Genomic DNA, 72,089 nt, shown 5'->3' on the forward strand with positions numbered 1-72,089 from the left:
ACCCAGAACACATTCTTATTCATTAGACACTGTCCAGAGTCTCCAGAGAGAATATCAAATATTGTCTTGGAGTCTCTACTACAATAGCAAATGCTGAATATCTTGAAAAAATTTCAAGGAATGCATGTTAAATATGAAATAGGTATAAGTTATTTTTTATAATTTTTAAGTAAGTTTTCTTCATCTTTAGAAAAAAGGAAATCTGAAAGCTAAAAATCACTTAGCTCAGCCAACTGATTATATCTATTTTAACCAGCTATGGTTGCTTGGGAGCTGTTTTGCTAATCCCTGCTTTGTCGTTAGGCTATATATTAGCAGGATGGAAATGGCATCACTGCACTATAATTCAGCAACATGAATACAGAACAAGGAGAGTGCAGAGCTATCGGCAGCAGTACAACAGCAGATAATAAGACTCTGTTACCCAAGCAGAATGTGGTATGTAAAGACAATTGCAGTGTAGAAGCAATAGCTCTAATCAGGTTAATTAGGCTGCATTCATGTTTCATTTATGGTACAAGTACCCTGTAAATTCAAAGCAGCCTACCTCATCTTACTGAAGCCCTCACATACAGCTGTCATCCTCTCTATTACACTCAGCACCATCCTTTCTCTTTCTCTTAAAAAAATATCCCAAGATATTTCCCATCACTTTTTAAGAATTTCTTTTCATTGTTTATAGCTCAAAAAAAGTTATGATACAGGTTGTGTATAAAGTCCATACCCACATTAGAATTCCTTCCTCTGCAACCAAATTAGGCACACAGAGGTTGTTTGTAGGAGGCTTGTTTAATTGCATTTTATTTATTATATTATTTATTTATTTTTCCGGTATTTTCATGCTCACTACCATGGCATCATATTGGCTTTAAAAAGTGTGGCTCTCACCCTTCCTCCTTTTATTCATTTTCTTAAAGTGATAGATTGCCTGTTATTCTCTCAGAGCTTGCTGGAAGGACGTGTCTGTTTTGGAGAAAAGATTAGAGCCCAGTGCTGTGTCCCTCCAACTCTAGATGTTTCTCCTTTCCACTCACTGCATTTATTAGCTTGTCCTTTTAAAGTAATAATGGGTACAACAGTTTTGAGATCACTTTCTCCTCATTCCTGAGAGCCCAAACCTGGATAGAAAAGAGCTATTAAAAAAAGAGAGAGGACATGTTGCAGATGGGGGGATCCTGCGTAATCTTAATGGTTTTAATTAACTGTCTAGCATTCAGCTGTTTACATGCTGATGGCAAGCTTAGACTCTTTTGGTATTCTCCCATTAGAAAAAAGAAAAGTAGTATTTTCACTATCCAGTTAGAACGAATCTATTTAAGTTATATCTTAAATAAAAAGCCTTTTATTAAAATTGAAAGATATTATAGCTAAGTGTCCTTTAGACGTTATTTCAATACGTTGTTAACAATATCGCTTAAATTAATATTCTTGCTTACATAATTTTTGTATTCTGTGCTGTGGAAGTATGGCCAGTTCAGCATGATAGCACAATATTACTGCAGAGGTCAAGCTGTATCGTTGATTAGCAGTACCATAAAAGCAGGGTAGCTGAAGCAGGAGTGTTTTGCATGGTACCACTTTGACTATTACATTGTTGCTATGCATTTCCTTCCATTATGGGCTGCAAACAATATAACTGTGACAAGGCATTTCTTCCTTTAGTAATGCATTTTATGAAATACTTCCTCCCAAGATCACTACTGTGTAACCACAGCCCAGTTTAACCGAAGGTTAAGAAGTATGAAAATGCTACAGCTGAAACAGTTTTAAAAGCTCATTTCCATTTACTTTTTCATCAGAATTGGATGAATCAAATGGAAGGTATATGAGCTGATCACTTTGTAATGAGGGAGTAGGCATTTCTATATCTAGCACTCTATCTTCCTTGAGCTTGTGTCCCCAACTTCTCAAAACATTATTTTGTTTTAGGAAAATTCACATGTCTTCCCAAACATTGAGGGTGTAATAGGTAACAATTGCTAATAATATCTGAAGACAACTCTCATTTCATTGTCTGATGTTATTGTTGCTGCCTATTGGCTTTGTTTAGTTAGCACTTGAAAAAAAAATCAGGAAAAATCCACATGCACTTACTTTTTCACCCTCTAAACTCATGGTGAACCAACACCCAAAATATTGCTCTGTCATAGCAGTTCAAATGTCTACTATTCTGTCAAATGTCTAATATTCTACTAGATATATAGCCCATTTCCAGGAAGACCTGGCTATTCATCCAGATATACATCTATTCTGTTATGAAAGCAAGCTGTGATCTAAAAATTGCCAAGATTTTTGGAGGAATCGGTAATGAAAGTCCCCAGATGAGACAGTGCTCATTTGGCCTGTGGGTCTCCCTGGCTTTCCCCACCGTCCAGCTCCAACGATGCTGCAGAGGAGCTGCCGTGGCCCAGGCATCGTGGATGCAAGAGGCTGCACGGAGGAGCCTGTGATGTGAATTTGCTGTGGGTCGTCGGCCCAGGTCATGCTCTAGCATCCAGAGTGGCGCCGCCTCACATACTCTGCCACTGCAGTAATAAGCTTCATTACTTCTCAGTCCTGTGGCATCACTCCAAGTAAATGAAGTAATAGTGTAAAGAAACTGTTGGAGGGGGCCCATAGTAAATGCGTTCTCAGGCCTCTAGACCAAGCTCTATTTTCACCCCTCTCCTGCCCAGTGAATAGCTGCAGCCCAAGAAAATCTTGTTCTTTCTGGAGGAGAGAGTTTAGCTGTCTGACTATGTGCATTACTTGCAAGTGTTTTGTACCTCCAATAGCCTCGAGGAAATACCAAACTTACATTTCTGAGTCCTCCTTCCATGCCAGCTCAACAACCTTAGTGCCTGGATACTGAAAGGAGATGGTTTCTACGTGATACTAAATTTGCCATTTGAGGAAAAGGCAAGCTTAAGGTCAAATTGGATGGTAAACTATTTCAAACAGTATGTATAACTGAGCTTAGGGAGCAAACTCCCTCATGACTAAATGTATACTTTTGCTAAGAACTGATCTAAATGTTGTTACAAGGAGGAAATTTTGGATACATTTTCCCAAGTGTCTCAGCAGCCAAAACCCATTGGGAACCTGACCCTCCTGACTCACAGAGGTGCTTTGGGGAACATTGGCATTTTTTTTTATTAGAATCATCTCATAGGCAAATAAATAAATTTTCCTCTTGTTTTTATAGTATAAACCTTGATTGTTAGCCAGAACCTAATGTGAAGGGCTGACTGAGAAGATTTTTTCCCAGGTGAAGGTAACAAGATATGCTTGCTTGCAAAGAAAGCCATGATAGATACCATGTAAAGATCATTCTCACTGCATGACTATGAGCTTAAAGGTATCTCAATCATGTACTATAAAATCAGTCACAAATTTTCCTCTAAAAGTAGGTTTCCTTCTTGAAGGATTAAGATGTGTATCCAAAGCTGGGATCCTCAGCAAGAGTAATTCAACAGGACAACAGAAATGTGATTGGAGATATGATTGGCCAAATGATTTTAGTTATGATTGAAGAACTATTTTGATTTAAAAAAAATCTTTTAAATTATTGTTTTACTATATAACTGCAATGTGCAGAAACTGAAAAAACAGAAAGCAAGATATTTCAAAAATAAATCCTCTGTTTCACATACAGAATAAAATTAGTTGGCATCATGATGTGGTTTTAAGTTGTCAGCATTCATGCTCTCAGAAATGTTTATTCTTTGATTGATCAATACACATTCTAAAATACGCTTATTTGTCAAACCAACATGCCAAAAGAAACATGTGATAGCATATGCCTTTATAAAAGGGAATCCAACATGTTCACCTTTACTTTATTCCCACCATGAGGGGGTTGATTTTAGCCCTGGTTTTAACCCTCGTGGGTAAGTAACTTACCTGCTTTGATGGATTTAAAGTAATAGAGTCAGGAAAAGGTTTCAGAATCTAAATGTGATTCATTTATAAATACAAGCTTTAAAGTTTTACAAAAAAAATCAATTTATGACAAATTTTTTGTTGTGTAGGAAAAGAGACTTATGTATACAGTGAATTAGAAGGAAAGTTAATTGGAAAGAGTTATGCCATATGTACAAGCTGAGATGTAGCTTTTCATACTAAAATATATGAACATTTTAGGTTATTTTTGCTTTGTCATTTCATTACTCTCTTTTTTTCTTCTCTTTCAGGGAGCCAACATCTTAATTATCGTAAGTAATTTTCCTATATAATGAGTGAAATTCAAGATAGAATCTGAAAAGTATATCAATGTTTAATATGATTTTAAAACTGCTATTTTCTTCAGATTCAATACAAAAATGAAAAAAAAAATCTTTTCTGTTTCATACTTTCTAATATGGGTACTTTAATATATTCTATGCAGTCTCCATAATGTTTTGTGGGAACTATTTCTTTGCAGAACCTGATTTCAGTGAAAACAATGCTTACACGTATGATTATGAAAGTGTACTTCTCAGTGGACTTCCAGAGAAAGGACTTGCAAGAGCTGGAATAAGAATAAGAAGTAAAGTGGAAATTAGTGGTATTGGGCCAAAACTTTGTCTTATTAGGGTAAGAAATTGTATCCAGTTTGAAAGGTAAAATTATCTTCATACTTGACTTTTTTTTTAAGCTTTCAGGAAGTAATTAAGTTTCATCGTATGTTGTGCTTACTCAGGCAGAATGTAACTAACACTATTATTTTTATGCAGTGCCCTAAATTCTATTTGCACTTTGCCAGGTAATTCTCAGCTCAAGCCAACCTTGGGCTTGAAGGATTTCTTCTGCTTTGTGGTCAGGGAGACAATGGAATGTAATTTGAAATGAACAATAATTTATTACTGGATCAATCCAATTATTCCAAACTGTACAACCTAGGATTATTTAATCAACTGATTTCGTAACCAGAAAATGAAAAGCAATAAAACATGCAACAGTGGTTGGATGTGATTCAATATTTAGCATAATTAATGTCTTCTGGTTGCTTCTTTTGCTGCAGGGTTCCAAATGACATCTTTTGTCATCCTCAATTGTATATTTTTACAGCATGCTGAGTAATTACTAAGAGTTCTGATTATGTGAAAAACACTTCTGCCTTTAACAGAAGCCTTTACGTGCTTCTGATGAATGTATTGAAACATACCCTTCAATTGCTTTACAAAAACTCTGGTTAGTCTTCTGTATATATGGAATAAAAATGGTCTTTTTAAAAGCTTTTATTTGGCAAATTGAAAACTGCAGATAAAAAAAAATGGTGACTGTCTGATAAATGCCTATAAATGCTGTCACCTGCAAGCCTGAACTAGCCTTCTGTTATTAGGTATTTTCGTAAGTTCAAATTATAATAGATCCAGACAGGAAATATTGCTTTTCCATGACCTTTGCAAGTGGCTGGATTTTTTTGCAAAACCTGAGGAAATAGAAGCCACACGTCAGTACCGGTGAGTAGAAGGCTTCCCTCACAGAGAGGAGGCAGAATCAGGTCTTGTCTTTGCCCCACCAGTCGTGATGAAACAGCTCTTGGTATGCTGGGGTACCTCTTCACCAAAAATTGCCTCTTGTTCCCTAAAACCTTCCAGTACTGTTTCACCTGCTCTAGTGCATTTGGGGAAAAGTTTCAGTTTGAAAAATAAACATTTTCTGGCAAGAAAAAGAAGAGAAGAGAAAAAAAAGTTACAAGATTTTGGGCAAGTTCTAAGTGAAAGGTAATGATACATTTATTCCCTTCTGCACTGCGAAAAGTTTATTTTGCTGCTGTTATATTTAAATTAGACAGTTCGGAGGGATTGTTCAGGGAATTAATCTTTCATCTTTAGCCTACTAGTTCACATTCAGCCCAAGTATAAAGCCCTGGTCCCTGGGTGGTTTCCAGCTGACAATTTTTTCATCATAAACCCACAAGTAAGAATTGCCTGCTGTGTTCGAAGCCTTAGCAGGCAGCGTAAGTACTGACTGGGCCCTGAGGGCTGGGGAAAACTACTGGAAGTGACCCTGCAGCACAGTCCTCAGCCTGCCTGTATACGATATGCCAGAAGCATGTCTAAGAGGCAGCATGAGGGACTTGCTCTGTAACTGCATTCTCCATAAACTTCACTCACTGGGGTTGGCAGTGATCTTCACGAAAAATAACAAAAATAAATATGAAAGTGCAGTCTCCAGCGATTTGCTGTATGAGGATTTAGTTTGTGTGGCTGTTGGGGAAATTGATCTGAGTTTTGCATCACATTGCCAGCCTCAGGTGTCACAAAAAAGTCTCCCTAAATTCTCAAAATATAGACGGGGGAGGATCCTCTAAGAAACTAAGCCAAACATGCCCCATTCTCATGGGATAGAAATAGTTCAAGTTATGCGTAGTTTAGTATAACTTTCTGCTCACTTAGACTTGCTGCAGGTTAAGGCTAGAGGACAAAGTGCAGAATAGGGCTGGTAGCAGTTGGCCTAAGCCTTTGGCTTCGACACTCTACAGAAAAATATGTAGGGAGGGACAGTTTTTGTAACCTCCTCTCCAGTGCTCCACTAATTATGACTCTCTGGCTAGCCCAGCAGCCATGTTGTTATTAGTTTCTGACTCCTGCCTGTGCTCTGTGACCCCAGTGAGGGAGATGACAGAGTTCACAACAGGAGTTAATGATGCTTTATGCAACATTAACTTTCTCCTGCAATTTCCTGCAGATCTTCCATCCTGCTTTTGGATGGAAGCAACCTGCTTCATGCAGCTCTTCTCCAGCTCATTTTTTCGTGCAAGTCAACCTTTGTCAATATGGATTATCTGTGAAACAGAACAAAGTATAGTGACTTGGGAATATCACAGTCATTTGCATTTCTTTCCATGTAAATATAGAAACATGTATTTTGGTAGTAGCTATGTTAAATGTAGACTTAAAGTTGTATCATTAAAGAGGCTTTATGTTATTTATAATTATATTTTTGAATGGAGTAGGACTCTAGATGATATTTGCACTGTTTATTTATATGCATTGAAAAAAGTTAGTAGAAAAAAATAAAGAGGAATTATATTCCCTCTCTATTCTAGATTCACTCAATTGAAGCAGCAGAATACAACGGTATCTGGCCTACGAGCTCATTCTCTCGGTCGCTCAAACTGACTCAGGCACTAACAGGACAACTGAGTAATCCCATCAAATTTGAGTATAACAATGGCCATGTTGGAAACCTTATGGCTTCTGAGTCTGTCTCAGATGATGGTCTTAACATCTATAGAGGGGTTTTGAGTGTGCTGGAGCTGAGTATAAAGAAGATGCAGAATTCATACGGCTTACAGGAGGTGAGCCTTTCATCTTGCCCATGGTTGCTTTGTCACTAAATAAGCCCTCTCTTGATTCCTTTACTGCATTTGCTGGATTCATTGTTGACAGTACAGTAAAAAGAAACACTTAAGCTTGAGACATCATCATTAAGTTATTCTTTGGGAACAACATTTGATTGAGCTGTATCTAAACAGGACAACAAAATAAGTAGATTTTTAAACTAGTTGATCAAATTATTTCAGAAAGTGCATTTGCAGCGTTAGACCTTTAAAAAATCTGGCTTGTGATTCTAGTAAAAGTAAGCTTCTATGAAAGCAGAATCCTACATAAAATTTGAATACTGGGTTAAAACAAGCTTAAATGTGCAACAGAAGATTAAAGCTAAAATAACACCAATTTCACTTTTCTACCAATCAAATATACTTTAATCTCTTCTAGCTCCTCTTTTAGGAGGAAAATAGTATACGTGCCATGATATTATTGTAACAGCTTTGACAGCTGCAGTTGTTCTATTGGAATTTCCGCTGTTTTTCAGGTTTTAATATCATAGTCAAGGTAAATTATCTGATATTACTGTTCACCATAGAAATTGCAATGTATTTAGCTTTTGCAAAACTATATTTACATTGATTAGACTGCATTTGGTTCAGAGATCAGCAAAAACCTTGAAATTACTGTGCTTTGATGTTATTTTTATTGAAAATGCAGACCAGAGCAGCTTTAATTTTTTTAAAATATATTTTTATGTGAATAAAGTTGTTTCTGAGAAAGGAACTACATGATTTAATATTTTCCTGCTGCTTGTTGTACATAAAAACCTGGGTGGTGTTGTTGCATATTTTGCAGCACTATTTTCTCATAATCTAGTTTTACATCTTCATTCTTTCCAATTCAGTTAGCAATATCTCCTGCTCTTGTTGCTGAGCAATATATGTGACTTCACCGCCTTCTTTTCCAAGTTTTCTTTGCTTTTCTCAGACAGCCACTGATTTATGAGCATTGGCACTCTTGCTCAACAATCTCAAGTCACTCTCTAAAGGAAGATAACCATTATTAGTCCCAAAATGCAAAAGGTGAATCTGAGCTGCAGACAGGTTTAAGCGACTAACCTGGGAAAGTCTGCTTCACAGCTTGCAGTGAGTAGGGTGAGATATCTGAGCCACCCGTAACCTAAATAGCACTTACTAGAAGCCCAGCTATAGCAGAAGGCTACTTTATCCTGCTAAGATATGTGGGCTGGCCATTCCCATTTAAAGTTTAAATGTCTCTACCTCACCCTGCAGTCTGCAGAGTAGCCCCATACCTGTATTGCATAGTACAAGTCTTTTGGTGTGTATTCTTACTTCTAGCCCTTACTGACACCACAGTGCCTTCAGGAGTACTGTTCAAGCGGGTGTGCCTTGCCTTGCAAACCATCATATGACCATTTGGCTGAGCTGACATAGCTCAGAGCTGCCCTCTGGAACAGCTACGTTATCAATAACAATAAAAGAATCATGAAAATAACCCTTCCTTCTAAAATGCAATCAAGTATTTTCCTTTCCAAAATCTCCTGACTGGCTGAGGAGATTTAAGACCTCTTATAAATATATATGCTTGAAATATTATTGAGGATCTGAGTTAAAACTGCAAACTCAAGAAAACCCACAATCAGAACTCTGCTATTCTGAAATTCTTTTTAATTATTGCTGTTCATATTATGATAGATTGCCTGATATTCCAAGACCTGTTCTATAGGCATTTATAAGCTGTCTATAAAAGCAAATTTCAGGGGCAAAATGTCATTTCCAACCTTAAAATACTTTGCTGTTGAGATTTTATTCTGACTGATCATATTATTTTGGCACTTTTTATTAATATTCCTCAAATCACATTGCATAATCAACAGTTCTAACTGGAAATTACTATCCATCTTTTCTGAGGCTCCAAATCTTGTCTCAGTGAAACTATTTTAGCACTCTCGGTGAAGCTCTGATTTGGCTTATTGTACATTCACCTGTGCATGTAGGAAAGAGAGGAAAGTAAAGTCATCCTGGTTTGGCTTCTGGAGAGTACTATGACTAAAAAGGCATGCACTTCTAACAGGAATTTTAAAACTATAGAGTTAAACAGGAAAGTTCATATGGGGAACTCAAGGAGCTCTGCTTAGGGGTAAGCATTCTCTGATCCCATCTAATTTTTGCCAGGCCAGCATTGGAGGAATTTGTAATACTACCTACGCAATTCAGGAAAACAAGAGAGCAAACCTAATGTATGTGACCAAATCCAAGGACTTGAACAGCTGTGAAGAGAGAGTTCAAATGGTCACTGGTTCAGCATTCACTCATCCTTGCCGGACCTGCCAGCAGGTAAATTAGAAGGATTATGTTTACATATTTTATTTTATTTTATCTTATTTTATTTATTTATTTATTTTTATTTTTATATATGAAACATATATATGTACGCTACATATTTTAAGTAGAGCCAGATCTGTTGTATCTAGTTACCTACAGTTTCTTTCTACATGAAAATCCTCTCTGTGGCACAGCAATGATCTGTGCGTAAACTGTCATGTACTACAGAGATTCCTCAATTCGCTTAAACCAGCTAGCTTGGAAAGCATTAATTATCATCATAAGTTAATTCCTCTCCTCTGTAGAGTAAAAATCTAGCCATGATGTCTGGTTTCTGGTATTCAAGATAGGTATTTCTGCATCATATTACAAAGCAAAGTGTAGGCATACACCATGTTTACTTCAGCTTCCTCTCTTTGAAATAAGAAATTGTGTGGCTTATACTGCTGCTCAGGGAACGTGTCGCCTTCTCAAGGAAATAACCAATGATTTATATTTGGGGAAGGGAAAAACAGGCTAACATTTCTTAGCAGTAAAAGGCTGACCTCTCCCATGGAAGTGTACTTGCAGAATTCACATAAACTGCTAATGCAAACAATGAACAAAACAGCCATGAAAAATAAGCAGGTTGAAGTGGGTGATATAATACTTTCTAGTCACAGAATTTAAAAATTAAATTACCTCCTATTTTCTTTTTCACTTTTTTCATTATAAAGAGAAACAAGAATTCCCAGGCAACTGCTACTTACAATTACAAAATTAAATATGCACGTAATGAAGCTGTAATTACACAAGCTGATGTCGAGGAAATCCACCAGTTTGCACCCTTCAATGAGATAACGGGAGGAAATGCTATAGTAGAAGCAAGGTATTGTATATGTGTCTTTAATTCAGCAACTCAGCATCTCAGTAATCTGGTCAAACTCCATAACTGAAATAAATCCTTTATTTCCACAGCCTATTGTTTGCCAGTATTTAATTACATAAAACCCCAAACAGTTCATAAAAACAACCTTCACCGTTAGTTGTAAATCTGAAACATGCACATCACTATCCAAATTTTGTTAGCTAAACTTGGCAGGGTTTGACTGTTTTATTTCTCAGGGATATTTGATTTATGTCATAAAAGCCAAAACAAATGTAATTCCATCTGAAAAATTGTGAACTAATATATTTGCAGTAAAATACTTTGAAAGACAGTTACTCACTGAAAGAGAGTTCCCTGGAAAATAATAATGCAGTAAGAGACCCTGGGGACTAGTTCACGAGAAACCTAGATATGACTTTGGATTCCAACATACTTCCTAAGTATTGTGGGCTGTTTGCAAATCTTCCATCAAAACTGTTTCTTGATAGGAAATTGGATTTTATTGCAAAAAGATTGGGCACAGGACATGTAAAATGTATTTGCTTTTCCACAGAAAAATTTGCATATTTCTTAAACAAGTTTTAGGCAAAACAAGAACATGATTGTCCAAGAAATAAACCCCCTGCATGTCTTTAACTCAAGCCCCTAAACTTTCAGAGTTTGAAATTTTTTCATCTGCATCAAAATCATCTATTGATTTTTTTTTCTAACTTACCTGCTTTAGTGATGAACTACATAGGCAGGGTCATTTTACACACACTACTGAAGAGGAAGGCTTTCTGCCTAAAGGTCACTACAGAAGACACACCTCAATCTCCCTCCTCAGTTGCTGTAATTTTGCATTGCTCCATTAACTTCCGTAAAAATCTACTGGTTTTCAGTATATACAGTTTTAGAAAATGCAACATCAGAAAATTCATGTCAATAAATCCTTGGTTAGCTTAATTAATATGATGAATATGTTCAGTTTGTCTAAACAAAAAGAAAAAGATGAAACAGCTTTACTATCTCATGCAATCAAGGTGAAGATAGATATAATTGCAGTACCTTTATCAAATTATGGGCTGCTGTGAGAGAGCATTGGTCTGGAACCAATGAACCTTTGCTGATTTAAACTTTCTTCCTGCAAGCCTGCATGGACTGTCTTCCTTACTATTCTTCCTCAGGTATTGACATCCCCAGAAGGGGTAGTGCCTTTATTCTTCCTCATTTTCTCTGGACATCTTGCACTGCCTGGCAGAAGGGGCCAAATGTGTGCTAGGTGGGAAGATGGGGATATGTCACCCAACTCTTCAGAAGTTATTTTTATAATGCACTTTCCTTGTAAAACAAGTATCTAACATAAAGGACCTAAAACATTTGGAACTGAATTTTCAGTCCTGTTCAGCATAAGCTTCTTGCTGCACCTTTTGAAACCAAGATATGTTTTGCTATTGTTTCACCATTTTAATGCTATCTTTAGTATTCATTTGCTCTTCTGTATGGAGTATAACATTTTCTCGTATATTCTAGGCTTATATATCTCTTCCCAAAACACTGAAGACATAACAGATTGATCTTGTTCTGGAAAGGGGAGTTAAATCTGTCCAAGTGCACCTAGCATTATACATTCTGACCCAAATGCCCTTCCAATAATATTGTATAAAATTTGAAGAGAGAAAAAATCTTGGTTGATTCTGCAGTGATTTCTATTCAAATTCCAGTGGCTTCTCTGCAAAGCAGTGCTATGATATTTTCTGCAGCGGTTCTATGAAATCCATATGGAAGGAGTGGATAGAAATGATATAAAAGATCATCATAGAGATTCCAAAATAAACATTCCAATTTTCTACAGAGATTTTGAGATACTGTGCAGAACAATGATATTGCTTTTGGAATGTTTTCAGATGTTCAATACAAATGCCCAGCTTTATTATAGTGTCCTAAATGACCTATTTTAAACATAATTGGCAGGATAGGATGTATCCCTTTAAATGAAAATGTAGCACACACAGGAAATGTTTACAAAAGCAGTCTCTCATTGGAATTATTCTTAATAACAAAAGCTGAAGGTTTTGTGCTGTTCGAAAAGTTTCCAAGAACTTGAGTACTTTTCCAAAGTCTAATCCTGAATTTGTCTGGCCCTCTTTATTTGGGAAATCCAATTTGAAGCTTCATGAGAACCTTTCATCTTCTATAGTCCCCAGGACATTCAGCTTGCCAGGCAAAAGGGGGAGGGAATTGTAATAGTTCGAGTAAGAAGACTGTAACTGTTCTTATGGTATGTAACAATTTTCAATTTCTTTTGAAGCTTCCAGGAAGCATAGACATTCGAGGACTTTTATGTACTTCTTAAAAGGTTGAAATTAAGTGATAATTTCTGAAAAAGTTTCCCATCAGCTATTTTTCTCTAATCCTTAATTTACTCCTTAAGACACAATGCACAGTTCCTATGATCTTATTTAAGCTACAGCTTCTCACCTCCCACCTTTTCCTTAAACTGTCAAGCCATCTTAATCCCAAAGGAAGGCAATGGCTAGCTCTGATCTTGAACCCTGTGTGCCTTCTCATAGCAAGGCTCTGAGCATTGTGTCCTAATGTATCTATTTGTAAATACCTTTGCCCCTCAACAACAAAACCTTTTTGAGACAACTGCACTTACATTGCAATGAGGAGAGGCAGAAATACTGCTCTCCTCTCTTTATTTTTCACTCTGCATCTTGTGATGTTATCCCCCTTGGTTCCTCCATTCCAGGCAGAAACTTACATTGACTGATGTGCAAAAGCAGATGGCTGAGATCCCACCAAAAGAATTTTGGAAACGTGGGTCACTTCAGTACCAGTTTGGCAGTGAATTGCTTCAGCTTCCTGTACACTTATTCAAAATAAAAAATGTGGAAACCCAGGTAAGCTTTAGCCACTCAACAGATTTTTTTTGTTGGAGGCTAGAATCAATGCCCGTGGGGGAAAAAGCACGTGTGAACTTTGTGTATTTTAATCTTCATGCAGATAGCAGAAAGCCTGCAAGACCTAGTAGAGAACACATATGAACAGGTTCCCAGTGATGCACCTGCAAAAGCCCTCAAGCTTTTGCACCTTTTCCGTGCAGCAAATGAGGAGAATTACGAGTCAATGTGGAAACAATTCTCAAGTCGGCCAGCATACAGGTAGCAAAAAATACAGTGATGACTCTGCCTCTGAAAAATTCTGTTGGAGACAATCTGGCATTACTGTGTTCAAATGCAGATCTGGAAAATAATCACTGCCTTTCCCATTACAGGCGCTACCTTTTGGATATAGTTCCTTCAGTTGCCACTCATCGTGCACTCAGGTTCTTAAGGCGTAAAATGGAAAGGCAAGAACTCACCAACTGGGAAGCAGCTCAGACAGTGCTTGTCGGTCTGCACTCAAGCGTGCCAACTCGTGATGTGATGGAGGAAGCCACAGTAGGATTCTTTAAACACTGTCTAATTGCTCTTTATTAAGTTTAGCATCTGTCATATTTATTCCTTTGACAAGATTGCAAAGGCTTTGAAAATATAAAGGTTTTATATCCCCTAGTGAGGTTAAAAGGAGTTTGTTTCCTGACTGTGTCAAGGGAGGAGAATGCAAACCAAAGGGGCAAAAATGAGTCCAGCATAAAACAGAAAAGAAAGAGTAAAATACCCCTTAGTGTCGGAGGTTATTGCTGCAAACAGTGATTTCTAGTTTTCCTTTGTCCAAATGTACTTTATAGTTAGATCAGATCGGATCTCTAACTGAGTCTCTGCAAAGACTAGGGAGTAAGAATTACATGTTTGCTATATTGGTTTTGATTGACCTAGCAGAATGGGTATATATCAGAGCAGATCTATTGAAATCAAGGGAATTATGCCAATGTGGAGCCCATGTAGGAGAAAGTATAATGATTTTTACAATTTTGTACCTCTGCTGCAGGGTCAAATTCTACCCTCTCATGCAGGAATTTCTATCTGCCTAGCTTGGGCAGAGACCATGAAACTCAGAGTAGAGCTTTGCCCTCTGTGAAAGCTATCACAGCTCAGCTGTTACTGCGCTGTAATGCTGTGCTTCCCACTTGAGGAAGTGGTGGGTTGCTACCTCCTGTCAGCTCTCACATTCATATGAAATATTCCTGTTTGCCCAGAGTACTGAAGTCCACTCAGAATGTATCACAAGGTTTTTGGGCCTATAGCTCAGGCAATTATAAAACAATGATGAGTGTTTTTTGAGTAACGTGTGCTTTTCCATTCTGTAACTGGGTGATTTTCTCCCTTTGGATTATAGCCTATATAAAATTAAAATCTGGAACACTATTAAAGCTACAGATCTGCCTTCCAGATGTTCCTCAGAATTACATTATGATTGCATTGTCAAATACAGTAATACCCACTGATTAACTATAAATCCATCAATACAAAAATATTGAAAGCTGGGTATTGCCTTGCATTTGACAGAAATGTATTTTTTAAACTGTTTCTTCTTCATTAATTGTGGTAATAAACAACTACTTTCTCCCTAGCTCATTGTGAAAAAACATTGCCCACGCTCAAGTACTGTACTTGGAAAGGTTTGCCATCTTAGCTATGCATCATTGTGCCATAAACAGTGCTCTTCTTCAGATTCCTGCTCTGAATGTCTCCAGGTAACCTGATTTTTATTTATCTTTCAAAAGAAAAGTTAAACCTAGAGTTCTCTCTTCAGTATTCAGAGATCTGCATTTCACTTTCCCTTTGGGGAAAGGAACCCCAGTCGGTTAAATACAGCCTTTTTATCTTTGGATTAACACAGAAAAGAGAGCGAAAGGAAGAAGCATGTAATTCATGGCACTTTCTATCTGAGTATTTCTGAGTGCTTTATTGCCAGTTATTAACGAAGTCCCACGGCACTGCTCTGAAACACTTCTAAATATAGGCACTTAACAGATGTGTAACCTAAGTGACACGAAAGCCCCTTTTTTGCCCAAAGTTGTCTACCCATCAGTTTCTCAGCCAGAAACAGAACCCAAGCATCTACCTATAGTACCAGGTTTAAATTACAGTAATATTTACCTGCTCTGCACGGCTCTTAATCAGTAAGCCTCAAAATAATTTAAGAAGTAGTATTCTCCATTCCTGACATGCATGTTTACGGAGGTCATCCACCTGGCCAACAGGAGATGGAAAGAGAACCCAGGTGTTCCTGGGCTTGCACACTAGTCAACCCACCATCTCCAGTAAGAGCAGGGAGTTCTCAGTATGTTGTGTGCCTGCCATGATCCTTTTCCTGAGGTGCGCAGAAAAGGCCGAAGCAGCCTCCTCTGGTTCCTGTGTGCATCTCCTGTGTTACAGTTGCCACCAGCAATCTTTAGCTAGTTAAATATAGGAAGCCCAATGCCAGGGAATATAAAATTCTTCACCAAAGCAAATAATTGTACAGGTTATTCAATGCATTACAAATTTCCATTCAGTTTGATTAGTAATATCAAAAGGGCTGCTTCTGCAGCACCAGTGGATCTCAAATGTGATATTTTGAAGCATGGGAACAGTATTGAAATTATTCTGTGACATTTCAGTGTTTCTTCTGTAGAGCCATTGTTTAGCATTGAAAGCAGCTTTCTACTAGGATTTAGTTCTTTTCTCATATTCACAGTCTTCAGACAATTATTTCTAATCTTGCCACATACACAAAATGTGATCCAGTTGCTTACAAGGAAGGCTGTTGAATGACCTGGTGATCTCATTCCCAGTTATTAATCCATACTAAAAAGTTGCTGTCACAGCTGGAAGCAAAGGGCACTACCACTAGCTGTATCTTCAGGAATCTTATTTAAGGGTATGAAGGATTAAACTGTATTTGCATTTTTGCACCTGTGTTTAAACAGCAGGGAGAGATATCTAAAAGGCGTTATTGCCAGCATCCTAACCCACGCTGAAAGGCAGTGGGGACCAGGCCATAACCATTATTTTTGTCTTTAAAAATCTTAGTCAGTAACTTTAAGGCATAGTGATGAAGAAGCTGTTCATTGCTGCTTTCTTGGCTATACTCGTTCTATGAATAAAATGTCCTATATATGAGAACAAAAAGAATTTTAAAATATTTAAAATAAGTGAATTGAACAAACTAGCAAAGAAAAGTCAAACCTCAAACACAGGCTGGGGGACGGGATATAGATAAGAGCTGGAATTGAACAGAAAATTTGTTTTCTTTTTTTCAGCTACTTCATGGCTTTGCAGGAGAAGCATTGAGCAAGTCTAACACAGAAGAAATTTCCCTGGCCTTGAAAGCCCTTGGGAATGTGGGACATCCAGCCAGCATCAAGCACATCAAGAAATTTTTGCCAGGATATGCATCGGGTGCCTCAGATCTGCCACTCAGGGTTCATGCAACTGCTGTAATGGCGCTGAGAAACATAGGAATGAGAGACCCAAAAATGGTAAGGAGGTAAAGCTGTCTCCCTTGCACTTACGATAACTGTACATATTGCTCCTAACTGAAGGGGGCAGGAGGCGGGAGCAGCAGTTTTTCAAATATAGCTGTAATATGTTTTCTTTAAAATAATTAACCATTCCTAAGTGGTCATGTCTTATTCCTTTTGACATTAACCTCTCGTATTTCAAAATGCAGCAAAAAAGCCATTAAAGGGGTACATTCATTACCCTGTTGTTGAAGACAAAGCAGTATTTCCATTGCAAACATTTATTTTCCAAGGACATTAGACCGAAAGCTAAATTATTGACCAAAATGTGTTTAGCACTACTTCAATTTTGGTATATGAGAGAACCACAAAACAAGGTTTTCAGAGAATTGACATTTAATACTGAGTGTCACATCTAATCGTAATTCAAGACCAGATCTTATTGTAAATAGATACTAGAGGTTTGCATCCTAATTACAAATTTACAGACATTGTGTGGGTTTAAGTCATAAACAGAACATTTACTAAATGTGACTTTTGTCCCTGAACAAGATAATGATTAGATATCACATACAATGGTTACACAGGCATAATCTCATCCACCACAGACATCACTTTACTATCATTTTCACCTGAAAACAATCTGCATCTAAAAGGAAACCTTGCATTTTCAAGTTTTTTTCCTGATATTGAAATTTTTTATTTTATTTAAGACTATTCTTAACATAAAAAGGAAAATAAAAGGCTTTATTTAGCCATTCTCTTATTAATCTGTATCAGTTTTTCCATTATATTCATTTTTTTGCATATAACTCCCAGTTTGAGTACAGGTATTGATCCACAGACAGTAGTGTGCCAGGGTGTTCTTTAAAGCAAAAGAATAAAGAAACAGTGTACTGAAGTGCAAGAGCTAGATGTGGAAAAGGGAAGGAGGTGAGACTACTGAAGGTAGGAATTGGGGTATTTGCTGGGAAAGAAAAAAGCTGATTTGGTGTTTGAAAATGATGTGTCTGTGAGTGCCCTTTGGCCCACCTTTCCACATTTGACCCAGACCACTGTTTAGCATCCATTTTCTATGCATTTGCTCTGGAGGAAATTGATCTGGAGCTTGTTAATCAGTGTGACTGTATCCTTCATTATCCAAAAAACAGTTTAATCCCTGGTTTGTGGCTAGCCACACACCCACATTGCATTAAACAGTCTTACTACCTGGTCTGTCACTTTTATTGCCTAGTACGAAAAGGTAGTTACATTTAGAATGAGGCTACTGCATCCTTGCTACTGCTTTTACCTTGGTATTTGATAGTCAGCAGAGTTAAATTAATGTCACCAACCAGAATGTTTCGGAAGTTTGTTGAAGTTATCGGATGAGACTTTTCATCAGAGAGCGTGGACGTGCGTTGTCCTAAGCAGGAGCTACACTGTGCAGATGGGGGCCAGAAGGGTATTAGACAGTCCAAGCCCAGTCTGAGGTTGGGGTCAAAGGCCTGAGCGCAGCTCATGGAAACTGGAGATGTTCCAGTATGAAATTAGTCTTGATACTAAATATTGTAGAGGTCAAACACATTGGTCGCAAGTAGTACTGTGGAATTACATTTGTTGCATATATTCATGGTTTTAAATTGCCTACATGGCATAGAGATTTCTGGTAGTAAACCTGTTTTTTAATCTAGCATAAAGGCCCTCAGGAAATCAAATGATTAGAAATAAGGCATACCTTTATGGGTAAGGACAATTGATGAAACCACTTCTCAGGTATGTGATGGGTTCTTGAAATCTCTTTTGCCTAGAGTGGTTATGCTGCAGATATATTTTGCTGTAGCTCTAACAGGTATAATAGGTTTGATATAGACGTTATCCAGAGAAGTTCCTTGGCTTCGATTGTGTAGGAAATCAAACTGCATTACCATAGCACCCAGCCCATAGTTTCCAGCCTGCAAACTATGAAACCAGAAACTTCGTTGCCCTAATAATTAAATTAATACAGATTTGTACTCTACCAGTGATGAAGAGATCATTTACCGATGACAAACAGCTATTGGCAAACTGTTCAAACATATGGTAAATTTAAATGTATCTTTTATTTTCAGGTACAGGTTATTACCCTGGAGATTTTCCTGAATCACAAAATACATCCTCGCCTCCGAATGTTCGCTGCCTTAGTTTTGCTTGAAACCAAGCCAGGTCTTCCTATACTGATGACATTAGCTGATGCTGTGCTGAAGGAACCTAGCATGCAAGTGGCAAGTTTCATCTATTCTCACCTGAGGGCTCTGGGTAGAAGTACAGCTCCAGATCTTCAAGCAACGTAAGGAATATCTGCATTCCTTCTCTAAAAGAACTTGTAAACTTACTGAGGTGTTAATGTGCTCACTGAATCTTTTCAGGGCTTCTGCCTGCAGAATGGCTGTTAGAGTATTAAGCCCCAAATTTGACAAATCTGGCTATCAGTTCAGCAAGGTTTTCCGCTTCAGTATGTTCAAAGGTAAGGTTCAAATTCCTTTCTCTAATGTTAAGAATCTGAAGATTTTGTAGACAAATAAATACAGGTTAGTGTGTGAAAAAAACACACAGTATGTGATCCCAGTTCTATTAGATAGCTGCATATTGCTCCTCTGTGTTCTCCTACATTCAGAGAAACAGAAATCTCAGGCTCTCCATTTTGAGACTGTTTAGGTCCCTGTGTATTTCGCGTTGTACACTGCCAGCGTGAAATTACCAGAGGGCTTGTGGGGCTCTAACCCTCCACTTTCATTAGCCAGTGAGGCACATGCTCTTGTATCAAATGCCGTAGTCTCAGCGGTGCTTAACAAATTTCATTCCATTGTTCAGCACCAAACAAACAGAAGGGACCTAAATTACTGCTGAAGTGGATTAATTTCTACTGGTGTGAACACCTACAGCTCTTGCTGAATTCAAATGTGATGCTAAATGCTCTTCACCCTCAACAGTGCCCAGTGTCACAGCAAACACTGAAAATGTTCAGATGTGACAATTCATTGCACCCATGAGCAGCCATCTCAGGCTTATGGCTACAGATTTTCCTTGCATTTTCCTACCAGAATTCTTTATTAGAATGAGCAGATCCAGGATCTGGAGGCAGACCAGTTAAATCAGTGGGAGCCGCATGTAAAAATCAAGAACATCAGTAGTCAGAAGGGAGAGGATGAGCTTAGGGGAGCTTTGGCTCTTGCTGGGCCAAACTGTAGCTATTTCCATTTTCCATTTATATTATATTTCTCAGGAGAGATTTTTTTAAGCAACTCCCCAATGTAAATGACCATGGCAGCCTCAGTGGTTTGGCATATGTAGGGGGCAGACAAGGGAGATTGTATCTACAAACACAGTCTCTTTACACATGCTGTTTTTTTAAGAGTGCTCTTTGATGTTTTTAGCACTTTTGTTATTTATCGGTACATGTAAAGCTTCTTTTCAAAATAATCAATAGAAAGAGACTCTGAAACATCTGAAACCTGCAGTGCTAAGTGTACGAGTACTTTTGCCTTTTTTGAAGGGGGAGGTGGTTTGCAACGCTTTTGTAGATGTTATTGTTGCCCTTCCTCTGTTTTATAGATTTTACATGACCATTTAATCTGCTGTGTAACAAAAATAAATATAATATATACCACATAGTGACCACAGCTATATATATTACACATGCTTGCTACCTCAGAGATGGAGACAGAGAGTGCCTGAGGAAATACAGTCACTAATATATGCTGTGTGAACTTTTGTACCATTTAAAATGCATTCAGGGAGAGATACATTTTCCAGTAATAAGCAGATACATGTTTCTAGTTTTAGGTACTCATTTTCTCTTCTTATTCTTCCTTTTAAAATGAACCTGTCTTAGTGTTCACACAGTGAGAAAGAAGGGTACTGTACACATCAGGGTAGCTGGCAAAGGGATATGTGGAATGAATTATTTTGTTCTCACTGTAGCCTGGGAACGTAGCGTATCAGTGAATTGCTGCTACCTTCTTGGTGAAGACAAGGGTCAGGAATTTGGTTAGTATGCAGATGTGATGTTTAGACCTCCTGTTCCTGAAGACTAAGGAACAACATTCTTTTCTCACATATGCTAATTTTACACTTAGATAACTCAGCTGGCTAAATGAAGTCAGTCCTATATTACACTGGTGTGGAGGAGGATCCATCCTCCACCCTTCTGATCTGATCCGTCACCACTAGTCACAGGTGAAATATATCTCCGTGAGCCCATTCTAGGGGAGTTACCATAGTGACTGCAGTAATGCAGAACCTATACCCATGCTAAAAACAAAAATGTGCCCTCAGCATCAGATCTTTGTGGTGCTAGATACTGAATTTTTAATGACAGTCACTAATGTCAGCTGAAAGTATCTTTAATCTGGAATCTGTCACACTTGGCCACCATGAATAGTGTTTTATGCTCTACACACTGTAACGGAAATCAAACGGATGACCTAGGTACTGCTCAATATGAAGACTGACAGAATCTGGCTCTCAATATGCACAGCTTTTTACCAATTTATATGAGGAGATATGTGTACTAATATTTGCAGGTATCAAAGACTGCTTTCTTTCATCACTGATTTTTCTTTCACTTGGGCATGACATTTAGTCAAACATATGCAGGTGTCATCAAGCTCTCACAATGAAGTGGCTACAGTGCATCATCTGACCTTGTCAGTATGATTTTTCTTTAGTAAATATTTCCTTAGAGCATTAGAGCTTTGTAATGCTTGAGGTATGGAAAATATCCATGCTCTCTTCAAGTTCATGAATTCTGTATAATCATTTAATCATTTACGAGCAATACTTCTTCTTAAGTATCAGAAAGTACCATATTTGTTTTAACTACCAGATTTCATGGGTAAGAACACACAAAAAAAGCAGCTTTAACAAACTGACTAAAAGTACCATATCTGGTTCTAGTGATCGGTGCACGCCGTCCATAACACCTAGGACTGTTCTGACTAGGCTCATTCAGTGAAAAGCTATGCTTCATGCTTTGAAGTCTTAAGTCAGTTTTTATGCCCCAGTGTGAGCTTTTGTCATCTCTCCCTTGCTGCTTGCTGCATGTTCTACACTGATTCCTCTGCCACCAATGAGATGGCATAAATACCTGTATTTCAATTCCAGGGAATGTTACTGAACTGCTTACACTGTAGCTAGACAGCACCTAGCACATTTGGAAAATATGGGAGTCTAATGCAGCAAAACAGTGAAGGTGACCTAGTGAAATGCCAGTTCATACAGATTTAGTAGACCTAAATCTGTTGCCATTCCAATAGATTGGTTTTCAAACACATGAAAAATTGGAATCTGTCCCAAGAAATTAGAAATCAAAATCTGTCCCAGTAGTCTGATACTGTATTATTCAGTGTGCAGGATAAACGGGGGTCAAGGAACATGCATCTGGACCTCTGCATGCATGGATTCAAGCAGGAGTAGCAAGGTACTTGATGCACAAGTAGGAGGTTAACTGGAACTCAGAAGAGAGGCACTAGAGAAGTCTGGGCTTCAGTATTCATAAAGCCACACATTCGTGAACTAGATAATAATCTTGTCTAATCTTTACATTTTAGCTATGTAATTTATTGGAGTTTAGCCACTCCTTTTCTGGAAGGAGGTCAAAGACTAATTCCCTCTCATAACTTTTGAAAATATACTAATAAATAATTTCTGTAAATGTACGAATATTGTTGAGCTGGATCTGGTACTAAAATCGTTGGGCTGGATCTTCCAGGGCTCTGCAATTACCCCAGTTGTACTGACTTTCCAGAGCTCATTTCTGGTTATGGTGGGATTCTGAGGCCAATTTAATTAGTATATGGTGTCTATGTCTAACATGAGGGTAGCATAAACTTAACGTAGGGACTCCTAAAACACTTCCCTGTCCTCCAACTAGTGTAGGAAGAGAAGAGGGAGGAGGGTTGGAAGAAAGGAAGTGTGACAGGGATGCTGACATATTCTGTTGGTCTTGAAATCTAAGGAAACTTAGAAAAGCCTTGGAATTACTTTAACTCAGAAAACTGGGCTGTACAGAGCTGCACCAAGATCAGGGAGAATATATGACTCTGCTCTGCAGTGACTGTCTTTAAGAACATTATAGATGATAAATCTAAAGTAGAGAAAATACAGACCAATTATATTTGTTCAGCGTTTACACGATAGTCAACATTTACTTAACAATTGGACCATTTCATGTAAATAGTTATGGCATTGGGAACTAGATACATTAACTTGCGTTTTAGTCATTCGGGAGACAAATCTACGCCTCACCATCTGTCCTTATAGGGCATCTATATCACTTTCCCTAAACTATTAGCAAAGGATGGCAAATCTGTTTCCATTTCTGAGCCCCTTTGTTAAGTTACTTTGAATGATGTCTCTTAAAAGCATTTCATAAACTCATATTACAGAATCTGACCGGATGTAAATAATTTACCAGAAGCAATTGGAAAAATAGCATAACTGCTATGCAACAAGCAGGGGACTTGTAATTTTGTCCATTAATAGTTCAAATATGCAGAATATTCTGTTTAGACTGGTTTATAACATCAGTTTTATAGCTGAATTTTCTGGCCTTTCTCATATCATGCTGTATTAGTTGTCTAATGCAAATAGCAAATTGATACAATCTGCACACTGTGGCTTTAAAAACTGACTGTGCTGTGTTTTACTGCCCATTTCTCTTTAGAGTTTCTTATGACTGGACTGGCAGCTAAATATTTGGTATTGAATAATGCAGGCAGCACAATTCCAACAATGGCAATGTCCCAGCTGCGAACACATTTCTTTGGAAGAGTTGCTGATCCCTTGGAGGTAACTGGGTCTACTGGGTCTACCCGCAGTTTGACACCTCACCCCTTCTTTTGAACATCGTCCAATTGGCATTTACACTTTTCTTCTTCCCACAGGTGGGAATAACAGCTGAAGGGCTGCAGGAGATGTTCGCTAAAGGTTATTCCCCTGACCAGGACTGGGAGACTGACTATGACTTCAAGGAAATCCTGAAAACGGTAAATTCTCGGGAAAAAGAAAATCTCTAAGGTATTACTATACCCAAAATTTTATGAAGAATCAGACTGCCTTCTTCTTCTCACACAGCTTTCTGACTGGAAGGCCTTCTCTAGTGATAAACCTTTTGTATCAGGCTACCTGAAGATGTTTGGCCAAGAGTTATTCTTCGGTGGACTTGACAAAAACAGCATCCAAAATGCATTGCAGGTATCACTTCGATCACATCACCAGATAAGCATCAAAAGCTTTAAAACACTATTCCTTCCACACATTCCCTTGTTTTTTTTAACTTTTTAATTCACAAGGGTTTTTTTGTCCTTAGTTTTAATCAAGGCAAATAAGTTCAAACTTTGATCAGGATAAGCTATAATCATTGCTGGCAGACATTCTCCCGAGAAACAGTTAATGAAAAAGATCGTGATATTCAAGTTCTGCTTATTTAGGCAAGTTGAACTCTATAATTTCAGGCATGGTACGGACCTGATGAAAAAATCCCTTCAATAAGGAGATTAATCAGTAGCCTTCAAAGTGGTGTAGGGAGGCAGTGGACCAAGGCTTTACTGTCCTCTGAGATCCGCCGTATTGTGCCTACCTGCACTGGATTCCCAATGGAGACAAGCTTCTATTACGCATCTATCACAAAAGTGGCAGGAAATGGTAACGGATTTCAAGACTTTAGCAATACAAACATGGTTGTCAGGATTGGAATTTTTTTTAACACTTTGTTTGCTTTCTTCGTAATAGTTCAAGCACAGATTACACCTTCTCCAAAGTCTGATTTCAGACTGACTGAGTTACTAAATGCCAACGTTAGGCTGCGATCCAAAGTGAGTCTAAGGTAAATATTTAACATAAAATAAGAGAATCATATTTCCAAGTAACAGAGGCCAGTCATAAAAATTCAACAGCTGTTTACTGTATGTACATAATTTTACCATCTCATTCTAACTTTTCAGCATGGCTAAGGACATGACCTTTGTAATGGGGATCAATACACACATGATCCAGGCAGGACTGGAAGCGCAAACCAAAATGAATGTTCATGTCCCTGTGAATGTTGTTGCCGCCGTGAATATGAAGGAAAAAAGTATCAAAGTTGAAATTCCACCATGTAAAGAAGAAACTAACATTATTACTGTAAGGTAGGCCATAGCATTTATTATCTTTCTATGTAGCAATACAGAATCTTTCCAAATAAAATTAATCATCTGCTTAGGGATCAGGCCTTTGACTGACAGTTTGGGTAACTGGCAGTGATTAGTGTAGTTTATTTAATTTAAGCAGAATGATGTGAACCAAAGCCTTGCTTGGAAATAGGCTACATTTCTTATGGTCTTCACTTGAAAATCATCTTTAGGACCATTTTTTTTCAGTCCTTTAGACTCCCAAGCTATTTAAAGCACGCATCACATAAAACTTCTATCCCAATACATGTACTTGTACTGAAGGTACAAGGTACTAGGTAAGCTATAAGCCACATGTATCCTACCAGTTATAAAAGACAATCCATATATATTTGCGCTTGATGCCTTGAAGTGTAGAGGACTTGGTGTTTCTTGTTTTTTTAATCTGCTTTCCCTGTGGCTAGCATCTGGTTTTCTTGCCTCTTAGGTCTACTTGATTTATTATCAGTGCATGCAATTACAATACACTATTGTAGCCAGATGCCAAACAAATGAAAACAGATGGAAATACAAGCACAAAGAGAGGGAGAAAACAGAAAGAGTATGTCCAAGGAATCAAAGCAGGAGACCAAAGCTTAGAAAACCTTCACACACACACACACGAAAAAACACAGAGACAGACAAGCTGAAAATTCATTACAAAGGAAAAAGCATCACTGACAAAAGAAATCAGCTGTTATACAATCCCCAGAAATGTTAACAAGTTTCTGCTCTGGAAATATGTCTGTAACAAAAGAGCTCAGTTGCTTGATCCAGCTGCAATTAGCATACATGGCTGCTGGCCCAGAGGAGCTCTGCAGGTCTTTTCAGTTTAGCCACCATAGAGGCTCTTCAATGGTCACAGACCATCTTATTAGGCATTCAACATTGCAGCCTCCTCCCAGAAATGATTCCTCCATTCCATCAAACATGACTGTAATCACGTTCTCCATGCAGAGGAATGAGTGCTTCTGCAATTCATAAAGCAATAGTTAGGTGCATGTGAGCTTCTTGGGCACCACAACCCAAAAGTTGTGTGTTCATTTCCTTACGAAGACCATGACAGCCCATTCCAAGGTCATCTGGGATGGCAAACAGATGCTCTCACTAGGTCTCAGTGTTGGAGAGGGCAAGATGGACACCAATGAATGCAGAAAGGATGTTGAACTCAAAGGAGAATATTGGGGATTTATATGGAATTTAGAGCCTCAGGATGAGCTGTTAATGTTAGCAGAATGATCCTCCCTGCAAAGCAAAATAAAAAATATTTTCCTCATTTGACTTAGGGGGGAATCAAATCAGACACAAAAGGGTTTAACGCCATGCCAAAAAGCATAAACCAAATTAGTATCCGAAGTAGAGAATTACAACTGAGAAGCCTATGAGTTCCAGCCCAAGCCCTGCTCTAGACCCTGCAGCATTATCATTTATGAAGTACTTAGCTGGAAATAGCTCTATAATGCCAAGCATATAAAGAAAGTAATACTCACTAGCTAACTTTTAGCACCATCAATTTTTTTTCCAAAAAAGCATTCCAGTTCACTGTTACAAAACAAATGATCAGTGGAAATCACACAGAACAATGAAACAGCAATGAGTACAGGTGAAGGTAAAGCAATAACTGGAGAATGTAACACTAAACCACATCACTGAGGAGGTTAAAGAACAAGCGAAGTAAAATCTGAAAGGTATGAGGAGAAACAAGTAGGCATGAGATAGAGAGAGATAGAATGCAAGTATATTCTATACAAAATTAGTCCAAAAGCTGAGTTTAACACAGCCTTTCCTCTTCCTTTTGCATTGTTCCAGCAAAAAATAAGGAATTTAGTGTTTTAAAGATATTCTTACACTGTCCCTTGTGAGCTTTAAATTCTCCATTTAAAGAAACGATTCTAGAAAGCTTTTGGTCTTTGAGTTGTTTGTGAGCTGTGTTCGAAATACTTTAGTATTAGGCACTTCTGCTTGATGGTCAGCGACTTACTATGGTATTGTGATATTAAAGCCAGTTAGGATATAATATTACTTTCCCCATCATCTCTTACACCTAGACTGGGGAAGCAAACAGTCTTCAATAGCAGTTAGTTCAGTTATATCATGTATACCACACAGGTTATAACCTGTCACTACTGTGGGATTTATATGAATTTCCAAGAACCAAAGAGAAACTCAGGTGAGAAATCACAGACTCTATGAAAAAAATAAAGAAAACAAAACACTTCGGTACTTGAAAGAATTCATTCCCAAGACAAAGCACAATATTAAAGACTCAACTCTCCTTATAGCAAAATCAGAGCAAAATAATTAATCATGCTATGTAGAGAATATATAGCATGTGTTTCATTTCAATCCTATCAAAGTTAAATTTAATTAAAAATAATAGGTATTTTTAAAGCTCTTTTAACATAATTATTTGGTATACTACAGATGGCTATTTAAATATACATTTTAATAAAATATACAGGAGGAAGTAAAAATCAAATAAATTTCAGGGAAAATTAGAGCCCTGTGATTAAAGTATAAATATGGAGAGCTGCCAGAGAATGCACTTTGCAAATATATCACATATTCATAATGACAGGCTACTGAAGTGTATGCATAATCTTGAATAGAATTTGTATCATGGGGCTTTTTTGCTTGTTTCAACTGCAGGAAAAACAGAAATTGCTTCAAATAGGCATCTTATAATATGAATTACAAAATTACAGCACTGTATACAACATATACAACATGTATAAAGCAAAATGCAAAAGAGTCAGTGCATGAACTTACAAGACAGCACTGTGTGTTTGAGGACAGATGAGGGAAATTACATTGCACTCCATGTCTTCGTTTTTTTGACACCTTTGCACCAAGGTCAGGAGGATGCTGGGTAGGAAAGGCAGGAACCTTCATTTCACTGCAGTGGAACAAGAGTTGAGGATCTGGTGCTAAAATTGTTGCTTGCTTCTCATTTATTTAGATATGTTGTCACGCAGTGCTTTAAAACCCGGTAAAAATAGTTTGGGGTTGATTTTTTTGTTTGTTTTAAATAGACATCGAGCTCTTCTGTCTCCAAGCTAGGGATGTATATAAGGCCACGCTCACTGAAACATTAATGGGCCCAACACAGTTGAATTGCTTGCCCCTTCCCCATGCAGTGAATTTGGCTTATACTATAGCACAGTTTCTTCTCTCATCCAAAAAATACACTAATACATATTGGAAAATCTCCCTTTTATTTTTTCTCCCTTGTGTGGGATCAGAGAGAACAGATTCTTTCATACCATAGCTTTAGGCCTTCTTTGTGACTGTTTTTCTTGTTAAAGCACCAGAGCTGGCTCTTGTAGCCTATTTTTACTGTGCCGTGTGATTCTGCAGACATTGACATGTGTCACCTGTGATGCAGCTACATTTGTCAGCTCTCTGTGCTCAACAGGGAGGAATCGATCCTCCACTTTTATTAGGTGGCAGGAGTAGACTATTGGCATAAAAAATACCAAAAAAAAATGGGAAAAGAAACCCCAAATCTTTCTCCTTGGAGACCCAGCCTGCAGTTCAGTGGTCATTTGAATTATTGAATGGGATTAAAATAAAAGCCATTTCCTTTCTTTGTCCCTTTACCCAGATGAGCCATCTGAAATGCAAGTTGATTTGTATTTTCTTTCATCCACTCAGCTTGTTAGGAAGAATATTTTATTTCAGATTCCATTCTTCAAGGTTCTACTCTCACCCAGCATGGAGCGTTGCTGTCATGTCCTTATCTAAAAAAGAGAGAAATGGAAAAGAAAACAAAGCCCACAGGTGACACACATTTTATTGAGGTGTTCCACATGAAGTGCAATTGTGTGCTTTACAGTGCACACAGCACGGCAGGAGCCTTCAAGAGGAAGAGAGCACTATCAAATGAATACAAAATCATCTTTCAAATAGGTTAGATTGGAAATTCTCAGACTAGTACAGTGTGGACCATATTAAAATAGAGACCATTTTGAAGGCCACCTTTCCATTCACTGTCACAAAGGCCACCTCCATTGGCGGGCCACTGTGACCCCATGGCACTTCATACATGAACAACAATACGTGGGGAATTTTGAGCTCAATGTTAGTGATGATAAATGGCTAATAAGGTAGAGTTAGCAAATGTTATTAGCTGAGGGAAAGAAGTTTCTTCTCTCAAAAGTGTTCAATATTCAAGATGTTTCCCTGACCCAAGACAAAAGGTATAGTTGTTACAGCACTGTGCAACACAGTCACAGCAACTTTCTTGAAGAACCTGAAGTAGCCAGGATGTCAGGATATTTAGCTGTGACAGTCTCAGTTTCATGTCGCATCTTACGCCACTAGACCTGGATCCTAACACTCTTTAGCCCCACAACTTAGGAATCTATGTATTGAAGGTTTTTACATAAATAGGCTCTGAACCTTTACCTAAATAGGCTGTGAACCTTCTGATATGTCTCTGTGATGTCTTGCGAAGTCATGAATCTGTACCAGTACAGTTAGGTCAAGCTCCAGACACTTGCTCTGATGAGTCTAGGCTTCTTTCTTAACTATACTTTAACAAAAGTTGCAGAGGAAACAGCATTTAGTAGCCACCACTCTCTAGTGTTTTTTGGAATTATGGCCATGTTTTTTAACTATAACATTACAGGAAATAAGAACCAAGTTTAGCAACAAATACACAGAACCTAAGTTCAAAAATTTTAAAGAACAAAATATCCAAATAAGGGACCCAAGATTTTAATATCTTAATCCACAGCCAGGCTTCTAAGTGGCCTATTCTTAAAGGCATTAGACAGACAAAGATCTCATCAACTACAATACTTTTAACCTGTACATGACAGTCTGAAAGCATAACTGTGAGCTATCTGCCCCTGAGATGGGTCCAAGTTTTTATTCAACCTTTGCAGTCCTTGAAAATATCAATAGCAGGAAAGATGCTGTAAATATCTGTAAAGCAATTTACAAGGTATGATACTTGTTGCTGAGTATGTGCTAAGATGTTATTCAGGTCTTTTCGTAAGCAGTGCTTTATTGATACAGATTCCCCCTAATGTTAATTCTACAGGTCTAAGACATTTGCTGTTACACGGAATATTGAAGATTTGACTGCTAGTAAGATGACTCCAGTTCTTCAACCTGAAGCAGTGCCTGACATAATGAAGATGTCCTTTGATTCAGATTCTGCATCAGGCGAGACTGATAACATCAGGGTAACTGATGTAGGGTCTGATTATTCCTTTTTTGACTTTTAATCAGTGGGAGACCATTTCTTTCTATCCATAGGAGAAATGTATGATTCACCTCTGACCAATGCTATGTCTCTCAAAGTAGGTCAGGTTCAATCTAAGACACAAATAGCCCTATAGTAATATTATTGTAAAATCTGGAGTGTAATCACATCCGACTTGCGTCACCATTTTCAGAAGCAAGAGCATTTCTTTGGTAATTAATTTTACACTGCCATCTATAGGATAGGCTCACAACCTTTAAAGTCCATTGTAACCATTAAGCAATCATTACATCCCTGGGACAGTCATAATTATTTCACCAGACTGCTTCAGTACTTGACTAGTGGAACCAAATGTAATGCTTCTAGGCTTGGACTCTCCTAACTCAAGGATAGATATCAATTTAGGTGTCAAGTCAAATGACTTTATGAGCTACAGTTTTCAGTAAAAGCCAGTACAGGCTTTCAACTAAGGACACCATCATGAAGACATCACCATGACAATTAGTTCAGTGAAAGATTGACAAGGGCAAGGAATACACTGCCCTGTTTCACTTTCATTGTAGTCCTGCAACTCTGAACAGGATTTTAGATAAAATGAGAGACAACTGGAGGGTGAGTACAGCACTTTCCTACAGAGAAGGCCATATGCAAACGTACTTCCAATTGTAGAAATTTCCAATATGCTTGAACAAGCCAAGTTCTTCTACTTTGTGCCTCTGTGTTATGCATCCTGAAAATATAGCACTCTACAGTTAATCTTAAATAAGCAGCAATTGAAAAATGACACTAACTTGAGCATCTTCCAGTATCACTAGAATTTCCTTTGGAAAAAAAAATGATTAGCATTAAAATTCCATTTTTTAACTATGGCTCATACAACTTGGGAATCTTGTCAGATGTAATAATCTGAGCAAAAAATTAATTGCAAACCTTGTATAACATGTAAAAAGAAAGCTTATGGATATATGTCTTCAACTATTTGCTTCATTGCTCCAGGAAATCATAGCTTTGATTTTGTGGATTTGATTCTTATTTTAATTGATTTTAATTCATTTTTCTAGAAGCATTGCTTAGCGTATGTGTATTACGTACTTTGGGGCAGGAATTTCTAACATCTGATATGCTTTGACCATCTAGGAAATCTCTGTGGTCTTCTTACTTGATATATCCTTATATTCTTGTCAGACATCAACTCCGACAGAATTTGCATGGACTTGGATAAAGATTGTGTAGTTTGACCCAATCATAAATTAAAGAATTCCAGTTGGTCTAGAACACATTCGTATTTACCAAGAATCTGTTAACACAGTTTAATACTCAGGGCAAACAAAATGAAATAATTAGAATTATTTTTGTGATAAAAGTTTCCAGATCCTGAAGCTCTTTCTACTCTAGATAGTGTAATCAAGCCATTCAGCTGATAACTTCATGGTATTGAAAACCAGGTTGTTCTATATCATAGTCTTGCTGTCTCAAGGAAACTGGTTAATTCCTTTTGCAGAATATATGTTACTGAAACAGGAGTCATAGCATGCTAGCATTTCTCTTACTCTTGTCCAGCATGACTTGTGTATTATCTAATAGGTCAGACAGTCTACAGAAGACGTTTCATCAGGAAATTCCTTTTCCTTTGGACATTCACCTTCTCAGAAGGAACCATTTGTTCAGTCAGTGTGCTCCAATGCAAGTACTTTTGGAATTCAAGTGTGCGCTGAGAGGAAAAGTATACATGCAGCATTTATCAAAAATGTGCCTCTTTATTACCTAGTTGGAGAACACGCACTTAGAATGAGCTTCAAACCAGGTAAATACAATCACGGAGATAAAGAAAGTAATGCATGTGTTTTTATGTGTCTATACTGGTACGTATAGACGTATATATACCTGTTGTATCTTAAGTACCATTAAAACTACTGTTAGAGCTTTCAAGCCTGCCAGTATTGGCAACAGGTTACACTTGTAGTAGGAATCTATTTCTCCCCACCTTGGAGCAGTGATTTCTCAGCTCTCTCAATGAGTGGCCATATAGCGCAGCTCCACTCTGCACGCTCAGTGTGAGGCGGAGTTCATCAGTGCCTGCAGAGGGTGTCTGATATGTTGCGAAACATTGGATTTGGGATGCAGGCACAGAGCAATTGGACATGGGCAGTGGCTCTGATGCAGTGTCCTGCAGCTACGCTCTAAAAGCCCAGACTCTTAAAGGGAATTATAGATTAACCTTGCCAGGATCTAGTCCTTAATGTCTTAATCCACGATCATAAGAAGTGAAAGCACAGCAGGCCACTGAATCTAGGTCTCCTAAGTATCAGACTAATGGCCATTGGGCTGTTCTTTACAAGAATGCTTGTCAAGAGTCAAGTTTCAATTTCTTTCTGATGCCTAATTCGCTATCCCACAGTGTTATTTGTTTAAGCAATCCGATTCACTGACTAAGATCTGCTGATCACTGTTTCTTGACTTGAAAAGAATCTAGTGCTGTGTTAACTTTGTAAAATTTGCTTATGAACGTTCAGCTTATAGGGAAGTATTTTACCAGTTACTCAATACCAGAAATAACCAGTGAGCATTAACATTTTCAGATGTGAAAGAATGTCTAAATAAATTTTAGAAAAAATTGGCTTATTCTACTATTCAGTTGCTATTAGTAACAGCTATTAGTATACTAATATTAATTTTTGTGCACTTTCAGTCTATATAGAGGCACCTATTGAAAAAATACAAGTCACGATTCAAGCAGGGGCCCAAGCTCCTACAAAAATGATACGCTTAGTAACATTTGAAGATCCAGAGACAAAAGTGTCTTCAAGCAAAGAAGCACTTAAAAGAGTGAAGAAAATCCTTGATGATACTTATGGCCAGGTACTTTTGTAAAAATCCACTTTCCAGATTTGTGCGAGACAATACACAAAGCTTGGTTATTTATACTGCTTTTACTAAGTAGCCTTCACTGTTTAGATAGTACACAAAAACTGGAAAATAAAGACAAGCTTTTAGGTATACAAGTCTTTCTGCAGGTCTTTTGTTTGAGTTCATTTCTTTTGGAGTAGATGAGGTGAAGGAGATTAGGGAGAGCTGGTTGGTTTGGCTGGTTTCTCTGAAGATCTCTGGCACAATTATGTAAGGCCCAAAGATTCTGTGTACCCAAAAGATTGTCTGTTCTTTCCAGCTACTGCAGCTGTTGCAAAAAAGTATGATACGTCCTAAACAACTCGCTTTGAAATAGTCTGACATCTGCAGCACTGTCATTACTAACATTAGTTACATAACTGTATGATCAATAATTTCTACACATGTGCATTATCACACGTGGGTTTGGGGGATTGTTCTACTTAGCTGTGTTTTTAACACATTATTTTGAATTTGTTTTATTGTGATGTATTGCAAGGCTGCTATCTCAGGCATACATCTTATCTTCTGAGGCAGCAAAGAAATTCATAGCTCTTTGTATCTGATTTTACTTATAGCTTTCTGCATGGGCACAGAAAAATAATTCTCTTTTTCCAATGGTACCTTTGACTAGGGGACAAGAAAATCAAGAAGCTCATCGTCCAGTGCCAGCAGCACCAGTGGAAGCTCTGAGAGTACAACAAGCAGCCCCTCCAGCAGTGACTCTGACAACAGGGCCTCAAAGGGCGGCACCCAGATAAATCTGAAAACAAAACAGCCTAAAGCCAAAGGAAAGAAATTCTATCCCTTTGGGGACAGTGGCAGTAGCAGCAGCAGCAGTAGCAGTGATAGTAGCAGCAGTAGCAGCAAGAGCAGTAGCAGTGGAAGTAGTAGCAGCAAAAGCAGTAACAGCAGCAGCAAAAGCAGCAGTAGCAGCAGCAAAAGCAGTAGTAGCAGCAGCAAGAGCAGCAGCAGCCAAAGCAGCAGCAGGAGGAAAGGAAGGAGTAGTAGTAATAGCAGCAAAAGCAGTAGTAGCAGCAGCAAGGGCAGCAGCAGCAGCAGCGGCATAGGTAACAGTAGCAACAGCAGCAGCAGCAGCAGCAGCAAAGCATCTGGTATGAAACGTACAGGTAAAAAGCATCCCAAACCCACGTCGTTTCCACATGCCAGCGCTGCTGTTGGAGGGAGAAGTGTTCATGGGCAGAAGCCTAAAACACAAAGCAGCAGCAGTAGCAGCAGCAGAAGCAGCAGCAGAAGCAGCAGCAGTAGCAGCAGCAGTAGCAGCAGCAGCAGAAGCAGCAGCAGTGAAAGCGCTGGTGTACCCCATCGCCACAGCAAGGAGCGCTCCAGCAAATATGACAGACGAGCTGAGACAAAACATGTCAAGTCCCAATTTAACAGTTACAGTAGTTATGACATTTCCACAGAATGGGTAAAAGTTTCTAATGCTGTGATTTCTACTAGCAGGTGACCCTCACTAAGCTGCAGGCTATAACTTATTTTGGAATTTTGCAGGAGCATTACCTTCCAAAAGTGTACCGGCTCCGCTTCAAGTCTGCTCATATGCATTGGGTAGGTCCAGACTTCAGGTGTGCATTCCTATCATTATAGTTGATACAATCAAGCATATCACTAGAGGGATTTGTTAGGTTCATTTCACTTAAGCATTCTATAGAATCTACCTTATTTATTGTTCAGTAATATCATTGATGATGGCCAAAATAAACCCATCTGTTATTAAAATATCAACTGTCTTGTTACACCCTTCTGTTGTTGCAGCACTTGCAATCATAAATTTTTGGTCAGGACACCTTTGGGCTGGATATGGTACAGTACAGTGAAAGCTAAGCCAAGAGAGTCCATAGAGGAATTATAAAAAACAGAAACCCAGAAGATCTTCCAGTAGGAATTGTTAACTCCTCATTTTTTAGACAATCATAGCAGTAAAGCTATGTAGATCATGTATGTAGATGGTATTAGAAACCAGGCTGACTATGCATTGTGGCACTGAGAAATTTTAAGTATGTATGTATTGGAAGGATGATAATGTAGTGGCTTTTGTAGGTGTTACCTGGAAAGTTGTTATTTACCCTGTTTATGAGTAGGAAGATGTTTTGCAGCATTTTAAATTAAAACGGATATTTTTTGTGGGTTTCACCTTGCCTAATGTTAGAGCTCTACAATGTGAAATCTCGATTTCCAGTCACTATCTACATGGCCTTCCTAATGAGCAGAGACGTACAGGTGGATTCAGGGCACATTCGTACCCAACATATTTCATATTTAGAATAATAAGAATCACACTGAAAATATGTCTGAGCCTCTCCCTTGCCTACAGATTGATACTGATAACTCTGCCTTAGATGTCTACACTGTAAAAATATAATTTACAGTGATGAATCCTGACCTATAGTACCGTTTACATACCTCTATGTGTCCTTGCATTTGTAAAGCTAAAGAAGTAACAGCTTCCATTAGCAGACATTTTTCATCTCTCCTGAGCCTAGAAGCCATGCCATAGCTTCATAACATATTTTTGTTCCATAGCATCCAGATAGGAAGATATCAGACAGCTCATCATCATCTTCCTCTGAGTCAGGAAGCAGCCACAGCAACAGCAGTAGCAGCAGCCGCAGCAGCCGCAGCAGCAGCAGCAGCAGCAGCAGCAGCAGCAGCAGCAGCAGCAGCAGCAGCAGCAGCTCTAGGAGGAGCCACGTTAGCAAAGGAATCGGCATTCATCACAGGAGTGGTTCCAGCTTAACACGTGAGGTAGTCCCTGCACTGTACACACAAATGGTAGGGTTTTGCTGACTGCTGAGGAGGAACCTTAGAGGTGGTTGTACCCTAACCAACCGAGTTAGGCCCAGGAAGTACTTCACATGCTAAGTTTGTAAATTGAAAGTCAAAGTAATTTGACATTTTTGTGAATTCCCTTGGCTTTGGAGTTCCATTTGTTGGTTTCTTGAGTAAATTTTCCTTTAGCGTTTGCAGTATGTGAAAACTTGGAGTTGGAAATGATAAAAATTGAAGGGAGTGGGGTTATAAGCTAAAGGAGAAATAATTTTCTTTTTCCTGTGAAACCTTCAAAATGGAAAATACTTTCCAATTACCTAAAAATGCAACTTGGGAGGAAATAAATAGATTTTACTTAAAGATTTTTTTAACTTAAGTCCTCCAAATTATTTTAAAATGTAGACCCAAGGTCATGAGTGCATGTAGAGTGTAACTAAAATCAGAATCTTCATGCTCATTACTGGTTGGGAAATTTAAAGCCCCATTAAGCACTGATCACCCTTATCTTTAGTACACACTTAGCATTCTATAATTGTACTAAGTTGATGTATCTACATAATAATAGAACAAATAGCCCTGCAAATACAGTCAGTATGTAAGGGGACTCTGCTAGTCAGAAGGATTTCAAAACCATCAGTTGTCTTGAAGAAGCTGTTATATAGTAACTGACATTGTGAATACACATACTGAAATGCAGGTAGCTAGTATGTATCATAGGCATCTGTTTCCAATGTTATAATGATACACAAAATCTTAAAAACTACATAGAAGTAGTCATGGATTCTGCATCAAAACAATCACATCATCTTTGAAAATTCCTGGTGGTAATGAAATAATTAATATTCTAACCAGATTTATTCTTAAATATTGGGGATATGGGAATATACACAACAAACAGAACCAATGAAAGACGAGGAATGCTTCCTGCTGTCCATGCAGCATAAACTGGACTGTAGGTTCCCAAGTGAATACGGAGAAATACTTAAGCACAGATGGTTGGGGGTTGTTTTTCAGCGCAACTTCCTGGGAGACGTAATTCCACCTGGCATTACGATTGTGGCACAGGCAGTAAGAAGTGACAACAGAAATCAAGGTTATCAAGCTACAGCATATGTTCGTTCTGATGCTGCCAAAGTTGATGTGCAACTAGTTGTGGTTCAGCTGGCTGAAACCAGTTGGAAGGCATGTGCGGATGCTGTAATACTGCCTCTGAAAGCACAGGTAAGCACGCAGTCAACTTTGCCAAGCAAGAGCTCTAGAAAGCCCAGCATTTTCTGAATAACTATATAGCACCTGCTGATTAGAATAATCAAACAGGGAAAACATACACATACATATTTTGAAATGTGTTTCGCAACAGGTTCATGAAACTTCAAAAACTGTTCATGTCTTTTCCCACCCTTTCAAATTAAAAAAATTAGAAACATACTTTCCAACCAGAAAGAAAAATGTTGACTTTGAAGATGCATCAAAATATGACCTGTAGAAGTATGAAGAAAATTTAAAAATTGACCGATTTATTATTTCTTCATTATTTGTTTCAATACCAGTTCGCTTATCTGGGAATCTGGCAGTTTTTATCTTTGATACAATGTTTCAGTGGCTGCTTTGGAAAAGGAACATCTACATGTAGCTTAGCCCAGCCCAGTGAACTGCGTTTTCTACTCAGCCTCAGATTTTTCCAGATGTAGTCAAAATTTCTCAATGAGGCTGTTTAGAGGGAAAGAGAGACTTAGGGGCATCAAGGATCATTCTGAAGTTTCAGAAAAGCAGGAACATTTACGTTTTTAAATGGTATTCAGTTGTGCTGTGATTTCTTTCCTGAAATTTGGATGACTATTTCCCTGTTTCGTGAAGGCCAGACTGAGATGGGGCAAGGAGTGCCGAGACTACAGAATAGAAGCCAGGGCTACCACGGGCCAGCTGGCGAGGAAACCGGCCGTGCAGCTGAAGGTGCAATGGGGAAATCTGCCATCCTGGATAAAAAAGACAAGCACGGCGTATGTAATTTGTTCTGTTCTAGGTTGTTGTGTTGCACTCCTTGCAGTAGTTGGGCTTTATAAAAACAGTAAAAGGACTGGATGAAACTTTTCAACCCAATCTTTTTTGGTTTTGATGGAAAACACAAGTTCAATGGCACAAAAATATTTTGTGAATGTCTTTTATTTCCCTCACATTTCATATTAAAAGATATCCTCCAAATATTTAAAAACTTGACACAGTTAATTTCATTTTCAAAATTAAATGATTTGATATTTCAGTTCAAAATGGCTTTTTGTTTTGAAATTTCCTTCTACTCTGTCTCTTAAAAATAAAAAAGATGATTAAAATTAGAACAGCATGTTTCCTGTGGATAAAACCAAGCATTTAGTTTGACCCAAAGTAATATTTCTTTGACTTTTCAGTTCACCCGTTGTTTTCCCAGTTTTTTTAGAACTGCCAGTAATCCTCATCCTTTGCTCATGGACCTGAGTTTGTCAAATCTTGTTTATCTCTAGATTCATGCAGTATGTTCCTGGAGCAGCACTCGTGTTGGGCTTCTCAGAAGCACATCAGAGAAATCCATCTCATGAATTTATAGTAAGGGCAGCTGCAACATCTCCACGGACCTTTGATATAGTAATTAAAGCTCCTGGGGTACGTGTCAGTTTTTTTCCTTTTCCTCACCTGGAATGGATTTTCAGCTAATAAACATTTTGATACTTAATGTAAAGAAAAAAAAAATGCAAACATTACCTCTTAGAGAAGCCACTATATCCCTGAATACACAGGTCTTGAAATATGTGGTCCTTGATTTTTTCACTGCTTTGATGCAACATAGCAATAAGCTGAAGTTGAAAATCAGACTCTGTAGTTACTTTATTTCCATGCAGAGAACAGCAGGTAAGCCTAAATTCCCTGAAGTGTGGCTGTTCTGCACTCAAACCTTTATTAATGTTACGCAGTGTGACTAGTTCTGTGGGGTATATGGGGCTGAAGAGCAGGTAACAGAGGCCCGAGAAGATCTGTGTTATTCTCAGTTCCAACCATGTAAAGCCTCTACCCAGGTTTGTGCTCAAGTCCCACGTCTGCAGTGACCATGCTTGATGAGACAGCCCTGATTAAGTTTAGACATCTACTTACACAAATCTGCCTTAACCAAACTAGAAAGGTTGCACTCGCAGAGCAGCTTGCATAGGCTTTTTCTGCAGAATCCCAATGATTAATTGGCCCTTGTCCACCAAATCCCTGTGCACCATTTTGAAAAATTTCCCCTGTGAATCTGTGGCAAATTAATAACAGCTAGTTATTCATAAACAGAGAAATTAGTGTGTCTTTAACCTTAAATGGTGCTTTAGTACTGCAGGATCTTTAATATACAGTAATGAAGAAGTAGGCAAGTTAGGCATTAATTTGATTCTCCTGGTAAATGTAATTCATTTGTAACCACAGTAAGGGATCTTACCGCTCTGGCACATCATGCCAGTTTTCAGCCTGTAATGGATGCTGCCTACTTCTCCAGACGCATCCATCCATTTACTCAGCTACTTAACTTGTTTTTTAAGAAGTCACTTAATTATCACTTAAACTTCATCTGTTTATGTTAGCTTCCAGTGTCCTTAACAATTACTCATAAAAGTCAGGAAGTGAGACTAGAACAGAAGACAATGGTTCCTCACAAAAGCCTGAGGTTTGGGTGCATCCTGAGGAGACTAACACAACTGCAATTGTATAAATACTTCAAGATTTTTTTTCAAGATAAGAGTCTTTTTTGTTTGCAGGCATATCTTGAATGACGTGGTTCAATTTATCTTAATATATTTTCCTTTCTGCTTTTTCAGGCAACATTTTACTGCCAGGCACTCCGAATTCCATTCACTCTGCCCTTAGGCCCATCTCCAGCTTACGAGCCTCGAGATATTACGGCTTGGAATTTCCTTCCTGAAATAGCTTCACAAATAGCACAAGAAGATCAATGTAAATATTACTTGTATGCTTGTCTCATAAATAAGCAATGTTTGTAGATCCATCCTCTGCCATCATTGGGCCTTGCCTTTCCTTGTAAGAGAAGCATAACATCTGCTTTCTCAACAACTCATTCCATCACTTGGAAGCACTGTTGTTGGCAGGTGAATAAAGAGACTTCGAATTGATATAAGTTTTCAGAGTTCAGAAATCACACCTGTCTGCAAGTAGTGAAGATTATCTTTTGCCCCTTCTACGAAGTTGCCATCTCTGCATCGAGAGGCATCAGATGATGGGTAAAGACAGATCATGAATTTCTGTCCTGTTTATTTTCTTCAGAAAAGAGCTGTGTGCGTTTTAGCTGGCTGGTGTCTAACATCTGTGGGAAATGTTAACTTCTCTTTAGCATGGTTTCTCAAGAATTTTTTTCACTTTTTTCTTGAGTTTAGTATTTAGCATGTAATCAAAATCAACACTAGTATAGTCGACATCTCTTAATTATTCTGTAATGCTATCCTGTCCTTAAAGACTTTGGCAGCTTTGCAAACTTCTGCCTAGCAGACACTGAAGTTTCTTTCTTATTTGCTATATAAACAAATCTCTGATGCAGCTTTCAATTTCTTTGCAGCAACACACATGCCGTTGTTACACCTGCCATTTCCTTTTTGGTTTTGTCTTGCAGCCACATGTGAAATCAGCGAGGGAGATTTCAAAACATTCGACCATGTGAACCGTACATATTCTTTCAGTAAAAGCTGCAGCCTGATAGTGGCCCAAGACTGTACTGAACATCCGAAATTCATCATTACTACAAAAAAGGTTGATCCAAAGTCCTTCTCGAGAGAGGTTCACATAAATACGAGCTCATCGTAAGTGCAATTTATCTGAAGGCTGAAGAATTAGATGTAAAACTTTAGGGAGTCAGTCTGGGGATGGGAGATGTCTCGCTCCCACATGGAATTAGTTTGCAGTCAAATGTTGGGGAAAGAGAGGTGTCCTGGAAGGAACCGTCATCTTAAACTCCTTTGTTTAGCTGCCCTCGTCTTTGGTTTCACAGCCATCACTTATCTGATGACCTGCTCAACAAGTCCCCATTCTGTCTTTTCCTTACAGATTGAATGTCAACAGACGATGTCGCAATGAATTTTGGACTTTAGAAAGAAAGCAATTTATTCATTCATTCAAAATCCAGATGCTCAGATTGGTTCTTTGTTCACTTTGGCCATGAATAATCTCTACTTTCCACATCTTAAATTAACCATGATTTTCTTCTTTATTCTCTCAAGAAACATCACAATCTGTCCTGCACCAAATTCATCTCTCCTTGTGGCATGCAATGAAGAGCCAGTACTAACAGACAGTGGAGATTCTGAGTATGAAAAAGGTAAGCTGTGATACCCACCTTCCCAGGACTGACTTATAAACTAAATATCTTCAAGACTGTATCTTTGTAAACTTTACAGAAGCATCTCAATGTAAAGAAAATACAAGTGTGATTAAGTCCAAGAAAAACTACAAACTTCATTTTCTTAAGATTTGCATTACTTAGGTTGCTGTATTTCCTGTAGTAGGTATACTCTTTGTTTTCACTTGCATAACTGAGAGGTAAATAAAGCCCTTTCTTGTTTATATGCTATGTCCATGTTGGTGCTTGCGTACAAGAAAGTGCTTGTTATAATCACAGTTAGATGCTTTTGGCCGGATATTTAGCTGGCACTTCACTGATGTCATTATCACTTCAGGACTTAATAAGCTGGATACAAAAGTCAGTTTCAGCCATAGGGAACAACAGTAGAAGAATTTTTACAAATGAAGAGATCATTTTTTCTATTTTTCCTTTATCTCTCCACAAAGAAATACATTCCATGCGTGACAGCAAAAAAAATTATTGCAAAAGAAAATGCATTATAATGTATGTTGTGCAAGTCAGGTTCTCTGTTATTTTAAAACTTAGTAGATCACCTTATGATGAACCATCTTTTTACAGACAATATTAAAATTTATAAAAATGGGACAACAGTTATCGTGGAAGCTCCAACACATGGACTGAAGAATTTGACTTTTGATGGTGTGGTCCTTAAGGTATTGGGCTTTTTTTTAAAGGTTACTAGCTTGCTTTCTGTTTAATGCCTTGGCAACGTAACAGACCAACACTTCAGTATCCAGTACAAAGATGTGCCATTTTATAGGTTACTGTTGCTTCATGGATGAGAGGAAAGACCTGTGGAGTTTGTGGAAATAATGACAGAGAAAAGCACAATGAACTCCTAATGCCAAATCATAAACTTGCACACAGCTGTTCTGCTTTTGTTCATTCATGGGTATTGCTAGAAGAAACCTGCTCTGGTGGTGAGTAGATCTGAAAGTAATTTATGCTTGGGGAAAATACAGTTTCACTTTTCCACTGCCAATAGCTGGAAAGATTTTTTTAAAAAAAGAAGAGATATCTTTCACTTAGAAAAGACAATAGTAGTATATATCCATTTTGACTTCATTAACTTCTGACTGTTTAAAATACTGCCTGTGAACATAAAGAATTTGTACTCAACAAAAGTCTTTGTCTCACATGCAGTTCAATGTTAAATAATTGATTCAACTATAATTTCTTACATGGAGTAGCTTCTTTCTTCAAGAGGTAAAATCAGGCCTAATTTTTCTCCGACTGAAGTCAGTGTGATTTTCACCAATCAAAGTTTTTGTCTGTAGACCTCATTTAATCAAACAAGTTGCAAACATCATAGCTGTCACACAGAATGGACATGAATGCAGTAGGTCAGATCTTAAGCTTATATAAATTTTCAGAGTGTACAAAATTTCATTTTTGTTCTACACCATCTGAGGGAGCAATCTCAGGGAAATATTTAGAAATATTCCTAAGGTAAAAGAGTTTCCTCTCATGTGGAGCTGGAAAAATAATCGTGGTCTCCCTTAACATCATTACAGTTTTGTTCTGTAGGTTTCCATTTACCTTGGACCTAAGACAACTTTATTGAAGTTAATGGTTGTTTTCTCCTTGACTTCAGTGGCAGCAGAAATTGTACTTATCTGTATGTCAGGAAACAGAGTCATAGCTAGGATCCTGTTAAGTTACATTATACCTTTCTAGTGAGATAATTGCAACATTATAAAAATCATCCAATACAAAAATTATCCTTGATGTTATTATATAAATGCTGCCTTTTTTTTTATCCATTCACTACAGTTGACATTTTTTGTAATGCAATTAAGTAGCCATTGTGCTGACAGTATCTATTCTTAATAGCTTTCAGACATGAGAGGTTATTTTCTGTGTATTATGTAGTTCTAAAAAAATGGGTATACATGATTCCATTTGGGTTATATTGTGCAATTCGATTTTTAAAATAGCTCCCCTTTCAAAACCTTTCTTCTATCCCCCAACTTGTTATCATCCTATCTTGATAACCTCACTACTGTGAAAATGGGTTGTCGGGGACCTGTGTTTTAATAAAAGCTGAAGAGAAAATATGGACCTTTATTATTGTAAGGATCAATTGGGATTTATTTCTACAATTTTAACTACCTCTCCTTTTCCTCTTAGGGTGCAAACTACAGCGCAGTTATGTGAAGCTGAATCGAAATCCTACTGTTGATGGAGAAGAATCTGTGTGCTATTCTGTTGACCCAGTACTGAAATGTATGAAAGAGTGTACTCCAATCGAAAAAGATTCAGTTAAGGTTGGCTTCCACTGTTTCCCAAAAGGTACGATATTTTTTCTCTTTCTGTGTCATGTACTGTAGGAGTTCTGTCAGAGCACTCGGAAGAACAAAACACAGCACAACCACACACAGACCTGTATTGCTGCAGCTCCTTGAGCTGCTGCTTTTAATCCCATTAGTATTTGCTATAACCACTGACAGCACTGGGTAGCTAAAAGCTAGTTTGGATGATGGCAGGTAGCATCATCTGAGGAAAACATTTGAGATGGTAAAAGGGGCAGCAGTGATCGATAAAATTTTTTTCACGTTTTCAGGATCTCCATAAACTTGTGATAAGCAACAGTGAGTCCTTTTATGCACATTACAGCCTGCGATTTTGTGTAGACCAGGGCAAGCAAGGCAATTGGAAGTCAGTCCAGTAGTGTGACATGACTGCTGTGATTAGGCTGCCATGCTATGCCACCATGCAATACATCAGCAAAAAACACACTGCTGAAATGTTCTCTAGATGGTTTGGAAAAAAAATTTTTTTTTTCCTGAAGTTACGTTATACACACACATTTGTGTTCAAGATTTTTCAAAGTACTGGGCCTTTTTCTCCTTTCCCTTACATCAATTTGTCATAGATGCAATCATTTTCTAATACAGATTTCCACTAAAGTTAAAAAAGCAAGAGAGGAGAATCCAGCCTTGAACCTACAGGTATTTTTCGTGCATTCCCTCCTAAATCTTTTAATGGATCACAGGGGACACATATACCCTAGAGGGAGACCTACCCTAGAGGGAATACCTACTGAACTGGTCTGTTTTCTGTGTTAACCATGTTAGCAATGTCCACAGCTGGGATAATCCAGTGTAGTTTCACTGAAGCCAATGAATCTCTATGTTGAATTACAGTGGAGAGAAATTATGTCTGATTTTGAACAAATCCATATAGAACTTTACAATTTGCTCATATTATTAATATTCACAATGTGCTGAATCAGCCCATAAAAGCAATGAGTATCTTGCTATAATAGTCAACCTCCTACAGCAGCCAATCCAACAAGTAGCACAGGGAGAGTGCTAATAGTTTTCTGACAGCTCCCTGAGATGTGAATAGATGCATCCTTTTATAAAAAGAAAAACCCACCCTCAACAAAAAACCCTTCTAAATCTTGTCATATCCATGTTTCACAGATTTCTTTTGTGTGTCCAAGTCTATATCTCTGAAATGTCATCACCCCAGGCCACTCACTGCCTCAGAATATTAAGCTATAATAAAGCTGTCTCATTCTCTCACAAAAAAAGTGTGAGAAAAGAGGAAAATCAGAAAAAAGATATGTTAGTTGTTGCAGCCAGTGCTGTTTTTACAGCAACTGCAGGCTTCTCTGGTTCATTTACTCAACCAGAGGCTGGGAAGTCTGCTAGCAGCACTCCTAATCAAGGGCTTTATTTATTTATTTGTCCTGAGGAGAAGGCAGGGAAAAGATGCCATTTGTACTTTTTAACAAATTTGATTGTTTTTCCTCAAGCTTAGTACCAATAGGAATACAATGCCGGTCCTTAAAAACCATTCTTTTTCTTTCTTTGTTCAATAAGTAGGAGCAGCAGCAGAAACAAAATCCCCTTCTCTCCCAAGTTGAGAACACATATTTGCATACACATGGCAAAGGCTTTCTCTCAGTTCTTTATAGGGGAACTGATACCTGAGCGTCTGCTGTCTCAAAAGAGTGGGACCACATCACTGTCAGCAGTGGAGCAAGGACAAGATGAAGTAGAAAGATGCGGAGTTTCCCCTGTTATCCTTGAAATCTGGGAGTTTGTAGTCTTTGGATCTTGACCGAGGCAGACTGGTTTATGTTTCAAACATGCCACAAGCCCTACCTTTATGGATCACAGTTACTCAGTCATGATCCAGTTTGCACAGGGAGCTGTTTCCCACATGGATATGAATGTGATCAGACATACAATGTACACAATTAAGAGGAATAGCAAGAATTAATGTATATAAAAAAAACAGAACTTAGACTTTTTTATAACATCTCTCATTTCATAGCTTGAAAATATTATATGTTTTTAAAAAGCATCTCAAGCAATTTTCTAGGAAATATTTATGAACCTGCGCATTATGCAAAACTTGTGCTTCAGGCTGGACAGTAATTCAACCAAGCAAACTTTTAGCATTTCAGGAGATAACTGACCGATACAGCCCAAAACTATACAGGGGCCTCCAGAGCTCCCTGTGATGAGAGATGGCATGTTATAAATGTACTGTCCAACTGAGGGATAAAACAAATGGAGATAAAATTATGAAAGCTTTGCATATTCTCATTATGCAAACTTAATTTAAATGGAGGTCCTAATATTCTTCCAGATGCAATGACAAACCTCCAACTACCTAAGAATATTTATTGGGAGGATGAATATTATTATTCCATTTACATTATTTCAGCATTAAGGGATATGGCTTATTCAAGCTGCTGTTGCTAAAGCAGTGTGGTAAGGTTAATACTGCAACTGACAATGCTCTGCCAGATTTCACAATATATGGGAAACTTTAATTAGAAGTTTATGAACCTCTGAAAATTCTCCAAAGGGCTTATCCTTCAGAATGAACTTTGACAAATAGTGAGTTGAAATATGCAGTGATATGCAGCAATTACATAAAAAGAAATTGCTGATGTGTATTTGTACATGGTGGTCTTACTTTGAAGGTGGCTACCTCCAGCACTTTTACAGGCTCCTGCCTGTTGTCTTTTTGTTTCATGAAATGTTATTCATTTTGTTTTTAGGGAAGTATTATAGTAATTATATCATGGATGAAAATCCTGCTCCAAGTCAATGAGTCAGTTAGATGTCAGTTGTAGGGGCAGGATTTCATTCTTTACTTGGTGAAGGACTTGGCAGACATCAAAACAGTATTTCCTTGAAATGTGTTAATTTGCTTGATGTTAGTTAACAATGGCTTCGCTCTTCTGACAGATACCGCTGTAAGCCTGCTGGAATGGCAGAGAAGCAGTGACAAGAAATCTGCATCTGAGGATGTTGTGGAGTCTGTGGATGCTGACACTGGTTGTACCTGCACCAGCAACTGTAGTTAAGCTAAATGCTTTAGTGTTGTACTACAGACATACTATACAAATAATTGAATAGCTGGACAGATAAGAAGGCAATATAATAGCTATAGTAAAATATTAAGAAATGTGCTTGAAGAAAATAAGCCTACTGCATTGCATCCAAAGTCAAATGCATTATGTACAGTCTGCACTGCTAAATAAATATGTTGTTCATTAAATAAGTATTCATGTGGTCTCTCTCTTTATTTTTCTCTATCAACAAAACAATCAGGCCGACTATAATATTATCCAGAAATTCTGCTTCCTTTTATCTGAAATATAATTACAGCAGTCCTCTCTTAAAATTATATTCACTAGGTGATGAAAGGAAAACATGATTACGGCTACTGCTAACATTCCATTGTGTAAAGAATTTCATAGTTAGCATACTAAAGACACAGTAAGCATTTGTTTTCTTTTATGTTTTCTGGTAAAGAGCAAAGTCTGTTCTTGGAACTGTTCTGCAAAAAAATACATTTTACTCCCAGCAAGACCATTAGCCTTAGTACATTGTACAAAAGAATGAATTGGACTGCTAGACTCCCACTGTAGCTTTCCAGAGAGTTATAGTGTATGACCCAGTCCCCATTTTGATTCAAATTTCAATGGATATGCTGTTACTTCATGAGCTAAAAGTATGAATAGGAGCTTTTTTTTTTGGTTTACCATTTCCTATTGTATATCTATGAAAATGATGCCTACAAAAACTTTAGGGAACAATAATACATGAGGTAGCATTCCTAATACTCCGAAAAGTAATATATAGAAAAATATGTAAGCTCTATAGCATCATAAAGCTAAAATAAAGTATAAGCAGGACATCAGACTGTGTTTAACCAGTGAAATGTCACTCTGTTAGCTTTCACTTGGTCTGGGCAGAAATGCAATTCCCTCCCACTCCAGGGGACCAAGAGTAGGTGGCACCTTCAAACACCATGTGATGGCACAATATCCCTTTACCTTGTGCACTGATCAGCCACGCAGTGAATCGTGACACACTCTCCATAACAGGCAATAGCCACAAGCATGCTGTTTCAAGAGAAACCTTAGTACGAGCAAGATATAGTTCAACGCAAATGGTGTCAGGAAGCTGTCATTAAATAAAATACTTTTCTTCCTAAAAACTGAGTTATTGGAAAGAGGAGGACTGAAGACTAAACAAACAGCTGAACAATTACAGAATAGCATTTTTTTCAGTGCTTTTCTTTCAAGAGCAGAAACATGAGTAATGTAAAGTAGTATCGGTATCTCTTTCTCTCCCCCCACCCACCCCTCTCTCCAGTTTGTAACTAACTTGAAATTAGAAAATACCTATTTTTTAAAGAGATCAGCAACATCAGACAAACCAAGATTTCAAAGGACAACCCTTTAAGATCCAAATTATTTGCCTGTTCCCTGTTGTCCTATATTATCCAGGTTTTGCCAGACCTTTTTGTTTCCTGCATGATGGAGAGGTGGCCATTCTTAGTGAACTGCAATTAATTAGTTAGTGAAGAAAATAAGCTGTCGTGAATGTGTCCAAACCTGAGGCTAGTGGGCTGAGCCTGAAGCCTGGTGTGTACCCTACGGCATGCCGCCTGCCAGTGCTTGCTGCTGTCCCCCTGTGCCTCTTTCCTGAGGTTAACCAGCTGGAGCAGGGCTGCAAAGTGCACAAGGGGGTTCCCTGCCTCTTTTTCTCCCCTCAGCCCTGATTTAGTCTATATGATGTATTTGAGCACCTTCATGTGTAGTGGGCCTTTATGCAAACAAACAGTGCTCTGCTCAACAGGTTTTTTTTTTCCGCTCAAGTATGTTCAAGCTAAGATGAATAGCATGAATTCTTGCACTATGTTTTTATTTGTAACAAAGCATTCACAAATTCCCTGCTCAAAAGCTGTGCTGTTTGCTAACTCATCAGAAGTGCTACCCTGCAGAAATGTAGCCCCAAACAAGAAAGGAGATGAAGAATATTACATTCCACTTTCCTTTAAACTCACACTAGCATCACACCCAGAGACCCTCTTTTCTTCCTGGTATTGTTTTCACTGCGGCTTATAGGAGATTTGCCATTGACTTTCACAGGATCAGACTGGGGTCTGTCATCTTTAATCCAACACCTTTCTCTTTAATCCACTTGTTTACAAAAGAGAAACTTTTGCCAGTCAACCACTTCAGACAAGACAAAGGTAGTGAAGAGATCTAGTAAGGGAAGAAAAAAATGAACTTTCATGCTCCACTACTGGAATAGGAATTTAGTAACACCAAGAGCCATTAGTAAGTGAAGTAATTATGCTTGTAGTAAAACACAGTCATCTACACAGAAGCATGACACAAATTAACAGTGATCAAGCTGGGATGTACTATATGAAAAATACAAGCAGCTCATGAAGGCACATGCCTTCTCCCAGAAACAATTTACAGACTGGTAAAGTCATTGGAAAAAGCTTCAAGGGGGAAACTGATCAGAAGTCCTAAATTAGTTTTTCCTACAATGATGACATATTATAATAATCATAAATATTGTGCAGTATTATAAACCACAAAGTGCCACGTAAGGCCTGTTCCTGCAGAAGCCCCAATTTGGACTCTGCACCAACAAGAAGGCACCTCCGCTGCCCCAACAGTTAAAGGGAGCCTCCGGTAGAGCTTCTTGAATACCTTCATCTCTCTTTCTGTTAAATTGTCATGGATGAACAAAGGTATCAGGCTCATGCTCAGACCACATGCGTATGCCTTCCCTGCTACAGAACCTCCTTGGTTAGCACTTTCTGTTGGCTGTGGTGCTTGCTGGGCAGTAATGCTCCTAAGGCAGGGTGCCGCATGTGGTGGTTTGAGCCCAGCGATCCTAAAGAAACGCATAGTTGCCACATTGTCCCAGACACAAGGAAGAAAAAACAAAAATGCAAGAGGTGGAGCTGAAGTCAACTCCAGTTCTAACTCTTCTCTCCAAAGCACACTCGCATAGCGGACGTGCAATTCCCTCAATGCTTCCACCCAGCAGAAATTGCCAGCAACCTGGCCCCACCCTGCTCCAGGGCTCTGCCGCCTCGGAGGAGGGATAGGTCAGAGCCACGACTAGGAGATTCACTCACCGTCGCTGCACACGGTAACACAGTTCCCGCACAGGATGCAGGCACAGCCAGGCGGGAAGCGATAGCGAAACCAAGGCACGCTCATTTCACCGGGCTGCTCAGGGCGGAGGTTAGACACATCGCGTATTATTCCCATGCTGAAGGGGCAGCTTTCATTTTGTCCACTTCCTGTTCATTAGTGCCCTCTTACCGAGACAGCTGAATGTATTTCACTGACTGAAAGACTCCACTGATTTTGCAGCAGTAAAATCCAAATATAATGAAAAAGTCAGGAAAGCCTGAGATTGGCACTGGGCACAGCAAAGCAAAACACTACAAAACAACCTATTTTGCCAAAGGAATTAAGAGGAGCATTAACAGCACAAGTGTGTAAAAGCCAATTCTGCAGTTTCTAATACGCTGCATAGACATTTCTAATCCATCTGGGAAGATATCTGGAGTCCAGATTTAAAGCTCATTTAGAAATCATGCCTGCCCTATCTTTTAAAGCAAACCAAAGTTATGTTGCCTACTGAGTATTAAATGTGTATTTCACAGTCTGAGCTTTTATGTACTCTACTTTTCTTTACCAGTGCTTCTCAATGATATGAATAAATCAACTTGGACTTTACTGTAGTAATCAAGGAAAATGACCTTGCAATTATAGCACTCCAGTATTGTTTTAAAAAATAAGTGTCAGAAAAAGACATAGTGCTAAGCATGTGGCAGGCTGGAGTTTTAATCCTGGCTTTGCAACTCTGTAATGTGGTTTTCCATGAGGCTTCGGATTTCTCTGCTTCATTTTCTGCATCAGGAGGATATGAATACATACCTACTTGATGGAGTCAGAAATGCTTATAAATTTATAGCCTTGTGTGTCTTTTGCAAGTTCTTCAGTGATTCTAGAGATGAAAAGTAAATTTTTCTACTAGATCTCCTAACCACATGAGTATATTTTATTGCTAAGTTGAAGGTTTCCATTTTCAGATTCAGCCAGCTGTAAAATAACTATACATTTGGAAAAAATCAAAACAATGTACTTAATTTGTTCACGGTCAGCTTTGGTTAAACCCTAGCGGATTATTCATAAAAGCCTAGAATTGGATCCTGATATTCCAGTGGAATAGGCAAAAGGCTGTTGGAGACGGAGTCTTTTGTATCCTGGACAAAGACAACAAACCTTTTGTCCACCAGACCTGGCTCTTTTGGTTCACTAATTTTGAACGACACAGTGACTCTCAGGAAAGCGTGGTCATTCTGTTCCAGAGAAAGGAGCTGCAGTACGATAGGAAAGGACAAAACCGTTAATATCAGACCCCTCCTGGAAATGAAATGCCTGCTCCACAGTATGAGCGCTGAAAAAAGATAACGGGTACAATTCTAACCCCACCAAAGTCAATGGTTAAACTCAATAGAGCCGAGCTTTTACTCAGCATGTTTAAATGAGTTATTAAATGAACTTTAGCTGTCCCTAAAAATAAATGTACTGTGTGGATCTAAGTGTAGCTGATGAATAAGAAACCTCAGGAATCCAGCAAATGCAGTAGCTAGGCCTAAGCCCAGAGACAGCACGGGTTGCAGAGCAGAGCGGAGCAGCTACCAGTCGCTGTCTGAGCTTTGTGTTGCATCCCAAGGTCTCTCCTGCCATCTACTGGCTCCTTTACGTACTAACAACGGCTTAAATCTCTCCCCCAGCTTTATTTATAGGTCTGATACATTCCAGGCAGTTTTATATAAATTCTAACCAAGGTTTGGGGGTTTTTTCCCCTCTAACCTCCACATTTGATTACTATTTGTTTTTTTCTGTAACTACATTACAATTCTGTACCCTTCTGAACACCGTTTCACATCGTCTCTGGAGGTAAAAGACATTGCCTAAGACATTCTTGTTCCTGTTATTGCTGGATAGGCAGTAATTGCATTGCAAGCAGGGCTGAGAGAGCAGTTCACTAAGAAAATCCAAAGCCGTTTGAAAATAGTGCTTATGTTTCTTCCTCCATCAGCACGAGGTTGTTATTTTGGTACCTGAAATCATTTCAATATACCAAAAAATACCTAGTTTTCCTGCTTTTTTTCCCTACCCCTCCACTTAGCTGTAATTCCCAGTGAACACCTATTTGTCCTCATATTAAGCTTACTTTTAGATGGATTTGGGGAAGCAGGAATTATATACACATATAGCTGGATCTGATCACAGCAGTCCCCTTTACCGCCTTAAACCTGCCACCCCAGGCTCATTTCCCATCTCCGGTGGACACCGGCCTGTTCGGCTGTAAGCAGGACGAGCACCGGTGCCTCGGGCACCTTCAGTCAGCCTGTAGAAACGCACGTCGCCCCCAGCACCCGGCCGGTACGCAGTGCCCTGACGAGGGGCCACTTGGGCAGCGACAAAATTTACGTTGCTATGTTTAATGTCAGCTTTCACAGTTCTGCAAACTTGCTCACTCTCCTCTCGTTGTGGCTCTCCACTGCAATAATCTTGTTTGGTGATGACAAACCGGCTGAAGGCCAGGGACCACATGCAACGCGGTAGCTGCGCTAGAGCGGGGTTGCTAATGTCACGCAAGGTTGGAGTTCAGGGCCACGAAGGAGTTTGGACATCCAGGACCTCTGTGGCTGATCCTGGAGTACACTGATTGCCATCTGTGTTATGAAGGCAAAATGAAACCAAAATCTTTACCGTAGCAGCTAACTGGGGCCCATCAAATTGTGCGTACCATTAGTCCAAGAAAACTTGGGTCCTACTATCTGATTACCATGCTCTCCATTGCCTCTGATGTATTTTGCCTTCATTTAAACTGCGAGCGCTTTGGAGAAAGAAGAATAATCGGAGATTTGCAGTGGGAAGCCCTGGGTCCTGCATGAACTCTGTAAGGTTTACTATGACAAAAATAATGCTAAACTATGGTGCTGAAATACGATCCTTGGGCTTTTGCCACATCTTTCTTTTACCTCACTGGGAAAATGGATCACAGCCTCTTTTAGTTCTGAACCTTCAGGGCACTTTCATGACTCTCAAAATCTTCTTCTGGGTAATGAAATGAGTTTCAAAATATAGTAAGTGGTGAAAAATGCATGAAATGTTGTGACTAGCTCGCCTCAGACCTACCTCCATTATTTTTTCACATGATTTCCTCCATGTATCGTCTTACCTTCACAAGCAGGAGTAATTCAACATTCTTTATAGACACTATATGAAATAATATTTAAACGTCTTGTGTAATAGTGGTCACATCTGTCTCATGAGGTTTAGAATTTATTCTAGCTAGAGTTGCTTTGATGCTTTGTTTCCTAGCAAGCTGATAAAATTGTAATCGTAGCAAAAAAAAAAAACAAAAACAAAAAAACCCAAAACATAGCTAAGAATTTGGGCTGAATAAGCTAGCACTAGAATTCTGCTCAGATTCCTGCTTATGCGATCAAAACAAAATTATTAATATTCAGGATCTGTTCATGATCATGAGACTTTGGGGATGATATATGGATTAGATTCACTACGGGCACTAGAGACTGGCACAGGCTCACACTAGGGCTGGAACTGGCAGCTGAATATTTACCTCATGATGACACCACCCGGTCTGTATTACTTGGGACCCAAGGCAGGTATACTGGTATCTCTGAATGACATTTCACTCAACTTTGTAATGTGGCTATACCACTTTCATTTGATGCTAATTTTGAAACGTCTAGACTATGCTCCATAGTACCCCAAAGGTCTCTGATATCATGAGTCACTGTATTACAAGATCTAACTTTTAACTTTTTATATCTTCTCCCCAGAGTCAGAGCCTTAAATTAATGAGAGTTAAGCACTTTAGGTTGGATCTAAGCTATCTTCCTCTTTAACCTGATAGTCAATAGGAAATGCTGAAGAGGTCATCACACACATCTCATTCTCCAGGGCTTCGGGATCCATGGGAATGGGATTCCATATCTGAAATAACCTTCTAGGCTCTGACACCTACCTTGTCCCTTCTGAAACACAACTAGGGGAAAACAAACAAACAAAGTTTCACACCTCAGGTAACTAAATCATTGTACAAAAACAGGTGGGAACCACTGTTGTATCAGTGAATGAGTGTAACCAGAAATGTGTGCTTTACAGGAAGAAACACCTACAGAGACAATCCTGGCCTTGCCAAGACAGAACTATAACTCAGGCTACAGTATTGATTTACATTATATCAATATAAATATAATTAAGATGGATTTCTCACTTCTTTATAGCTCCTACCAGATATTCTATGGCTAAATCCTTTATGATACAAATATTTGAATGTCCCCCTCCCTCACCTGTAGCTCTCCTGTGTGTTTTCAGCACTCAACGGAAGAATGGTTGAAGTGTGCAGGTCTACGTTCCTCTTGGAACCCGTGCCTTATCATTAGCATACTTTTCAAAAACATTCACCAAAACTCCTTGCTTAAAAGCCCCATTTTAAAGGTTTTTTTAAATAATTAATGTATGTAAGGTATTCATTTTGAGATTAGGTGATCAGGACTGTATACGTGAATTGCCACAACAATGATTATATGATGGCAGTATAAAAAGCTTTGTAATTGTGCCCATCCCTTCGCTGTGGTTCCAAGCTTCAAGTTCACTTCTGCCTGCAGCTCTGTATGCAGCAGAGCAACAAGCAGTGCACTGCCACAACAGCATTATATTTGCATAACCTGCAATAACCTCTGTGCTGAAGGCATCACAAGATTTTCACCACTGCTAGCTACAAATATGGTTGTTTAGCCAAGGTGCAGAGGCTCACACTTTTGCTCTGGAGCTCCCTGGTCCAGTCAAGTTCAGCATACATGCTAGAAAAAAATAACAAAGTCTCTGCTGCAGAAATGTTGGTAGATCATTTAAATAGCACATGCAAAACAAAGAATATTGCACAGAGTCTGCCATACTATTCCAATGACTCAAGTCAGAAAATTGGAACAGTTTTTCTGAACAACAGACTGAGATGTTGGATACTTGGTTATCACACTGCAATTTCCCAGCTACTTTGTTTTATCACTCACTCTCCTCCTCAAAAGATTTTCTTCATATCAAAAGACCTTTCAATTTTAGTCTTACTTCAAGTTCTCTTCGACTGAATATTTCAGTATCCTATTTGTAGCACTGTATTTTTCCCTTGTTACCCAGAAAGCAGGGCTGTAATGACAGCACTACCTGCTCAAGTGTTTCAGCAAGCTGAACAGAATCCTACAGTCCCAGGAAATGGGCCTGCCGCCTCCGCACCCCGCTGCCTGCTGCCGTTCCTCTTATCTGCTCGATAAGGGACTCGGGGGTTGCTCTGCCTCCTTGCCTTTCGGGGAACGGGGCGGCAGGAAAGCACGCTTCCTCACCTTTCACTTCCACCTCCAGGCGATGAAAAGTCGTCCCTGAACAGGGGAGGGAGGGACATATATGAACTATATGCTCACCGCAGAGACTGATAAATAGACTGAATCATAAATCAAACGACAAGAGTTAAATAAAATCCATTATATGTGTTCTTTGTAAGGTGCCTTTGCTGTGCTGGCTTCTGGGAGTCCGTAGTTTGTAAACTCTCTACCACTAGAGGGCAAACTTGTCCAAGCCATTTAGCAAAACAAAAGAAATCCCTGTACACTAGTATATATTCAAATTTAATTATGGTTCATTGTATGGGAAGAAGCCTCTTTGCCTACCTGTACCTTCAGAGAAGGTAATGTAACTGTGCCAGGGAACTTGATACCAGATACACTAAAAATATTCAATTTCAACTATGCCAAAACACACTGCCATTTCATTCCATGGGGCCTTAAAAATTTTATAAATATCCAAGTCAAACACTCTGCTCAGATATTCAAGTAAAAATCTGGTATACATATTGATATGAGTCAACTCAATACAAGTGAGAACAAACTAGATCCATTTCTCCACGTGGAAAAGAATGATTTTGGAAAACTTATTCATAGCAACTGGTCATAAACTTTCCAGAAAACCATTGAGATATCTCTCTGGGAATCTCCTGTTAAAGGAGAAAGGGATACAATGAAAAATCTAGACCGACTCTTTCTAGAAGTCATGGGCCTGGTTTTCACTTTACTCTGAAGGAAAGCATCTGCAGTTCAAGTCCAGTTCAATAGCTCTTCATACTGGTTTCAGAGTCTGCTTCTGAAGTTAGTTATTTTCACATAATATGAGCTTTTAGCACTGTAATACAGAAGATAGTTTATAGTATAATAAACTGAAAGGAAGAAAACAAAGAACATACAAAATGTATAGGGAATAACACAAAGTGTAATTTGAACTACTAGGAGGAAAAAACACTTTTTCATAATTTCTTGAAAGGTTTATGTAGGTGATTCTCTTAATGGAAAGAAAATACAATTTTGGAAAGGTCCTACAGTCTTATAAAACTACAGAACTGATATTAAAGCTCAGGAGCTGGTGAGTCTGCTCTCCCCTGAATGTAAGCAAAGCCAGTATTTTCTTCAAAGGGAAGTCCAGCTTCACCACTCTAATGAGACACAATTCCACTGATGTCCCTGAACTTGCATCTGCTTGTGGCAGCAGCAAGCGTGACCCCCCAGTGTCAGGATTTTATAAAGATTATCCCAGCAAGCACACAAAATACAAAGAGCTGTAGGAAATTTTCAGCATTTTTCCTTCAGCTCCTCAGAAGGGAAGTTGTCAAAGTAGCTGTCTGCTAAACATATCATCTGCCTTACTATATAAAGAAGGATGTCAACACTGCATGTCAAATCCAACCCTGAGTTGTATTTTTTAATGGGCGAGATCCGACTTAGACAGATCCCAAATCTCTCTGCAATTACCTGCATCTGTAGGAAAGGCACAAAAGGATTTATCTTAAAGAGTTCTCAAACTATTTTCCAGTCCTGCTCTTTGTGACAGAAGCAAAGTAAAAATCTTAGGAAAATATTTTCAGAGGCATTGTTCAAAGAGGTTGTAAGTTTTAGTTGCTCCCATGCCTTCACAAAGGCAATAGTGCTACTTGTGTGCAGAAAGGGTGCAGAGTTTGGACAACGATAGCCCACTCTCAGCCTCCACCTCTCCTGGGGGTTTTGCAACCCTTATCCCATGAGCTGAAGCCCTCTGCCAGGACACGGACACTGTGACACGTGATGGCATTCATAAAAGAGACTACATAGAAGTGGGCTAATACCACCAGAATGATGCATCTACTACTGCAGCCTATTACCTTCAGATACGGTGTTTGGGAGGATGCAGCATGGTTTGCTGTGGAAATAACTATTCCTGCACCTTTCAAGCATCAGCAGAGTGGGTGCAGAAATACAGGCACATGAATAACAAGTTGGACACTCTCAAAGTGTATCAGCTTAGCCAGAGCAATGTGTCAAGCATGCAGATCATCCCCAGACACGTATGTGCATGGCACCTGGAAGGGACATCGCTTCCTGAAGCCAATGTTCACATGGGCACAAGCAGCAATTCAATTCATTCATACCAACTCATCTTCTTCCTGCTAGCCTTTCCTCCTGCTCAAAGCATATTTCAGACATGAGAGAACATGACCCAAAGCCTAAACCCTGATGTAAGAACTGCTCTAGCTTCCAGGTGCCCTTTCCACAGGCAAGGCGAAGTCACATCAGCCAGGTGTGAAAATCATCATGTGTCATAGCTGGTTTCTCAGATTAATTTTTCACATCTTGCTGCAAATGGTCACTTCACAGCTGTATCCAGCCAATATAACTAACTAATTACACAGTACTAGCACAAGAGCAGGTCCAGGGATGCAAATCACTAATGATGGTAGTTTAGGACTGTGACATCTTTCACAGCCTTTTGTCTTGTGTCATTTTTATACCTACTAGAGGTGGGTACACAGCCCTAATGTGGCTTTCTACAAGAACTTTGTGAATGTTCATCAAAAAAAGAAGAATCAAGTGATTATGGTTAAAGGCATTTGGTTTTTTATTATTATTATTATTATTTGCCTTTGTAACAAACCTTTATTCTCTCTTGAGTCAGATTCACTGAGCATCCAAAAATGTGCTTCAGTGAGCTACAGAAGTAAATCTCTGGATAGGTTTTGCAAGTGTCTCTAAGGATTTTTAGAAGCTAAGCACCTAGGAACCGTTCATTATTAAGCCTGCAGTGTTCAATTATTAAGGGACGGCACCTCAGCTGCTTAGCCAGCACATCTGAGTTCCTTCCTATCTCCTTCCTTCCCTGCTACATAACAATCAAAATAGCATAAGTGCTATAGCAAATGATTTTCTGAAACTGTGTGTGAACACCCAACAAGGGAGTTCTCAGCTAAATAGATCTAGCCAAATTCCAGCCATTCTGGACTGAACTGAATACAGCAAGAGGTTCTAACCCTTTCTGGTATCTTACTCAGCTATCATCAGCCAATTTATTCTTTGAGGGATATGTATAATTTCAGCACATCTTAAATGTGGAGGAAAGACCAGACATGCAGGTGTCACATTAATTATGTTTTTAACATATGCTGGTCCATAGCAGGCCACAACTATGGTAGAAATGGAGTATCACTGCACTTCACTTCTCAGCAGACCTCCTTGTGCCTGAGCATCTTCCTCAAAAGAAGGGAATGCTTCCTTCATCCTAGAGGAAAGGACACTTCTACCAAGCAACTGGGCAGCCTTCTAGAAACTGTTCCCCAAATAGCCTCATTGCAATTGCTTCTGGTAGAAGACAACAGAAGAATTCTGTTTTGCATAAAGGCATTAGGTAGAAAAGCTTTAATTATTAAGAGACTGTGAATTAAGCAGATACTGTGCTGCACCTCCAGTGCCTTGGTGAGAAGGCACTCTGTAAACAGAATTATTATTTCATCAACACAGTAGACTCCTCACTTAATGGCTCACTAACTGGGCCAGAGATGAGATTCGATGTAAAGAAATCAATGACTCAAAGCAAGAGATTCAGAAAATATGAAACACCTACTGCTTAGCTCTTAAGATTGCACATTGTCTCCTATGGAAGTGACTCGTATCATGCAGGGAGAAAATAACAGTCCTGCTGTTGCGTCCAACTGTAACCATAGGAGATAACAGTGAATTGGTGCATGCTAGCACTAGACTCCCATACTTTAGGGGTTTTTTATTTGCCTTCTAGTGCTCTCCTTCTGTGCTGTAGCTGCTAAATAAATAAGTACTGCTACTTCATTTTTCCAAAGTGGTCCTATTGCCTTGCTTTGGGAGGGAGGGGGAAGCTGGGGGGGAGGCCTAATTCATGACATCAAATTCAGTATTTCTTAATAGTAGTGGCCTTATTTTGGTGTCTACCAGATGGGTGCATCAATCAGGACGACTCTGCTGTATTGCAGAGCAGAAGTACCAAAGGGCATCCTGCAAAATTAAATGGTGAAAATAATGCAATCCTTCACAGTTCCTCTTTTTTCTAACCATTATAACAGCTCAAGAGAGCAGCGAGCATATTTTCAACATGTGGCTATAGATGCATGACTCTTCTTCAGACAGCAGGCCAGAGGGTAAAAGGCAAGAGCAGTAAGTATCTATCTCTCCTCCCCGGGAGCGAGCATGATTCATGGGTGAAGAATACTTTATTTTCCTACTCACTAGTGTATTGAGGCTTTACTGTGAAATTACTTCTTAAGTTTCCTGTTCTCTTCAGTGCTAATTAGAGACATAAAACTCACCGAGCTGGCACACTTTTCACTGAAGCTGCTTCAGCTTCTCTTCCAAATTCCCAGGGAAATCTCGGCTTTACATCCATCAGCTCCTAAACAATGAATATGATTCTTCAGAGGAAGATTCTTGGTGTAGTCTAGAGTACCTGGACAAAGAGGAAGCTGGGTTAAACTACAGAGGAAATCTTTAGTTAATAGTTCCAAAGGATGGTACAAAACCTAACTGATTCTCTGAAGGAAGGAAGGATCAATATCCTATTTTACAGGGAGGAAAGTAAGATAATAGACCTAAAATCCCAGGAAAATTAGCAGTCAGTATCTCCACAGCTTCAGTCCCCTATTCATTTTTACAGGTGGAGAGCCAAATTAGGTCAGAATCTTTTCTATTTGTGTGGTAGTTTGTTTATTTATTGCTCCAGAAGGAACAGCCCATCAGAATTTCTCTCATGTGATTTTGTTCAGAAGATACTATTGCTATGCTTTGGACTTATTTCCTCACAACCTCTGTGCCAAATAGGGTAGGTTAACAGTTAATATGACAGTAAACTGTTAGAAATGACACAGAATTGTGTTGAAGACATGGTGCCACCTTTCATGCCTTTTTAAAGATACCCATCTTTCTGACACATCTTCCAGGCTGCTTTGTGTTGAGGGGAAATAATACACTACAGAAATATACTGTTGAAAATGGCAGTTTCCAATGCCTTCCTCAAAATAAACAAAAATCTTTCTCCATAAGTAATGGCATTAAATTCAACAAGAGCATATAATACACAGGAACACAAAATGAATCATAGCATTTCTATAAGAAACAGCTGCTTCATGAACTGGACATGATATAACTGCATCTTTAGTTTGGAAACAATTAGCCAGAAGCAATTATTTATCTGAGTTGTCACACTTGTTTTATCAGCTCTTCAGGGGATTCTTGTGTAATCATAGAACTTGCAAAGCTGAAAACACTGGATTTTTCTTTCTTGTTGGACAAAGAAATAAAATGCAAATCAGTGACAACATGTTTAAAAACAAAATATGGATGAAATCAGATCATACAGAGTTTTTTTCTCCTTTTCTTGTTAAGACAAAAATATTGCATGTTCTCAAACACTCAGGAGATCTCAAAATATATTCAGTAGTCACACCAGTATACTGGAATCAGGAGAATGCAAATAAATCCCTTCCTTCATAGCCTCGTACTTTCCATTCTTCTAATTTGCAGTGGTAAATTTGAAATCTGAATAGTCTCATTTTTCAGAAAGTGCTGAGCACTCCCCAGTGTCTTTTCCAACCACTGGGACATGCAGCTGTGACGTTCAACACCTTTGCAAATCTGCAAGTTACCTGCAGTAAGACAACTAATGCAGCTGAGAAAAAGAGTTGCTTTGCCATCTGATAGGAGAATGAAACCTCAATAGTGAGCTGCTGGCTCTGTTAGAGGTGACTCAACAACATTACAATAAAGTAAGCAGCCTTAGGAATAGGCTAAAAGTCATTAGGAGGTTGGTATTCAGAGCCTATCAGTGTACAATATACAGCACCATCATGTATTCAGGAAAACCAGTTCAGGTTTTATAAAGCACAAATGCAAATAAGACCTGGCAAGCTTTATACTGTGAACACATAATTAGATTTAACATATGTAAAACCATTGTGTAGCTCAACTGGAGAATTAATGGCATCCAGGAAGAGAGATGCCAACATGGGAAGAAGTTTCTGACTAGCATGAGGTGAACAGTACCCAGGACACTATTGTCAAGCTTTCCAACTTCTGAAACAAGAACCAAGATGCATCTTAGAGAAATGTCTTGCTTATGCTGTTGACACTAGACATCATTATCCAGGACATCCTGAGCAGCTAGCCAAGTGCAGCATAGCTTCATACAAGAACCTGCTGTTGCCTGTTATTAAGCTTTGTAACTGCTTAGGTATGGGACACAGTCTCTGGTTAGACACTCTGAGCACACTGCATTTACTAGCAATAAGCATTATTCTTCAGGAAACTAGGAAGGTTCAGGTGTTAACTGCTTGTGTATGTATTAAAAGGCTATTTCCTTTCAGAGCTGAATTCAAACCGTCCGTTTCTACTCCTATGATTTTTTTTTAATTAACTTTATTTTATCTGTAACCTATTTTCTCCTTTTATAAGCTGCTTTTGAACACACAAGCAGACTTGGGATCTAGTTACACTCTCCCTGTTGAAACATTCACCAGACTTCTGTGCTGAATCCTAATTCACTCGGTCCTGCATGCTGCCAACTTGTGTCCTCAAACAGCTGTAGCACTGTTTCCTGCTTTACTCCTCCCCAGTTTTCTGGGCACAAAACCCTTTAACAGGGCTCTGGGGCCCAGCTGCTATAGGTACACAGGACAGACAAATAGCTGAGCTACACTTCATCCTGAATGCCAAACACAAATACTCTGCCTCACAGATCACAGGGTAATGAAAACCAAAGACACAAAGGGATTTTGCACTAGATTTTTGAAAAATCCAAGATGAGCTGGCAATCTAAGCATTTCTGTGTCAACAAAGGCTGTTTGGGATTTACAAACTAGCTGTCCCTCCTGAAGAATCTGACTTATTTGGTCTGTTCTGAGCAACCTTAAGGCATGCCACTTTTTTATTCACAGCCATGACATTTTGCATAATACCCGAGCAGTGTATTTGCTTAGGAAGCGGTAGACCTGGATTCCAGGTGTACCCCAGCTGATGAGGGCTGAAACTACAGCTCCCACCTCCTGCAGGAAAATGCAGGAATGATTGGGCCCGACAGAGCCCCAGAGAAGCTCAACCTTAGATCTGAGTGGAAGAGACCTGGGACCCAGTTTCTGCTCCCTGGGGTGTTAAAACATCTAACATTAGATGGCATCTGGACTGAAAAACAAAAACAAGCCAGAAATAATCAAGGACATGGAGACTGGAACCAAGAACACATCACTCTTGGCTAAGCTCCATAATCACTAGATTATCTAATGATGCTAGTCCTCTTGGCAGACTTATTTGCAACATGCTGATGCAACTACATTATTTCTATTTTCTGCAGCAACTTGAATGCTGCTAGCTATGTGTCTCTGTACCACTCCTTCCATGGCACAATGTAGACTTCCTTTCATCTCTTCTATTGAAGCAGTTTGGTACAAGCTACTCTACCGCTTCCTGAGCCAGAGATAGTGTTACTATTACTGACTAGTACTTATAACTTAACTATTGCTGCACTATTACTACCCATTACTAAATTTGGACTGTACATATCTTGGTATCCATGGCACTGCCTGCAACTGGAACAGGAATGCTTCCCTTTTAATTTCAAGGAAGTTGCATGGTTACCACAGTCATATATGCAATATGGACATCCTCCTCCTGTTTCAAATAATAGTTAATTAGGTTATAGAAAAAGGAAAGCAGGACTGCTAATGCCCTACCCAGGAATGAATACCTTACAGCCTAGAGGACTTTAGAGCAAAATGAAGATGATTTGACAGCGCTCAGTAAGATGTTATAATTCATATGCCTCTGTCTTTACTAATGCTGCCCATTATCTCTCTCTCTCCCTCTCTCTCTCTCCATACAGCGTGGCGAGATTGGCTGGACAGCTGCGTTTCCAGCAGAAGAGGGCTTTGAATCCTGGCCTCGCATCTAGGTCAGCACCGTAACGATTCGGGGCGCGCGGGGGGAACCACGCCACATTCCTCCTCAGTGGGGCCTTTGGTGCACAAAGCCGCCTGCCTGCAGCACAGAGTTAAGCCTCTGCCTGATGGAAAGGACATTTCCCAGGGGCCTGCTGAAGTGTCTCCGAGCATACCAGCTTTTATGAATCTCATTCTTAAGCACTTGCAGACTATTTAGGAAACCTGAAGTATTGATTCAATTGGGTGTCAGGGTGCCTGAAAATTAGGTACCTCAACTGCAAGCATAAAATATCTCACAGCTCCAAAGGGAATTAGCCCTCAGCTTTCTCTGTGCAACACCCTATCTTACTGAAGCAGTTTGAGGATAGGTGCATTAAAACCTACAAGGCACTTGGATTTCATAGGGATGAAGAAGTGCCAAAGATTCAGGTATCAAAAACAACTAGAGAATCTCCTAGCAACATAGGAATATACTTTAGCTAATTCCCAAGATAACTTGCTCAACAGCAGTCACAGACAGTTATTACAAGGATTAACTGTCCATATAATTTGTCTCAGTGGAAATTTCAGAAACTCACCAATAACCAGGAAATATAGTAGTACAACATTAAAAGTGGGTAAATACAGTTTCCACAGTAAATGTGTCTTCTTTTGATATTAACCTACCTCTGACTCGCAGTCCACAGAAGTGAGATCATTTCCAAGCAAGTCTGACATGTTGAATGTGCAGTTGTTAAAATTTGCTGTTATGGCTGTGCTATTATTGTGCATTATGTGGTGCTTGCACTGCAAGATTAGAGATCCAAAATTTGGGTCAAATCTACAAACTTCGACACAGAGCATTGTCTGTTGTCGTAATAAGATTTTTTCCTTCACACTCTTTCCTGTCAAATGCAAAGTGAAATTCCAGTTCGTCTTGAGTAAACCTTTCAGTTGAAACACAATTTTGATAGATAAGCCTCCATAAACAAAATCACTATTATCTATGATTGCAACAATCAGACCTTAATAATAAACCTTGGCACGATTGGCAGCAGCAGAATAAACATGGACAGTTCTCTTTGAAAGAGGAGACAAAAATGCTCTGAAATAATTTGCAGATGCTTCTTTTAACTTTCTGTACAGTTAGAGCTGACATCAGCAACTCATATTATTAAAAAAATAGAAAATATATTTAAAGATATATTCCTTTATCAAGGAAATTAATTAATTAGGTAGCATTAATATTGTTACAGTTATAACTGTAGTGCTTGGAAACATCAGCCTCAGTCAGGGCTACTGAGGCCAGAGCACGACACAAGCAGAAACTGATGATCCTTTCAATTGCAGCCCAGAGTCAGAAAAAATTAGGCAAAAGAAAATTCTTTTACTAAAGTTTTTCAGATAGTGGAAAAGAAGCGCAAGTAAGTCGGGTCTTAAACTAGTATAAATCAGCAGTAATGGACTTTGCCATTTTTGGAGCGACTCTTTTTCTGTATCTAATGAGCACATTCAGGGCCACTCAAAACCATTAAACTATTCAGCCCTGCCCCCCAAAAATCATAACCATACCCTCACCAATCTTTTGCATTAATTTTACCTTCTGAAGAGGTTTTTTAAATAGCAGTTTGTAAATAGAGTGATCACAGAGCAGACTATTCTCAATACTGATTTCCATACGTATCACTATGGCACGACATCCATAAATATCAATCCCTCTCCATACACATTGATACCTCTTGATATTGACAGGCATCTATCACTTTTGCTCCCAGGACGACTTTGATCTTGGTAGGCATCGAACACCATAGACATCGAATCCTTTCAATATCAAGCCGCATCAATGCCTGTCCAGTTCCGCACCTATTGGATGGGTATCGATATTGAACCCTATTGACAGATATAAATACCTCTCGTTCTTGACAGGCAGGCGTACCTTTCAGTCTGGGGCCGATGTTGCTCTTGCTAGGCACCAACAGCTATTGACATTGACTGTTTTTGATATCGACGGGCCTTGATGAGTATGGATTTCCACACGTATCACTAGGGCACAACATCCATACATACACATCAACACCTCTCAACACGCATCGAGGCCTGTTGATTTCCATACCTACTCATATTGATCGGTATCAACAGATATCGATAGTTCTTGGTAACTATCGATATCAATCCCTGCTGACAGCCATCAAGAGCTCTTGATTTCCACCAGCCTCTAGCTTTTGCTCTTGGGAGACACTGACCACTATCAACATTGACCATTCCCAAAATCAAGCGGCCTCAACAAGGTCACTGAGGTTTGATTGATTTGTTGAGATTTCAAGATCTACCACTACAGAACAATATCCATCGATATCGAGCCCCACTGACAGCCATCAGTACCTCTCATTCTGCACAGGTATCTAGTGCTTTCGCTCTCGGACCCATTTTGCTCTTGGTAGGGATCAATGACTAGCGATATCAAATCCCCTCAATATCATGAGGCATCAATGCCTTTCAATTTCCATACCTACCCATAGGCATCAATGACCATCAATCCCTATCAATAGCCATCGATATTTCTCGATCTTGACAGGCATCTTGTGCTTTCACTCTCAGGCCGATTTTGCTGTTTATGGCACCAGTATCAATGCATCTCAACTTCATGATCTTCAATGATGGCCCATTTCTATACCTATCAATACCAATCCCTATTGATATATCTGTCAATATTAATGACTGTCAATAGGTATGGAAGTTAACAGGCATCGATGTCTCTTGATATTGGGAGGTTTCTATGTTGATATCAATTGATGCCTACTGGTAGCAAAATCAGCCCTAGACAGAAAGGCACTGAAACACCACCTCTAGGCTTTGTCTTTCACGCAGCCCTATGCTATCGCCTAATCCTAAAAGATTTTTTCAGGCCAATCCTTAGAGTAAGACCCCCATTTTACACCCAGATGAGAAACTCCTTACAGGACAGGTCTCGGCAGCGCACACCGTCCTCTGCCAGCCCCTGTCCAGACCCACTTTTACAGCACCTCTAGGCTTTCTCTTTCTCTCAACCCTTACCCTAAAATTTTTTTCAGACCAATGTTGGGTCAAATAACTTGGTTATTTTCTTCAGTTTAGTGACTGACACCATCCTGCTGTTTTTAGAGCACAGAAAGTCTGCTCAGTAACTCTGACACATTTGTCACTTCTAAAGCCTGAGTCAGATGGCTGAGACATGCTTGTTAAAATGAGAACCTAATCTGGCTTTTCCCCTTTCTGATCACTTATAATTTTGATCACAATTATTGATTCAACAGGACTATCATCAGAAGAAAGGAGAGAGATTTTTGGCACACAACTAGAAAATATTTATATTCTAATCCTTCAAATGATATTTTCAGAACAATTAAGTGATTAAATGTGTATTTATTTATATAGAGAGAGATATAAGTATTGATATATGCATTCTTACTCTGAAAGCACTTTTATAGAGAACAATTACTCTATAAGAAAAAAAGAAATTGAACTCAGTGCATTTACAGCCAAAGCCCTTAGGTACAGTAAAGTAACAAGCCCTGCTTGTTGAACTTTTCTTTATGTTACACTTAAAGAAAAAAGAGATCGGAAAACACTGCTTTGAACTGAAGACTTAAGGCTCCACTGGCATTAACAGAAGTTTTGCGACTAGGATCAGAAATACATCCTGCAGATACTGATTGACTGCATTTTCAATCGAAGTTTAATTCCCGAAATACATGCACAAATAGGCACAGCAGTAAAATAAAGGTCTGCACTTTCCTCTCACCAGAGTGTAGCCTGTGTGCACCTTGCGCTTGCATGAGGATCCCTCCGCAGGGGAATGCTGCTGGGACCTGGAAGGCAGGGCAGAAAGATGGTTAAGTTAAGGCAGGGGAATACATGGAGTTTATCGCACAAAGCATACCTGCTCCACGCTGTTTGCTTTCTCTCTGTCCTTCCAGCGCTGTGCTTCGAACTCTCCTTCAGCTCCCTGGAGCATGACACGCTATGTAAAAGGGGCAGATTATAGTCTATTCCATGAAAAAACAAGGAAATTCTTTTCAAACTTCTGTATGCGTGTTTATCATCTAGTCCTTCCAACTAAACAAGCTTCTATGGAGAGTTGTGATTTCACTATAAAAGGTCAACTTTCTAACAGAAACAAAGAAAGCTAGAAACAAAAAATTACAAAACACGAAAAAGCAGTTTCTTGCAAACAGATGCAGTGGAGAATGAACAATTTTCTGTGTACCTATGTACTTGGTAGCACTGCTAGAATCCTATACAGATGGAAGGATTTTGAACAAAAAACAGGCGGTTACTCCTCTCAGAACAAAACACAGCAGGCTCATCATAGGTGGCATGAATACCTTCTACAAACATGATTTCATAAATAATGACATTCAGTTCAGCCACCAAACGATAGACCTGCTTGTCTGTTACTTGAAAATGTTTCTTTGAAGGGGTATTTCTTTGAAAAATTATGTTTCTTCATGCAACATTTGCACCTAAAAAAGGGTATTTTTTGCACTCTCAGAGAAAACTAGGAGATGAGAAAAATCAGCCTTATTATGTTCCATCCTTTCTTAAGTTGCCACTGGAGAAAGGACGGGATTTCAGTAAGATTTCAGTTGACCAGGGAACGGGATGTAGAGGAACCTTCCTTGAGATGGATGAAAGGTCTAGCAGCAATGGCAAGGATTCAATCACCAAAACTATGAGTACATATTCACTAAAAAAGAAAAAAAAAAGTGAGTAGATTTTGAACATAAAGAAGCTCAGAATCCAGTCTTGTGAATTCAGAACTAGTTAATTAAAGGATTTAACCAGTACAAAGTTTAAACCCAACCCTTTCCACCTCAGTGGAAAAGTGGAAAGTTCATCCTATCTATCTTTAGAGACCTCAGGTTTGGCTGGGACTCGCTTTGGCTTTCCTCTCACACATACCTCATCGTCCCCATCTCACTTAGCATATCCTCTTCAGAAGGATGTTTGCGATGTTTCTCTGGATGCCACTTACTTTCTTCCACCTCTCTTGTGATGTCTAAGGATGTTTCCTTCACTGCAGCTTTGGACTGTGAAATGGTTTGGTTTTTATATTTCTGTCAAAGGACACCTTTTCCACTGAAGATGCTTAGATTCACTTAAAGCCCAAATCAACAGCTTTATAGCACTTAACTGTATGTTTGAATAAGTAGGAGTGAGTCAGTGAATGCTGAGGTTTCACATGGACTTCCCTATGGTCACTCAGTTTCCTTCCAATGGAGAAATGAAACCAACAGCAGCCTAAAGAAAAATATGACAAAAAAACCAAAAAGAATGACTAAAGAATGACCACAGAATTCGCAAGATAAGACGGCTTTCACAAGCTGTAAAAGGAACCTCATTCAGCAGTTTCTTAGTTGTGTGATAACCTGTCTGCATATGGGACAGTCTAGATTCTTAAAGTGATAAATGTTGCAGAGGATAATATCTTCTTTCAGTAGCTCAAATCTAGTAAGAATCTATCTTCACAATACCCATAGGCTTCACAAACGTGCAAGGATGATTGTTATTTATTCCTATGCTATGCATGCTACAGCAAGTACAATTGGTCTGGATGAACTAGAAAAAACATTTGACCCACTTAAATTCATTCATAATTCAAAAGCGGCAAATTAGAAGGATGAACTTCTTGGAATTACTGTATGTTTACACTGTTTCTTTTACCAGCACAGTGCTATTGCATCACTTGGGATGCTTAAATAAAGATAATGTATTTGTCCAGGCATTTCATAATAAACTATGTGCCATAGTTAATCTTCTCAGGTTATATAAGAAAATAATAAATTCTGCATCACTAAGAATATGTGGTGAAAAAAAGCATCTGGTTTCTTCTTGGTAATATTACTCAATACTCTACAGAACGGAGATATTTCCTTTACACTTTAATTAACATCTCACTTAAAAGGAAGTACTTATGTAAGGATAAGTAGCATAGTACTAAATCCTCAAAAGTCAATAGCCCACAGCAGGATGGAGAAAGATGCCCCATCCATTAAGACCCATCTCTCCCACCAGAGGACAGCAGCTGGATACTAACTCGTTCGATCTGGGCAAATCAACAAGACGAGTTAAACACTGATGTGACATTTCAGACTGCTCACAGCTCTTTATGTTTTGCTCATTAACAAACGTGTTCCTGTCTTTGTCTCTGCAGGCATCTTGTTCCCATAAAGCAACCACTCTTGTAACAGGTTTGGGGAACAGAGATCACACCCCTTTGCTTTCCCAGACTAACATTCAAAATGAGAAATGACAGGAAAGTCAGAAGTAGCAAAAAAAAACCCCACTTCTCCACACAAATGCAGCCTGTGAAATTCACTACCGCAAGATGTCAACAACTGAAATACTACACGTAGTTTTACTACTTATACAATATGCATTTTTATGCAAGCAAAAGCTAATCAGAATTCATGCCACGAAATTTAAAATCTAAGGGACGAGAAGGCAAGCTTTCTTTATTTTCTATATTGCAATGGTAGGTGCACCATTCGGTGAAAGATAGCCGCTTACCCTAACGTGCCATATAGAGGTCATCTTCCAAAGATGTTGCTAGATCAGTGGTTTGAATAGGGGCAATAGAGCCTGCCACTGTGATTCACGGCTCTTCAAAGATATACTGGTCTAATAAACTGCAAATCACAAATGTTTGTTCCTAAAAATTTGCTTTGATTTCCACTAATGTCTGTTCCAGCCAACAATTTTACTAGCATATTGAGAATTGTACATTCCTAATGCTTTTTTATTGAGCTGGCTTTTACCCAAAACATATGAAAGTAACACTGCGATAATACACTATGAAGCACTGACGCAATTATCAGTTTGAGAAGCAGCAACATATAGAATCAAAACTTTTTAAAAAGATACATTATTCCACTTATATGTACCAAAAAAAAATCAACTTCCTGCATCTTTTAACAAAATGACCTAGAACTTCACTCTTCTCACTCTTACTACTTCAAAGAAAAAAATCAAACCGTTAAAAAATATGGTTAAAATGATCTTTTTTGTTTTCAGTGCACTATAATTTTAGTTTAGATGATTTTATAGTCCCAAACAGAACTATAATTTGTGCTAGGTTTTCTCTCTCTACTCACGAAATTTTTCTCAGGTACAGATCATGCATTTCCCCAATCTTTTCCTTCTACTTCAGGTTTGATTTATTCCTAGAGACAGCTTTGTTTGCTAGCAGGCAGGCAGCCATTTCTGATTCTTTACTCTCCTTCTCAATTATGTTCAGTCTTTGCAGATATAAAGAAAACACCTTAGGTGAGTTGAGACACTATTCACAGTTAATCACACATGTTCTGGTGGAAATTATTACCTTTATTACAAAGCTGTGTATAGATAGAACTAAATGCTCATCTTTGCAATAAAGAATGTGCTCTTGTGTAAAATAATTACTCCATTATCAGATGTGCTTTAAGTATTGTGAAGCTGCTAGTCATTTTTCCTGTTCTGTGAGGATTATAAGAAAGAACTTGAATTTCCAAAGTGAAGAATTTAAGACTATCAATTATTTCCTTTGTGGGTCCCTCCCTTTCTGAAAGAAAATAATCTCCCCTGAAGAAGGTGTCATTCTGATGACAACAGAGGGAGTGCAATATCACACATTCACTTAGAGCGTTAGACGTCATTCAAAGCCCAAAAATTCAAAGTACGTGGAAAATATCTTATTAACATTAGAGAGCTGTTCATCAGATCCCTTGAATACAACTTCCCCTCTGTTAAGGCCCTGCTAATAGTTGTCAAGTCCCTTAAAAGTTTTGACATCCTGGTTCCTGTTACAGAGCTCTCAGAGTAAAACTTGCACAGTTTTTCTGCCCATCATTACTAGCTAGGTATATTCAGTCCTCCTTCCTTGCTTGAGAAGCATGTTTGATGAAGCTTAGCTTTTGGATATTTACTTTAGTTTGTTAAAATGACAAGCATTATAGGGACCATGCTGACAGTAATACCAAAGCAAAGTCATAGCCCTTCTGGTATACGTAGATTTTTGAAACCAAGGAGCTCCCCTGTGCATTGCAATTCATGTGATAATAAAGTTTTAAAGAAATGACTGGTGCATAATTACCATTTCCTGCAAAAGACGACCATTCAAATGACTTAAAGTTCTGAATATTATATGTACCTGAACCCATTTACATCTGCAAAAACATCAGACAGTTCTTTGATTCAATAAACAGTTTTGAGAACTGATGGGCTAAACAAGATTTCCCTGCCAGGTGTCATCTTTTATAAAAGAAGGCATCACAGAAACAAGTGAAGAAAAAATAAAATTAAGACACTTAAAACACCAGGTAGAGACAGAAGAGAAATAAATATCACAGGACAAGACTGCACAAAACAGGAAATTCGGGCAGGCAAAAATGACAGGTAACACATCTTACAGTACAGCAGATAATGGAAAGAATATAACATATACAAGATATCAGGGGAGAATCGAGCCAAATTCAAACCCACCCCAAAAACTTATTTGATTTTTTTTTTTTTTTGATCCAGAACCATCATTTTAAATGTTTACTGAATTAGAACTGGAAGCTGAACTGGAAGCTGAACTGGAATCACAGCTGAAAACAGAACTGCACTAGAAATTATCTCAGTTCAATGCAGGATTTAATATTTATCCCCTAGAGGGGAAAAAAGTCCTAATCAAGATCAGCCCAAAAACCACAGAGGAACTTTCAGTCCTCTCTATTCACAGACAACAAGCAGGAATAATTCAAGCTGCACGAACCACAGCTGAAATGTTTTCTCTGCCTGTGCCCAAAGGAAAGAATTGAGGTAAGAGGCACCCAGCATTTTTCACAAGGGATTGATTTTGTCTTTACTAGGGACAATGCCACAAGCTCCTCCCCACAACTGTCAAACCCACAGCAGCACTACAGAAATGAAGTCAAAATTGAGGGAAGATAGGTAGTATCAACTGAGTAAAGCAAAGCTGTAAAAGCAGCAAGAGCTATAATATTCATCCACCTATTTCCGCTTCCGAAATATGCTGTTGACCTTGCCAGTACAGTGAAATAGTCCATGCTGACATGGCTGGACTGTTTTCAGCTCTTGCCTTCCCTGGTACTGCACAGTAGTATAGTGTAATATCACACTTTGGTGCGGCATTACAGTCAGCAGGAAACACACCCATGGTTTGGAGCAAGGAGTCTTTC

At 38.8% G+C, this 72,089-nt stretch overlaps 1 protein-coding gene across 1 annotated transcript; it reads left to right on the forward strand.

Moving 5' to 3' along the window:
- The first annotated feature begins 3,819 nt into the window (after positions 1-3,819).
- LOC112986922 (vitellogenin-1-like) lies at positions 3,820-46,613 on the forward strand. The gene is made up of 35 exons (XM_026106504.2): positions 3,820-3,869; positions 4,173-4,193; positions 4,403-4,554; positions 7,016-7,267; positions 9,437-9,598; positions 10,303-10,454; positions 13,189-13,339; positions 13,443-13,600; positions 13,714-13,879; positions 14,953-15,075; positions 16,627-16,845; positions 18,918-19,135; positions 19,215-19,312; positions 23,513-23,637; positions 23,733-23,834; positions 23,923-24,042; positions 24,303-24,492; positions 24,580-24,673; positions 24,792-24,977; positions 30,046-30,190; positions 31,795-32,014; positions 32,900-33,069; positions 33,731-34,528; positions 34,612-34,668; positions 35,644-35,865; positions 36,904-37,110; positions 37,747-37,889; positions 38,388-38,526; positions 39,711-39,846; positions 40,517-40,703; positions 41,121-41,218; positions 41,822-41,916; positions 42,024-42,183; positions 43,394-43,555; positions 46,477-46,613. Exons 1-35 carry the CDS (start codon positions 3,830-3,832, stop codon positions 46,593-46,595), a joined length of 5,787 nt encoding a protein of 1,928 aa, XP_025962289.2. The 5' UTR covers positions 3,820-3,829; the 3' UTR covers positions 46,596-46,613.
- Positions 46,614-72,089: the final 25,476 nt, after the last annotated feature.

The sequence above is a fragment of the Dromaius novaehollandiae genome, chromosome 8, assembly GCF_036370855.1.
Source record: "Dromaius novaehollandiae isolate bDroNov1 chromosome 8, bDroNov1.hap1, whole genome shotgun sequence".
NCBI lineage: Eukaryota > Metazoa > Chordata > Aves > Casuariiformes > Dromaiidae > Dromaius > Dromaius novaehollandiae.

Excerpts from the sequence above, each read along its gene's own strand:
- LOC112986922 (XM_026106504.2), top strand. The coding sequence starts at position 3,830 with ATGAGGGGGTTGATTTTAGCCCTGGTTTTAACCCTCGTGG. Across the intron at positions 24,674-24,791 it reads CGATCCAAAGTGAGTCTAAG|CATGGCTAAGGACATGACCT; the intron begins GTAAATATTTAA and ends CTAACTTTTCAG. Across the intron at positions 42,184-43,393 it reads AGAAGAAACCTGCTCTGGTG|GGTGCAAACTACAGCGCAGT; the intron begins GTGAGTAGATCT and ends TTTTCCTCTTAG.